The sequence below is a fragment of the Myzus persicae genome, unplaced genomic scaffold, assembly GCF_001856785.1.
Source record: "Myzus persicae strain clone G006 unplaced genomic scaffold, MPER_G0061.0, whole genome shotgun sequence".
Lineage (NCBI taxonomy): Eukaryota > Metazoa > Arthropoda > Insecta > Hemiptera > Aphididae > Myzus > Myzus persicae.
Genome location: NW_019101794.1, coordinates 281549 through 344303, shown reverse-complemented (window position 1 = coordinate 344303; position 62755 = coordinate 281549). Strand labels below are relative to the sequence as shown.

At 31.9% G+C, this 62755-nt stretch overlaps 5 protein-coding genes across 9 annotated transcripts; 3 read left to right on the top strand and 2 right to left on the bottom strand.

Annotated features, from left to right (window-relative positions):
* Positions 1-6810: 6810 nt before the first annotated feature.
* LOC111030435 lies at positions 6811-22936 on the top strand. The gene is given in 19 exon segments (XM_022309918.1): positions 6811-7522; positions 8028-8184; positions 8257-8408; positions 8548-8731; positions 11602-11744; positions 11880-12030; positions 12115-12254; positions 12933-13101; positions 13728-14182; positions 15526-15806; positions 16287-16433; positions 16527-16937; positions 17007-17207; positions 18490-18605; positions 19318-19519; positions 20291-20353; positions 20458-20662; positions 21550-21596; positions 22465-22936. Coding segments are annotated over 19 exon segments (3507 nt in total). The 5' UTR covers positions 6811-7443; the 3' UTR covers positions 22669-22936.
* Positions 22937-23857: 921 nt separating this feature from the next.
* LOC111030436 (cytochrome b5 reductase 4) lies at positions 23858-26581 on the bottom strand. Its single transcript, XM_022309919.1, has 8 exons — positions 26324-26581; positions 25660-25931; positions 25384-25578; positions 24786-25128; positions 24422-24710; positions 24261-24353; positions 24027-24197; positions 23858-23972 (listed from the first exon to the last, which is right to left on the bottom strand). The coding sequence occupies exons 1-8, from the start codon at positions 26331-26333 to the stop codon at positions 23921-23923; spliced, it is 1425 nt and encodes a 474-aa protein (XP_022165611.1). The 5' UTR covers positions 26334-26581; the 3' UTR covers positions 23858-23920.
* A 736-nt stretch (positions 26582-27317) lies between these two features.
* LOC111030444 (histone acetyltransferase KAT6A) lies at positions 27318-43918 on the top strand. Of its 4 annotated transcripts, none has more exons than XM_022309935.1 (14): positions 27318-27502; positions 34623-35323; positions 35383-35613; positions 35672-35865; positions 36944-38196; positions 38832-38932; positions 38994-39260; positions 39328-39459; positions 39526-39649; positions 39711-39878; positions 39959-40170; positions 40243-40670; positions 40759-40978; positions 41075-43918. In XM_022309935.1, exons 2-14 carry the CDS (start codon positions 34628-34630, stop codon positions 43544-43546), a joined length of 6498 nt encoding a protein of 2165 aa, XP_022165627.1. In that variant the 5' UTR covers positions 27318-27502; positions 34623-34627; the 3' UTR covers positions 43547-43918. The 4 variants fall into 4 exon arrangements, with proteins under 4 accessions (XP_022165627.1, XP_022165624.1, XP_022165628.1 ...); XM_022309932.1 differs by lacking the exon at positions 27318-27502 and adding an exon at positions 32063-32776; XM_022309936.1 differs by lacking the exon at positions 27318-27502 and adding an exon at positions 32074-32776 and having other exon boundaries at positions 36944-37044.
* A 3035-nt stretch (positions 43919-46953) lies between these two features.
* Positions 46954-50820, bottom strand: LOC111030445 (kynurenine formamidase-like). Of its 2 annotated transcripts, XM_022309937.1 has the most exons (5): positions 50689-50820; positions 49491-49560; positions 48981-49319; positions 48262-48451; positions 46954-47514 (listed from the first exon to the last, which is right to left on the bottom strand). In XM_022309937.1, exons 3-5 carry the CDS (start codon positions 49300-49302, stop codon positions 47226-47228), a joined length of 801 nt encoding a protein of 266 aa, XP_022165629.1. In that variant the 5' UTR covers positions 49303-49319; positions 49491-49560; positions 50689-50820; the 3' UTR covers positions 46954-47225. The 2 variants fall into 2 exon arrangements, with proteins under 2 accessions (XP_022165629.1, XP_022165630.1); XM_022309938.1 differs by lacking the exon at positions 49491-49560 and having other exon boundaries at positions 50689-50805.
* A 4363-nt stretch (positions 50821-55183) lies between these two features.
* Positions 55184-57590, top strand: LOC111030446 (fork head domain-containing protein FD4-like). The gene is made up of 2 exons (XM_022309939.1): positions 55184-55886; positions 56486-57590. Exons 1-2 carry the CDS (start codon positions 55534-55536, stop codon positions 57219-57221), a joined length of 1089 nt encoding a protein of 362 aa, XP_022165631.1. The 5' UTR covers positions 55184-55533; the 3' UTR covers positions 57222-57590.
* The last annotated feature ends 5165 nt before the right edge of the window (positions 57591-62755 follow it).

The following is a 62755-nucleotide window of genomic DNA, read 5'->3' as shown; positions in this document are numbered from 1 at the left end:
TAACCCGGTGTAGTATTGTATCAATAAATATTTTTTTTTTTGAAAGAATTTGTAGACCCTTGTGAACTTAGCAGTGCAACGATAACGGATAGGTAAGTAGCATAGAATATAATTAATATTATTTTAACATAACCACGGTTGTAGATAGACAACTATGACTTAACCATAATGAATTATAACTAAAAATGTGTTGAGAAGAATAAAAAAAGTGGATCTATTTTTTGGTGGAGGGGGGGGGGCGTAAAATTATGGTTGACCCAGGGCGCAAAAATTGTAAATACAGCGCTGTGTATTTTAAAAGATTAAATACTATTTATAATAGTGAACTTAACAAAAAGATTTTATATTATTTTAAAATACAAATCGGTTACCTCATTTCACACATCAGACGCTAACCACGGTTTCAGTAAAGAAACTGGTACAAGGATTAAAATTATTTATTTTAGATGAAATTGTTATTTAGATGAAATCTTAGAAATTGCTTTCTATTTTATGGTAAATATTTCTATTGTATATCTGATTAGGTTTTGGGGAGGATAGCTGCACTCTTTTTTATTTTAGTTATCATGTTAAACGCTTTATTGTTTTTTTTTTTAATTGTTGGTGTCAATACTGGTGCTATAATATTAAACCGATGCCACCCTGAAAAGTGTCCATGCATATATTTAGGTATATTTATTATATTTACACTTATCCTTGTCTTCCAAAATCTTTAAATATATTATCTAATAGGATAATATGAAATCCGACGTTTGGATAATGGATATGCAGTGAACATCGCAGCTTATTATAATCATGTTTAATGTAATAGTATTATTAACAATTGTACATTATTGTTATCGAAAATTCTATGTTCTGACCGGATGCATGTACTAATTTATGTAAATTACCTCAGTTATTGTGAACAGTAGAGATATACACAGCATCAGTTCAAGGGCTATTTTAATATTTTATAACTGGTCCGTTTTTAGAGTCTATGCAAAATAAACTGCAGAAAGTGAGCTCGAGCCCTGAAACAGACGTTGGAAAACCTCAAAGTCTTGTCGAGTTGAGAGATGAGAAAGGTCTATAGGACTTGTACGAAAAGGAGTTCAATCTATATCATACAATTGTAGAGGACATTATGAATACAAAAGTCTTATAAATTATTAAAACCTGTTAACCGCAATGAAACATTATTGGATGACTAATTTTTAAGTATTAATGTAAAAATAATCATTAATAATGCATTTACATTTTTATGTTTTTATGGGAGAAAGTAACTTAAACTTATTTCAAATTCTACTAATAAAACCAAGCATTTTAAAGGTCTTGCAGCATTTAGTGTCCAAATGGGAATGAAAATCTAACTCGCGGTCAAACGTGATACCTAGGTCCAAAACTTTACTTTCAGCTCGCAATAAAGGATTAGTATTGATAGAGTAGGAAAAATCAAATTTATCACGGGTTCTGTAAAACGACATTGAGTGACATTTCAAGAAATTGAGTTCAAGATGATGTGCATTTGCCAAAGTAACTAAAGAGTTGATATCATTTTGTAATAAATAACAGTCATTAAGAAAATCAATTTTTAAAAATAATTTTAGGATACAAACTGAATTTAGTCTTCTCAGTTTAGTTATTGAAAATATCTTTTTAAAAAATGCTATAAAGGTAATAAAAACTTACAACACACGGATTGACGGATTATAATAAGATAATAGTTATAGTATAAAATATATGCGAATTGCGAGCATACATTTAAAACATGGAGTTCTGACCATTTTTGGACAACTCAAGCTTTACTTAAATATCTATAAAACATTCGTCCCTGCAGTAGGGTTGACTCATCTTGCTGTTTCAATTTTTTATTATTAGTTAGTTGTAAATAATATTTGATATAATATACGGACGGTCATAAAAACTAACATTAATTTATTGTTCTTGGAGCATACCTGGGTAGTATAACTATATATAATAAGATGTAAGTACCCATTATAGTTATTACCTTCAATGCTATTATATATACGTTTTCTTGTTTACCATACTTTAAACTTACTTTAATTATAAAACATATTTCTATTTTTAATATCCCATCAATTATTATTTTTATATTACCAATGATATGGATACAGATATCAAGAAATAGTAACTACTACTACCTACATACTGCTTGGGAAACGACGATGATGGGTGTGTGGTTGTTTTTTTGTATTGGAAGCCACGATAAAAACTATTAATAGTTTAGAATTTATAAGTAATAATGAGCACAATGTCCCTCCGCCAGGCCCGGATTGAGGGAAATATTGGATATTCAGGCACAAACAATAGTGGCCGCCTAGTCTATCGTCTAACCCATTTAGTCTTTTTAGTAAGCATTTGATTTTTAATTACTCATAGTCGTGCCATAGAAACATCTTGTAAAGCTCATTAATTAGTAACTAAGTACCTACCTATACTGAAATTATGGAAGTATTTGTAAATCTTATGTATTATAGGTACCTATAGGTATGTCGTAAAAGTCAAGAAATCTGAAAAAATACTTAAAGAAACACAAAACCATTTTAAAAAATGTTTTATAAAAGAAACTAGATACATGGCACTTTTATATAAATATAAAATTACGTTATTTTAGAAAGATCCAACAAGACCTCAATACAATTTCAAAGAACAAATTATGATCGATAAGCTCTTAGTTTACTTATATGATTGAAGCATTGTGTATCAAGTTTAAGGAAGTGTAGTAGTGTAGTACGTCGATTAAATAATAATAAAAACGTTGTCACAAAATAAGAGAGAATTCTGAACGACACTACACGGAAAAAAATAATTTGGTTATAGTAAATGGTTGTATTTACTTCGGTTGGCCCAACTATATAACGGGTTACCTTTACCAAAATGTTTAGTTGACAGTACCAAAAGTGTTTTGTTGGTCTAAATAATATGCATTTTTCAGTGAATAGTATATACAACCACAGTGTATGGTTGGATATTTTTTTTAACTATTTCAATAGGTTCCGACTACCTTTTACATGGTTGTAACAACAATAATACAAATAAAATATGATATATAAATTTAAAAATAGTTTTATATAAAATAAACCCATATCAGCCGCCCGACGAGCACGGCGTACTCTCTATAGAGAATAGAAAAAAGAAGTTTCCAAATAACTGGTTTTTGAAATCTGAAAGTAATATTTTGATGTACATAGCATAGACATAATAATATATTATAAATATTAAATATATTTTTATGTCTATGGTACATAGGCGGTTGATATGTCAATGGAATAATGCCAAAGAGCTTGTGTCCAAAGAGCAAAAAAAATATTGAAATCTTATATTTATTTACTTGAGCAGGTAATGAGTAATGAGTAAAGACCAATAAATTACCAATATTTAAATTTTGTTATGGGCCTCTAATAAGGGGCCCGGGTCTCTAAATTATCTTAATTCGTTTCCACCCCCTCCCTACCTTTCACGCCGATGGATGTAACAACAAAATGTAATTTTAAAATAATTATGCAAGTTTATATTGATCACTTTGTAAAATAGTACCTATAAAGATCACAAGTAAACTTTGCAATTTTGTGTCACTATTTAAACCATGTACAAATTACCTATTTAAGTATACTTAGTACTTACCTGTTATTATATGCAGGTATAATACGTGGTTTGTCGAAAATAGCTTTTAGTTTAATTGAAACGTTGATAGCTTTGTAATAATTATGCTTTTTGATATTATTATTTTTTTTTTTTACTTAGATGATTTGAACCTGTAATTTTTCAAATTCAAAAATAACACGCAATTTGTTAATGGGTGTATATTACCACAGTCTACCTATTTTGAGTAGAGGAGATTATGAGGGCCAGTGAAATGTAATGAAAACAGTAACAATTTAAAAAAATTCATATTCATATTATTATTGATTTATGTTGATCGATTTATATTAAATGGTTATAGAACGCAGTAAAGTTTGTCTACAGCATATAATGTTTTCGAATCAGTGGATATTGTCAATAAATTATGTTCAATTTCTGAATTCCCCAAAGAATATTATTCAAACTGGAATTATATAAATAAGAAGTTTGATGTAGGTAATTCAAATTGGAATTATGTCAATAATCAATAGTTAAACTAATATTTTATATCGTAACAAAGAATTCGAGAATGGGAAATAAGTAATAACCTAACGAATAACCAACGTCTATAGACTATAATACTTATAAACTATAATATTAGGTATGTATCGAACTGTATCCTACATTATTTGAAAAAAATAATGATGAGATATTATACTGGAATAGTAGAATTACTTATAGGTATTATATTATTATTTATTATATAATATTAAATAATATGAATTTTAGAATTTTAGTTACCTATTGTATACAAACCTTAGATATACCTTTTCTATGATATAAACATTATAATCTCATCTCAATACAATTGGTTAAGTATATATTGAGAATATTTTATTTCGTGTAAGTGGGATAATAATAATTAATATTTAATAATAGTTTTGAGCAATACATTAACAGATCGTACAAGTTTATAACCAATTTATATCGAATAACACATTATGTTGCTCAATATTTTCAACGAGTCGAGATTGGCAATTTGCAGTTTGCAAATTATAGGAATTATTCAGAAAACCAGAACTATATAATAATATATATTCCTAGTGTCCTAGTTTAATACGTAGTAGTTTTATATCGCAAAGGGATATTATATATTTATCTGTGCGAGTCAGTTTTATTGTCAGTATAATCAGTGTAATGTCAGTATTCCGTGAAATACTGCGAACTGTCAAATACTACGAACTGTCATATTATATAATATAGTAACGATAAAATAATTAATAATGTTTGATATAAATATCCAAAGGTGGGCTTATTGGTTAAAAAGTTTGTTTATTTTTAACATTTTAACTTAATTTTAGTTCTTTAATTTTCTAATTAGCTTAAGAACTTAATTATTTTAATTTACTGTACTCCAATATATTGGACATATACGTAGGTACTTAAGAGGACGTAACACTGGCATTTATTGCCTCCATCTTACAAGTGCGTACCATAGCAAATTTTACATTCAGAATATCACATACAGCTTCGTTAGTTAAAAAATCAGAGTGAATCGACATATAATGAAACTTGATGGTAAGAACATAATCTGAGTTTGTTTGTGGTTTTTGCATGTATAAAATAGCATACATTTTTAAATGCCCATAACTTACTTAAAAACTGAATTATCGTAAAAATAAACCCACACGCAGACAAAGATAATATGCTTACCACTTACCATCAAGTTTCATTTATAGGTCGATTTACTCTAATTTTTAAACTAACAAAGCTAAACGTGATATACCTAGTGTAAATTTGGTATGTTACCCACTTGTAAGATGGAGACATCAAATGCAAGTCGTAAGTCCTCTTAAATTTTGTAAATATCAAATATATTAATACAATATGTACAATCAGAAACACATATATTTATTATTGCTGCACAATTTAAATTTGTAGTTACTTTATTATTTTACTAGCTGTTTATAGTTTATAAGTATATATAGATTAGTAGATTACGGGCTTTATTCTTTCAATTTTCGAAATTATAACACAACTAAATTATTATGATAAAATCAACAATGCACAGTTTATTGCCTTTTCACCCCGACGAGTCCATATTACACGATTTTGTTGGGGATTTCATTTATTTTCTATGATATATCTTCTATACGCATGTGTATTCATAAATTAATTGTACTTTTACATATAGGTGCCTATTACTTTTATAACGTATACTCGTGTGTACATAGTCTAACCAATACATCGACGCTTCTCATTATTGCAATAATTTAGGCAAAATAAAAAAATTTAGTTGAATATTGATGTATAAAACACATTCATTTTATAGAACATTATTACTTCAAAATGAACACTATTTTGTTGTTTCAGAGTGGAAAAATAAGTAAAAAAATGGAGTGAGGACATTATAGGTATCATACAATTATCTCGGTAATTAGACAATATAGTATCTATTTGTCTATATCTATACTATACTAATGTCAAATGTACTATAATAGTATAGGTACAAAAATTATACAAATAAATTATATCGACTGTACGTTTGTACCATCGCAGTTTGTAAGACGACACGCCATGTACATATTTTATCATCCTTAGATATATAGATAGCACAAGCTATAAATGTCTTATTACAGTGAAAAAAAATGTTTTGTTTTATGGAGTATAATATATTATTAATATATTGTTTTATATCAAATTTATACTTAAATCTAGTATTCACCTATTAAAATATGTAAATATGTAACATAAACAGTATTTTAATGATAACATTTTTTATATGAACTCAACATATTTTCATCAATTTTTTTTGAAAAAAACCCACGCCACCTCTGTGGCCCTTTGAATACGACCCTGCAAGTCTGGCCAATAACCAAAGTTACAAGTTATTTTTTTAAAAATTATTATTGAATTGAGTTACCTACCTTTTACTTTTAAGATCTCGTATTACATATAACTGATTGCAAGTTATTTTGCAACACATAATACGACAAAATACATTTCAGTTACCTATACTAAAGTAACAAAATGTGCATTATAGGGGCGCTCGTGCCTCGCGGAAATAAGTCGTGTAGTCAAACAACACCAGCGTGTGTGTTTACTGTTTAGTGGCAACTGCCAGCCGTCGTGGCAGACCACCGTCGCGTCGTCGATATAATTACACTTTTTGTACAGGAGATAATACTATTATAATTCAATTTTTTATTATTATCGTTGGGATACATAACACAGCGATCGCGAGCGTTTAACACACCGCCTGTGTGACCTTTGTCGTCACTCGTCATCGTTGTTATTATTATTATTATTATTATTATTATTATTATTCGCAATACCCATGTAAATATGTTATACCTATGTCGATAATATTATGACGTTATTAATATTTAGTAATACGACAGTAATATCGCGGATAGAGAAGACATTAAAGTTTGTAAACAACCCATTACCCATCGGTACCTACGACTATAACCGCGCTCTCCGCCGTCGGCTGACCGGCCACAGTCAACTTGCGCATTACATTATAGTATTTATATAAGATATTATAATATATATTATATACTGAAGTACAATTATTTATTTATAAATTTATTTTTTTGATTAAGTTTTTGTACCGCCGAAAAAAATTAATTTACCGAAATCGCGACCGCTCCTCGAGATCTGCTGTGAAATAAACAATTATTGAACATGTTACATTAAATACTTTATCATGTTATGAAAATAAATTATAATTTAGTTTGAGTGTAATCGTCGTCCGAACAGATTCAATCAATCCGATCCGATCCACAGCAACAGCTTTCGACGAAATTTCGGCGCAATTTATATCTCTCCTCCTATTATAATTATTTATTATTGTTATTATATATTCCTTCTCCGTGAGAAATGTCTTTTAAACATGTAACCAAACTACCTTTGTGGATTCACATTACCGTATATCTCTTATATACTTGCAATTTTTCCGGTGAGTATTATATTTTATATTCAATTATTGTGCAACAGAAACTGAAACTAATATAATATTGTGCTCAGCATCGAATTGATTATCAAAATAAAATGAAAAAGTGAGCCCCCCCCCCTTTAACCAATATTACAGTTAGAGCTATACTGAAGTACCTATATATATATTTAATAACAAAACGGGTTTTGAGTAAACACTTTTTTTTCAGAATATTTTTAAAATTTTAATATTCATTAAGTCTTGGACAATTTTTTACTTTTGACCCCTTGTACCAACTAGTTCCAATTTGCTTCCAAAAACCACTCTATAAGTTAAAAGTAGATGCATTTTCATTGCTCCAATAATGATCGGTACTGTAAATTATAATATATTATAATTTATAGTATAGTTGTTTAATTTTACACGAAAGTGTTGACTTATTAACTTTTATATAATAAACATAAACTACTTTGATAAAATTATCATGTCATTTATTTATATAATACCTGTAAATAATTTCTCTCTTTAGTTTTAGCGTCAAGTCCAGAATATTTGGGATGTTTTTCTAACAATGATTTAAATATTTCAAACGGTTTAATTATACCACTTGCTTCTTTGACACCTCAAGAATGTTCAGACGAATGTCACGCAAACAATTATTCTTATGCTGCAATTAATAACGAACCGTAAGATAAATCAAACGGTATTCTTTTCTTTCCCGTTTCATATAATATTGTTATCCTTGTGTTTATGCATAGATTGTGCCGCTGCACAAATAATTACATGTCTAAATTGACGAAGGAAATGGATGATTATTGCAATGTATCGTGCAGCGCTGCAGGAAACGCTTCGAATGAGAGGTGTCAAACGCGTTTTAAAATGTTCAAAACTGATAATACAAGTATAATAGGTATATTTAAGATAGGGGAGTGCAGACTGCAGATTATTTAATATACACATAAATACACAATGCTTCAAAAGATTAGTTATGTTTTAAATGAGTAATATAGCCATTAAAATACAATATATATACATATTATAATTTAAAGGCGAGGAGAAATATCCTCAAGCGATCTATCTCGGATGCTACGGAGAAAGAATGGGCGACGACAAGAACCGATTGCTGAAATTTCCCCACGAAAGGTATGATGATAACACTCCACAAAAATGTTCCGAAGAATGTTTCAAAATCGGATTTCTGTACTCTGGAACAACAAATGGAGAAAAGCAGGGGTAATATTAATATTTATGTACATGCAATTTATTTATTATACATTTATAATATGTAGGTAACCTATGTATATCATGATAAAATTAATTATCTAGTTATGTGAGTGCCAAATATGGTGTGTTGTGGTTCTACGGACTGAACTATTAATTTTCCAAACTTATTTCATAAAGGTTTTCACTTTTCCCTGTGGTGCCTTGAGGTCTAACGTTAACACCGATCTGCAGGACATTTAGGGAAAACGTTCCTTAGGTAAATTTTTATATTTTAAAAAAAATAATGTATATGGTTTGAAGTATTTATACAGGTTCTACTTATTTACAAAAATAATAATTTTTAAAGGTTTTTAAGAGTTTTCTTGAAAACGTAGTTAGAACACATTTTAATGTCGTGTCTGTTATACTTAAAGTCTTTAAATATGTTATTTTACATAGTTTTTTTTTAAAATGGAGACCTTAAATGATGTCGAAGCGTAGTGTATGTTGTGTAGTGTATAGTGTTTTAAAGACAAAAATTAAAACAAAAAAATGACCACTAAGAAAAAATATTGGATATTGGGCACGGAGATGATCGTTTGTTATACGAAAAATATGGTTTCTTAATAACATTTTATTTAGTCATAATAGGTGAAGCAATGCATTATAAATATAAAAACAACTTTGTGTTTAAATTCTGAGATTATTATAATTATAGGATTATAGTTGTTTATGGATTCGATGACTCCAATAGTGATCAGACGATCAGCCATATAATCAATCGGAAAATAATAATTAACTCGATAATATATAGACAAAAATTTGAAATTTTTATTATAATATGCATATTATGGTTGATATGATTTAAAATATAATATAATACATAAGACAGATGCCTGTCAAGTAAACATCATGTTTTGATACACAGAATATGACGAGTTATGGTTATCATAAAAAGTCCTCATGGCCTCATGTTTTATCTACATTTTTATTCGACATCTATAAATGTCTAGTATCTAATATCCACCCAAGTAAATCTATGTGACTGGGTGCAAAAAAAGTAATTAAAATTGTTTTTGTATATAACTACGCCCATAGACTTGTACATCGAGTGCTTCAATCATAGTTATAAATGATAATATATGTCGAGAATTGAGATGAAGTGTTATGTTTGTATTCAATGGAGTATACCAAGATCTATGTTTTTGTTAACCATGAATAGAATATTATTATTGTATACGATTTTCACACAGTGCCAATTGTATTATTTAAAATACTCAGTGGAATTATTTCGATATTGCGTTTCAAAATATATATTTTAGTGCATGTTTGGTAGATCCGCAGATGACTGTATAATATTTAATGGATAATATGCTAATGTAATTATTTCACTGGAATATTACTATCCAAATGTTTTGAACAATAATATAATTGAAAAACCTGAGTAAGACTTTAAAATTCTTATTAGAATAAATTCTAATCGCAACAGTCCTGCATACAAAACATGTATGTATAAGTAGGTAGTAATAATATTAATAATAATATGATATGTAAAAAAAAATATCCAATATTTAATTAGTTAATATACTACAGGATATTAGATTTTATAAAATGTAAACTATTGACATCTGGGTGTAAAAGTTGTTTCTATTTTTCTTTCGTTCCGGATGTTTTAAATTTATAGTCACACATGCGTGCAACCAAAAGTGTATTTATTTTTCATTAAAATATAATATAGGTACCTATTTGTATAATTTAATACTTTTCGAATATTTTATAATTTATGTAGGGACGTATATAGTTCAACGTCGTTCACGAGTAGTCAGAATTTAGAATAAAAAAAAAAATCGTCAAATTCTGTTGAAACCAATTTCTCAACCAAAACATTATAATACAAGCATAATAATAAATAAATGACATATTATTACCATGAAAGTATCAATTATCAAATAAATAAAAATAAATAATTATTAAATATCAAATTAAATTTCATAGTATCTAGTATAGAATATAATAAAAATTACATTTATTTTTTACAACGACCATATATAAACTTAAAATTATAAACTGCAAATCAAAACCAAACTTAAACATTAAACGTGCGCTTTGGAGTATTTATCACTTTTATAGCAGGTGGATAACAAATATTATGGTTCACAGACCCGAAAAAAACGCCCACATTTCTAATAATATTAATCAGTGATTTATGTATGATACTTTTGAGAATTTTATTTTTATGTACTAATTTATAATTAAATAGTCTATATAAATAATTATATCACTACCTAGGTATAGTATTATCGGACAATTTTGTAAGTTTTCTTAAATAAATTAGCTCCATGTGCGTTTTTAAAGCTGTCAAATAGAAAGACAACGAGTTTGCTTTATGCCTGGTCTCTAACTCTACATGATTTTTCAGAAAATAATGTAGGACGTTATTATAAAAAGTGACATCGATTTTCTTGAGTTAACTGGTCAAGAATAAATTATTTTATATTCTAACCAATTTGACTGAAATTTAAGCTACTCTACTTAATATATTTTTAGTGAGGGATATTCAAAAGGTTTTGAAGTAGGTCCAATAATGTTCATACATTGAAACTAATAATGATGGTAAAAATACAATTATTATTTGACCATTCTTAAAATTTAATTTTTAATAATTTGAATAGATACCCATTTTGAAATAGGATCATTAAACCTGTTAATCTAATAATCATATAGTCTGTATAGAATAGGTACCTTATACCATAAAAGGTATTAGTACTACTTTAAACTTAAAACCCAAAACAATAAAGCTATATGAGGGTAGATCTATGCTCAAAATTCACTCTTATAAATATGCCGCTGAACGTGTGTATACTGCAAATTATTATACTGCTTTTCTTTTTTCATTTCAGAGCTGCTTGTTGGTGTGGCAATCAATATCCATCGGAAAAATTCAAAATAAGTGACGCCAAATGTAATGCTATCTGTTCGGGCGACTCGTCGAAAAATTGTGGCGGTCTGTGGAGATTGAGCGTCTATTCCACTGGAATCGTTGGTTAGAACATAATACTATTTTATATTAATTTATATACCTACATGATACTACTAGGTATTTTTATCCTTGGTACGCTCTGCATATACATAAATATTAAATACATTCAAGTGGTTATTATTTTTTATACTGCAACAGATTATCCACTCAGAAATTTTGTCGGATGTTACAATTTGGAAGGATTCGCTCGGTACGACAAGAAAATATATATTTTAAAGGAAACCATTGATTCGCACAGGTGTTTTTATATTTGTAACGAGAGAGGATATAAATATGCGTCAGTCAACGAGTACATACCAAATTTTTCATTTAATATCATAAACACCGTCATAGTATTTGACTATCTACAATACTTATAATATAACCGATATAGGGATCATTGCTAGTGCAGTGACGAAGTATCGGGTGCAGACGAACGGAAAAATCCAGAAGAGTGTATAAAATGTGCTGGGGACGAATCGGAATATTGCGGTGGTCCCGATCGTCTTAGTATCTATGAAAACGATTGGTTTGGTTTGTTAAATTTTTTTAATTACATATTCAATTTTATAGTTTGTTATTATTGATCCACGGCCGCATTTTGGGTTGATATGTTGCAGAGATTTTAAAATACTTGGTTTTGTAATGAGTGCAGCTTCTAATTTAAAATGTAAAATAAAACTATTAAATTATTATTGTGCACTGGCTTGTCCAATTCTCAAATATGGTTCTACTATTTGAAGTCTGCGATAGGTTTCTTGCAGCGCTTGCTGAGAGAGAAAGAGCCCAACGTATAGGTTTCTTCATTTCGCTGGTTTTTTATTAGGTTCCCCATGATTTTATCGTCTAGATATTTTACGTATATTTGGTCTTCGATTCGTTTATCTGTAGTCCGATGTCTTATTATTATTTATTAGTTCCTCTGTGTCATTTTTTACTTCTTGAATACCTGACCCTTGTGTACGGTTTACCTACGAAAGTATTCAGTATTATCTTTCATTATATTCCAAATTTAAACCTCCATACTTGTCCTGCGTCTTTTTAATCACCGTTTCTCAGGGTATACTATTAAAGAGCACTTCCTGGGCCCTGGCACATGAAAATTAATTTCATTAAGTAAACTCGGTGTATCAAATTTCTCTAATATTAGTTTATGAAAAAAATCCGGTATGAAACGTAATTGGTGATTGTATTTTGTTTGCATACATATAGGCATGGATACCGGAAATTTATCGAATACTCATTTTGGATGTTTTGAAAACTCTTGGATGTATCCAGTGATGGATGGATGGAATATATCATTTCCTAACGAATTGACCTCACAAAAGTGTGTTTCTAGTTGTTTCACCCGAGGGTTTCCATTCGTAGCTCTAGTGTCTTCGTGAGTCCTTCAAATTATCTTTATGGGGATTTTTTTTCAATAATAATTTTATTGTTATTATTATTATATAATATGTCATATTATACTCGTACCTATAGACTTTTCAAATTCGTCAACAATGTATATTATTATTTATTATTAATCATTAAAGTTAATTATAAACCTATACAGAAATAATTGTATTGAGGTAAATTTTGCGCAATAGTGATCTGTTAGTGCCTGGTTTGATAGTAAAAATAAAAAAATACCGAGCGGGTTGCCTCCCCAATATATATATTGATATATGAAAAATTATGATAATTATATAATCCTCAAAAAAGTACATAACATTATATACTCCTTCCTCCCATTTGAACTATACAAAAATGTACGGCCTACCCTTCCCTCATACGCGATCCCTGAGCACGCCTATGATCTGGCTATATTGTTCAAAAGAAATAGAATTTCCATAAGCCCATGACTGTAGCTAATAATAATATACAATGACGTACTATATAATATTAATAATATTTTTTTTTCGTACTGGTACCTACCTACTACCAAAATTATACTACTATACACTTGTCATGCACTCATACGTGATATGGTAATAATTATTCGATGTGACCCTCTACGTCTGCGATCAGGACGAAGTGTATGTGCAGTTTCGACAGCCCACCGATCGACGCCAAAGTCAAAGCCGGAGGACCGCATTGCAACGTCCCGTGTTCGGGTGGCACAGAAAGCGTGTGCGGCGATCGGAGCCACTACATCGTGTTCGCCACAGGTCTGAAAACGTCCAGGGTGGCCGGTGACCATTACCTGGGCTGTTACGAGGAGACGGATGTGTACAGCGCGTTCAAGAAAAACCAGTCCGTCGAATTCCCGTACGTCAACACACCGAGAATCTGCTCCAAGCACTGTGACAGAGCAGGCTACGAATATTTCCAACTATCCAACAGGGAATCGTGTTTTTGCGGAAACAACCATCCGGTGGACGACGGTGCTGTGCGGGTTGACGACAACAAGTGTTCCGCTCAGTGCTCGGGTGACGCGAACAAGTATTGCGGCGGAGTGTTTAAGATCGCGGCGTTCCGTATAGGTAAAGTTTTCATTATATAACTACAGAGATCACTGCATAACAAAAATATTTTACATCATAGCATCGTACTAGCTTCAGTTTGGACCGGTGGACTTGAATCGGTATTCTAATTCATTTCTGCCTTCCATCGATTCAAATATTGACATTTTTTTTTATATAAACACAAAAACTGAAGACAACTTCAACGAATGTTTAAATGCTGACGTAAATCCAATAATATTGAAATTAGAACTCGTATGTATACCCAGAATTAAGATATCAAATCATACAAGCAATCATTATAATTGTGATCATAACCCAGACAATGTAATGATAATATTATAATATTTATTTTTAAATAAATGTACCAATTTATTATTATTATTAAGTAAACGTCTGTAGGCTTAAGTAGGTATAGTACAAAATATAAAATCACAATAATAGAATAAACAACAAAATGATTTGAATGAATTGTGGTGGTAATACCCATACCTGCGAATAAATAAAGGGCAATAGGGAGATATATAAATCCTAACAAACTCCTCTTGGCACATCACTGAATTTATGAGTGACTCATAGGTAATGTTTTCGTCTATAAATTATTATTGTCAGACTGATTTTAAATTATTTCGGGAATGTTATAAAAATATATAATATTTTAAATAAATGTTTTAAATTTTAAATAGAATAATTCAATAATGTAATAGAAATATCACAGTAATTAAAAAAATAGTTTTATTATTAAGTGGATGCCACATATCTGCCTTTGTTTTCTTAAACAAACTTGTCTTACAAGTGCATGTAACATGTCCATTTATTTTCATCAGTCCATGTTTAGTTTCGTTAGTTTTAATATTAGATTGAACTGACTTGTTACTAAACTCAAACGTATTAACATTTTTTGCATTTTCTAGGAGTTGTTTTTATTTTGAAGTCATTGAGGCAGTTATGAGCTTTTTAATATTTAAAACTATGTTTACTCGTATGAATTATTAATATTTAATGATTTCTAACATTTAAATACGACGTATAAGATATAATTATTATAGTCATCACTCGGTGTACGACGTACGTCCGTGTACTCTGTGGAATTAGACTTAAACATCAGTATATGAATATATTTTTGTAAAAACTGGAGTATAAAAGTTATCAATTATCAACACTGATAACGATTAACAGGAATGGTTTTATTATTATTATTTATCAGTTCAATACAATTTGAAAAAATGTTGATTTAAACAAAAAGATTCAACTATAACTACCTATAATTAATTTAAAATTAACTGTTTTAATTATTTTATTGTATTTATACAGAGTATTAAAGCTATCAGTGTTAAATTAATAATGTTGTTTATTTATTATAGGAATGGTCGCTGACATAAAATATAGTTGTTCTACAGATTGCGAATGCTATTTTTTCCCGAAACACAATGAGTCCAAAATTGACTGTTCAAAAAGTAACCTAATTGACCCTTCGACAATTATTCCTGATTTAAAAACAACTTCGTCGTCAATTAATTTAATTTTGAAAGACAATTTGATCGAAATCTTACCTAATTTAACAAGTTTTCGTATCGCTTTATTGGATATCAGTAATAACAGTATAACGACATTGGATGCCAATCTTTTACCTACAAGTTTAAAAGTGAGGAAAATAGTAATAGTTTAGTATATACTGTATATTTATGACATTATGATTTACCCATAATATGGATATCACATTTCCATCGTCGGGGTCAACTTGTGTTCAGTTCCATCTTAGAAAAATATTAACCAACATAATATCAATGAGTATACAAATATACATAATTATCAGTTACTGAACATATCATTTTACATGGCTGTAATTGTCGAATCAGAATAAGATAAAATGTTCAATAAAAATTTGATTAAACTCATAAACTAGAGTCAGTATTGTTTGATAATGTGTACATATCTAAGTCTGCTATAGAAGCTATAATATTAGGTACACCAGCTACATTAACTTTTTTATTTCAATTATACTCGAATACTCTTACGATTTTGAATTACACATTATGACATAATATATACTATATTGAGTACTCGTAGTTCGTACGTACTATCATGTATTTAATGAATTTCTAATATAACATTCTTTCCGCAGGTTTTGTTTGCCGATAATAATAAGTTGACAACGCTGAACGGTAACGCATTGAGATTAATGCAAAATCTTGACGTCATAATGTTATCGAAAAACCCGTGGCTATGTGAATGCGATTTATTGAACACCCTACTGAAGTATAAATCAAAGGTCCGAGCTTATACTTATAATATATAGAGTCGCTGCATACTGCAGTGAGCAGATTATCGCGTTAATTATTCGAAGGGTTCGTTGATTTTGCAGATCGGAGATATGAAGAAAATCACTTGCACGTCTTCCACAGTTCCGGTTATCCTCATGAACGAATACGAACTTTGTAAAAAACGGAAAATCGATTATTTTTACCTCTTCATTGCCCTGGGTTTCGTTTCATTCGTTTGCCTGCTGTCCGTCTATTTTAACTTGCACAGGACTGTTTGGTTGTACATACGCAACATCCAGTGCGATTTCTGCGATCTGATGTCCATGCAACATACCAACAATGACGGCAAGGATTCCGAAGAAACTTTCATGCAACGGATCCAATACGACGAACTCGTGTTGGCCACTGACAACTGGAACCAGAACCGCGTGCTGGGCGAGGGCGGCTTCGGGGTGGTGTACAAAGGCAATTGGAGACACACGGACGTAGCGATCAAGAGACTGAAAGCCGAGGTCGGCGTGACCATACGATACGGGTCTCATGCCTTATGTGTTGATATCGAATCTTTTTTCACGTTTTAGGGAGTAGCCGAAAAAGTGGTAAACATGCACACTTTGGGTGACGGACTCTTGCAGAACCCGTCCAAAGAGATTATGTATCTAAACGCTGTTAAACACGATAACGTACTGTCGATGTACGGGTTTTGCTTCCATTCGACGGGATCTTGTTTGATATATCAGTTTATGGCCAATGGGTCCCTCGAAGATCGATTACAGTGCAAAGTATATACGATTTTATCTCTTTATATTTATTTTACACGTAGCCATATAATAGGTAAATAGGTAGATGATAGGTTCATATTAAGATAAGGATAATCAATCAACAACGAAATAATATTATAGTATTATACTATATTTTATATACGTTTCTATTGTTTACACTTCAGCAAATGGTAACTTACCAAATATCTACAGTATATAATATTTTTAATTTCACGAAAATCAATGAGGTTAAATCAATTACTGCAGGTACATTCTCCTGCTGCAGACTATCTATAAGTTATTATTTGCTATACGAGCGTCCATATTCCATAACACGATCTATGAGCCCAATGATGAATAATTATATATTTTCAAAAATTGTTTAGGATTCTAGGAATTTTTAAACGAAAATAGTCTACTTAGGCTTATATTTTGTCACGTATAGGATTATCCTATATACCTACCATCATATTTCTTTATACCTAGATCGCAATAATCAATTCATTTATTTTTTACACCACCTACCTCTATGCTTCGTTTTATACAGTCTGCTACGTGTTAAATATTTTATATAGGGCCACGGGTATATCAATCAATAGTATCATTTGAGAGTGGTTTACGCAAACTAGGATGAATTTCCAGAACAAATTTATGAAAAGATTGTTGTTCCTTATTCAATAATTGATAAATGATAAGTAATACAAAAATAATAAATACTACATTACGCGTTTGCATCTATCACTATCAGATATGGAAATTATCTTTAAAGAAAATGTAATATACATGTTTATTTTATAGATAGTGATATTATTATTATTCTTTTCTTACATCACCAAAATTATATAAAGCTCTGGTTGACGTTTTTTTTTAAGTTATTACTAGCTTTTATCGTGGGCTAGGCGTGGTGACTGAAAACATATTTTTCGTAATGAAAAGTGTGACCGTAAATCATAAGATCTTATTTTTTTCTTTTCAGTCGCCGCGCTTAAAAAGTGTAACTAAGATAATACGAAAATACAATATGATACATAACTAAAAAATTGCTATGCAATAGCTTTACCGCGGCAGTCCCCAAGTGCCTCAGACTTTTTATTGTTAAGTAAACCGTTAAAGAAAACCAGTTAATCATTCTAGCCCATTTTGTACTGCAGACAATTATTCCTAATGCTCGTAAGCTCGTAATGCTCTAATAGTCTAATGCAATAGTGTTTTTTATTAGAACCTTTGCAATTCAAATTCATCACATTAAACAATACTATTTTGAAATGCTGTCTATTTATACAAATCGCATATTATTATATAGAATGGAACAAATCCATTATCTTGGAAGACTCGCGGAAATATTGCAACAGGAATAGCAAGAGGTTTACAGTTTTTGCATAATGTTGAAACGCCTTTGATACATGGCGATATAAAAAGGTATATATTATAGGTGAACGCAATTCTATTGGGAGAACAGATTAACAAAACGCGTTCTGGTGTAGACAATTTCTACCTTCTGATTCAGGATAATACATACAATTTTATATTGGTTATTTTACTTTTTATCAATAAATTAATTTTGTTATTGAAACTTTATAAGCTGGTACAACTAACTGTATGCCCTAGTTAGTACAATTTTTACTATGTTATCAAATACTTCAATACTAATAGCAAAACTTATGAGTAATGTTGGGAAAATGCATACAGTCTGATAATAGTATTCTGAATCCACATAGGGGGTAATCATAGACTTTATACTATAGGTACTAGACAAGCAATGATAGTGTATTGGAAAGCGTAACAATATAGAGGGCGATTTTTGACTACTCGATTACTTGTACGCACGGTGGTGCGGGCTAGCAGAGTAAGGCGTACAGACATTTAAATTATTGTATTTTTTTGTAAAGACAGTCAACATCACTGAGAGACTTTGTTACGCAGCCCGCATGCTGTTGTTATACACAGTTCTTGTTTAGTAGTTTATTATAAACTTAGGTCCATGGCCCATGGGGGTATAACTGCCTAACCATAAGATCTAAGATCAGTACGACATTGCTATCAGTGTTAATCTGTCTTTCCAATTGACATTGTATATGAATCACACACCTATTTGTATAACATATACATTTATTGATATCCATCTTTTTAGTGCCAATATACTTTTGGATTCTAACCTTGAGCCCAGAATAGGAGATTTCGGGCTCGCTCGAACCGGACCGCTGCAGGAACAAACTGACAAAAGCGTTGGATTTGATGTCAGCCACGTGTGTGGTACAAAGCCTTATTTACCTGAAGATTTTTATAGGAACAAAAAACTATCGACTAAGGTGGACACTTACAGTTTCGGCGTGGTATGCCCAACATTCTACGTTTTTGTTACACTTGAATGATTTTATATAATAATATTCATTATCGATGATTCGGGATCGAATTAATGTATTTTATTTATTTTTGTTATATACTTATGTATAAGACTATCACTATTTAAAAATATATTAATGTATTTGAAAGTGTTATTTTTACACAATTTTAAGTTGTCAACATTTTTTAATAACAAACATTTTTAATTTCTCCTTTCAAAGCATAATATTGTTTGGACGACTTCGATACTTGAAAATTGAATTTTAGTCTAGTAGTTTATAAGCTATAACTAATAAGTATTCAAAGTTTTTATGAGCGGAGTGGAGTGGTACCCTGCAGCTTTGTTGGTTAGGTTGCGCTTGGGGGACTGCCGCGGTGGACGGCTAGAAGGACAGCTTTCTTTTTGAATGTTCCTTTTAAAGTTATAAGTTATAAGTGTTATAGCTTACAAACTATTTGTCTGCAATTTGACTTTTACTGTTTTACAAATAAAAAAAAACTAAATATTATTCTGCTTAGAAGTATGAAATTAAAAATGCATTTTGTAATAGAAAAAAGTAAAAAATGGATAACAATGAAAAATGGAAAAAAAATTACCTTACATTAAATGAATCAGCTTTTTAAATTTCTCAAAAGCATATAATATTAAATAATATGTGCAATCAACACAAAACGGGAATAATATAAAAATATCATGCACCAACATTATCTTCCAACGTTCCAAATGTCTGTAAAATACTGCTGTATGTTTTGGTTCACAGGTGATGTTCGAAATCGCGACTGGTCTAAGAGCGTTCAACAGATACAAAAATTATAAATACTTGGTGAGTGTAATAAAATGTCTTGATGAAAAATTAAACATCTTAGTTATTTCATAACCATAATATGCAGTAATGCAGTGTTGATTTATTCCAAATGTTTTATTCAGAAAGAATTGGTGAATAAGCATGACAAACGTTCAATTGTGAATATCGCTGACAAAATGGCAGGACATGATTCATTTCATGTCTTCGAAATACTTATAACTTTGGGAAAGGCATGCGTGGAAGACATAGCTGAAAAACGTCCAGAAATGGTCGTTGTTTACATGAATCTACAAAACGTTTTGTCATCGAAAACCAACGTAAATAATGGTATGTGTATGGAACATAATATATTAACGTATTTTAGATCAGATATTCTACACAAGTATACAATTCATTAAAAGGGCTTAAATGATTTTTACAATTTTAATTGTTTTAAATGTAATACAAGTTCATCATATTTAAGTTTAAGTAAAATATGAGTTGTTAAGTTTTTTAATAACTAAAATAGCTTTTAAACGATGAATAAATATATTCTTCATATTTAAAAACAACACGTTCAAGCTGAATAGAAAGAATACAAAAGCACTCCTAAACGGCAGGATGTGTACATATTATACTTACTGTCCTCCGTAAGCTATGTAGATTGTAGGAACTATAAAAATAAATATTATGATCGCATAGGAGTTGAGCCCCGAGATAATAATATTGCGAAAAATATTAATTGATCTGGTGATTATTAATGAATCGTTAAATTTGAGAGAGCAGCGTTCGTTATCGGTTTACGACAGATAGCTGTGGAGTTTACGTTGAGAATGCCCACAAAATTTGACTGATTGTATATTAATGAGTAATGACACTACTGAAATAAACATACCTATACATTTAGACATTTAGTGAGTGTTTGATGTAAAAAGAAGTATAATCAACAAAACAGAAAAAATTAAAGAAAACATATCGTAGGTAGCCTATCGGATGCGGTGCCTATAATTTTTGTATTTTTTTTGTTGGTGGAGTCATTTCCATAATTTAAGACCAATTATAAAATCTATTATTCACATTTTCCTCACCAGTTTTAGCATTGTATTAAAATGACTGTTCTATAAGGGAAATAAATATTTATTATTTACTTAGCCCAAATATATCGGGTACTCTGATACAATTTTTCCACTTGAGCCATAACGCATAATCTTATTGACTGTTTTTACAATTTTCAGTTGAAGCAAGCGGAGAGAATTATAATATGACAAAAGTGCACTTGAAGGTACCAACATTCTACGATTATTAATTAATAATATTTTTTATTTTTTACCAAATTTATTATATATAAGTCCGTCTAGCAGCGGTGTGGGGCGCATCCCAGAATGCTTATTGCTGTGAAAATAATTATGTTTTTTTTTGCATAATAAACGATAGGGACCGGGGGCGAAGCAATGCAAACACTAGTTCCTTCCCCGGTTTTCGATAACACGATAAAAAAAGAAAAAGAATAAAAAGTATACATATTATTATTAAATGCAATAGTTTATATACATATTATACATATAATTAAAACTCGTGTTCAACAAAAGTTGCAGAAGTAATTTTCTGTTATTTGGAAATTTGATTTAATATAATATTTATTTATTATTATTTGTTCCACGGCGTAACGTACACGCAATTTAATACCTGTATTATTTCTTACAGAACATATTTATAAGTAAATGTATAAACTCGAAAGGTTTAATTTAAATACGCTTCAAGTCATGGTTTTGATAGTCGATAAAATATTATCAAATTATCATGACCAATAATTGTTGAGAGACTTACTAATCTAACCTATGAGAAACTTCTAACCGCAAATTTTTATGAGTGGTAATTTTTTATTTTATATAAAATATACCGATACCTGCCGATTATACATGGTAAATTTCAATCATATAATATAGGTAATACTTCAATGTTATGCACTTATGCTTACCTCATTGACTATACAATTACCTATATGAGTATAAAACACTATTAAAATTTATAAGATTTATAAGCCTGTCGCGTTTAGCTGTATAACTGTATAAGCTATAAATTATTCCTAATACTTATACTTCAGAATACTTCCTACTAATTAATAGTTATTCTTGATTTTAACTTTTAAGGAAACCAAAAATCCAGATATCATAAAATTAGACGGAATAAAAGCAGCTCTATTAGCACCGCTCCACGAGATTCCGTCAATATCGAAATTGTATTCTAGTCCTGTGCACGAAGCCGATCCTCGGAAAATTATTACCACCGAAGTAAAATCTGTCAGCAATGAGATTTCGGTATGCCTCAACGGGTTTAAGTACCGCAAAATATGATAACTATAGTCTTATGAATGTATGTTTTTGATAGGATGAAGGGTTTTTTACGACAGACTTTTAAGTGATCGAGCCAAGTAACAATACATGTGACATTATGAAAATAATTAGTTACAGCTAACCTGCATGTTTACCAATTTTGTAATACCTTATCATTTTATTACTTCTTGAAAACTATTTTAAGTTCGCTATTAACTTATTTATACTTGAACATATTATGTAATGCACCATCTATAAGTACAAATATTGGAATGTGTTTAGCACTTTATATCTTGAATTTTGTTTTTTACTTAAGCACAATATTATAAAAATTATCATGATTAATAAATAGTTCTTTTCATCATTATTTTCAGAGAAGTTGCTTTTCAATAAGTATTGCAGGTTCAATATCATGTGTTTTTTATTTAAGAAATTTACTGATAATAATATAAAAATATTATATTTAATTAGCATGATAATATATTTTTATACACTGTAAATGAAAAAAGTGTATTAAATGTGTATCATTAAAAACTATATCCATTAGAGAATAGAGGTATTCAAAGTTTTTTCATTGCGAGGCTCCATTATCTTTTTGTAACATTTTGGTGGTTCTCAAATAAGTAAAGACAAAGAAAAAAAATATTTAGGCGCATGGAAAACTAAAATTAAACATTTTATGTTAAGAATAAAATAATATATTTATTTTATAGTACCCCCCTTGGAGCCACAACACAGTTTGAGTAACTCTGATATACATAAATAATAAATCATACATACTATTTAATTTATAGTCTTGTCAAAGTCATTTTTTATAAAATATGAATGTTAGACCTAATATGAACACAATATTCACTATTTATTTTTTGTGGTTTTTATAGAAATTTATAATAAAATAGTTTTTCTTCATAGAAGAATATCAGAAAATAGTTTTTGTTCATCACATTACATTATGAATGTAACTACTAACTATCCAGGAATAGAATAGATAGGAAAACGCATGCTTTACAATTTTAGGGTAAAACTACTTTTTTAATTTAAATACTAAATTATAGTGAGAAACTGGAATTACCTAACCCATTAGCAAGTATTTTTTTTAATTAATTGTTATAACTTATATTGGCATTATTATGTCGTACAATTTAGGGTGTAGGACATACCATTTCAAAGAAAAAAAAATTATAAAGTTAGTTTCAACAATTTCCAAAAATACTATATAATATATTATTTTGTATTTAAAAAAAAAAACTTTACAATACATACATAAAAAATATCAACCAAATACAAAGTAGTCATCTTTTTTGTAACCTTGCTGGATAACTAACCTATTGAGAAAAAAAATTTATATTAATTATTTAAAATGTGTGATTTATTCTTACTTTTCACATAGTTTATTGAATCCTGGTGGGCCACAAATGCACACCGCATATTCATTCTTCAAATCTTTATTTAACGATGGAAAATATTTAATGATTACATTTTCATCAATATGTCCTTTTGTGTCACCCATGGAGTTTTCCTCTTCTGACAAAATGTAATGAACAGTCAGTCTGTACAAATATTAACAACTTAATAATGGCTATCAAATCATACAGTGCATATAACAATCTAACCTTGATAAGTAAGCAGCACTTTTTTGATCTAAATACTTTTTCCAAATTATACATGTTTCTTTTTTGTTGAAAAACAATAATTTGATATTATAACTATTGGGGTAAAAATAAAACAATATAAAACTCATTTTTTGATAACCATTAGTAAGTTATTAAATTACTTTTTAATGGAAGAATGTAAAGCATTCCATATGATTGGTAACATTGGTGTAATTCCAGTACCAGCTGCCAATAAAATAAGGTTTGTTTTTGAAGTCCAACACTCAAAACTACCTTGTGGACGGCTGACTTCGATTGAATCTCCTTGGCTTAAAGAACACAAATGTCTACTTAATTTTCCATTTGGATAACATTTAACCAGTAAACATAAAGTGTCTTCAGAGATTTTCCCATACTCCTTTGTCTCAACTAAAGGACACACTGGAGTATATGGTCGTGACACAACATGCCCTAGAACAACAATTTTTAATAGTTAGAAAATATGTTTCAATATATTTTCTTAGAGAATAATTTTTAGATTTATACCATTGACGTTAGCTTTAATATAAATATGTCGACCAGGATAGACATGATTGTACAAGTTCTGTTCATACTTAAATAATAAAAATTTGGCATTATGAGTAACATCGAACGAATCAAGTAGCTCGCATTTCCAATAATCAATTTGAATAGTTTTAGTTGTTGATATGGTTCCAAATGTCGGCCAAAGTCCAAGTGATTTTTTTATCAGTTTAACTTGAACTTTTCCAATGTCTGCTACTATTTTCACAATGCAAGGCCAATTGACATTTTTATGCAAAGTGATACATCTTGTTTTTCCGTTCAATACAAAACGAAATTCATTGGGTTGTCTTAAAGTAATAGACACCTGAAATCAGAAAAATATTGAAGTCTATTAAAATTAACTATAACCAAATATTAGAAGTCTTGATAAATCAAATACTATATAAACTAAGTTTTAAGTTAATAAAAATTATCAAAAATAGATATAGAGAAATAAAAATGAAACTTTTATAAAATTAAGAAAAAAAATCAAAACATTTTTAACTTGAAAGTCACTATGGTTGGATATCATAGCTTTTAAATAAAAATACGTCCAACTGTGTATGAACAATTTAAATACCTCAGGATATGGTGTTTTAGTATAAAATACAAAACATAAGAAGCCAAGTTGTTGAAACCAGTCCATGTTTAAATCATTTTCAGAGACATCTGTAGCAGCTTTCAAAATATCAGGCAATTTAAACAACTCCTCATTTACTAATCGGCCAACCACACACTTCTGAAGTATTGATTCATAATTCACCCAAGCATGTATCTGTTGTTCACAATCTTTCGTAAACAATTTGTTAACAGTTAACAACAATTACATTGTTTGTTAGTATTGGTTTTTAGTTACCTCTGAAAATAATTTGGTAGCGTCTGTGCCGATTCCCCTAACTAATTCATCAACGCCACCAGGATGGAAGTCCATGTACTGTGTAACATTGTAAACGGTTCCGCGGATAGCCAACCAAGCATCGGTTCGTTTATTGTGTTTTGCTAATTCTGATTTAGAAATAGATAACATTTTTCCACCAACTCCAGTTAAGTCACTTCCAGAGTTCCCTAAACGAATCCAATCCATCAGAGAATGACCAGGTGCGAGTGCCACCTTATTTCTAGTTGTTCCTAGTATTTCAACAAAAAACAATGATTTTAAATTAATATAACACATCTTCATAGACATATCTGTGTTTAGAACCTGCTACATGTTTTAAGGGATTATAGCACTGATCAAAAACAATCAGTCACACACACACACACACACACACAAAGACAATGATAAGTAATGTCTGATATAAATTAAATAATAACACAAATTTGGCAAAATTTCCCAGGGAATGTCAACAGTCCAGGGACCTTTTGGAGGATTCACCTGTACATAAGTAAACAATCTAAATGAAATTAAAAAAATTAATAAAAAATTCTTAAATTTTAAATGTTAACACTGACAAAGAAAATAGCAATTATCGATATTCAGAATCATTTACATTTGTCACTAAAATTAATATTTTACTGACCGGTAGCCATGATTGAATCCTGTGTCCTGTGAGGCTGTGACCGTCAACACTAAACTATTGATACGAATTTATATGCACTCATAGTTTTAATTGAAAAACAGACGTTCAAACAAATATACTGGTGAAATTAACGATCTGTCAAAAATCACAGTAATACTCAGTCCCTAGTGTGAACTACTGTGAACTGTGAAGGCAATGAAGGCATAATTAATTAGATAATGGCAAAAGCGAAAAATTTCAGTCGATAATATTATCACGTCTGGGATTTCGTTATCAGTTCACACGAACATGTTATCATTTTGTTGGACAAAACCATGAATACAGCAGCTGCAGGTTGAAGTTAGATCTACAGTAACAGGTTAGGGAAACGACAAAAATAAAATTGTATAGTTGAAAAAAATTATTAAAATACAGCGAATATTGAAATCATTAACTACAGGCGCGTCCCCAAGGGGGGGGGGGCGAAGGGGCGTTCGCCCCTGCCATAAAAATTTTTAATATATATAATTACTATTATGTCCACAAAATTAAAATGATCAAAATTATAATACGTATAATATATAGATTTTAAAAATAGGTTCACCCCCCTTGAAAACTGTCTAGCCGTCTAGGGACGCCCCTGATTAACTACACACACACGATGTGTATTATGCATGATTATTTTATTTGCATAGACGTAGATTAAAGGTAGGAACTAGGAACTAACTTAAAAATATGTAATGACACTTCGTAATTACTGGTATTAACATATTTCATATTAATTTTGAAATATAAATTCATAGAGCGCGCTAGATATCATAGTGCGAAACGGCAGTACTATACATAGTATACATCATTATTCATTATCGCTTCATAGTTCATAGTTGAACAGATCGTTCTGCATCTCTGTACTTCTGCGTTCTTCAGACGCGCCGGACAGTGACTCAGTGTGGAATTGCAGAGCGTATGCCTATTGCCTGTTTTCCAGTCTTCCAGACCTGTTTGCGTGACCATGGCTTCGAGCATCATATAGACATATAAAAGTATATAAATATATTGTACCATATATTTTAGTATTTAATATGTCTATGGCGAGCATGAACGATGGTCGAACCTGAAGTATAAATCTTAAGTTGAGGCTGAAGTTGCGACTACTGCTCTTACAGAATACAGATTCCGACATTATAACTTAGTAACTAGGTATGTAACTCATTGGAAAATATTACACTAATAAAATAAAATCGTACCTATATATATATTTAATATTTATTATCGCACCTCGTGGTAACCGTTATGATTTATTTGAAAAGCGTGCCAATTTTACACCGTTCGCGGGCTATTTAAAAAATATTCACATTTCATGTCACCCATACTTATGTCAGGCAGGCATTTTGTTTCGGAAAACGGAAATTGAGTATAAAGTAAGGCGTGAGTCCTTAGGCCGGGGAGAAATTGGAAAAAATTGGAGTTACACCCCCTGGACTTCCGCCTTATTGTATTTGATTTATATACTGTTCAAAAATAAGAAACAAAATTAAATATATTAGAAACGTTTCAATTTTTCAAACTTATTATACTAACTAAAAAAATGTTTAACACTAAATAAGGGGACACTGTCTTTTTTCATGTGATTAATTTACAATTTCTTAGTACAAAATCTCGTTCATCAATTCGTAAGGTATAACGAAAAATTACAATTTTGATAAATGATAATATTTAGATAATATTACGCCATAAATAATTAATCGTAAAATAAAAACCAACCGGTAGTCAATATAACAAATTTGCTGCGGACTATGACACGACGGCTGCTATTGTTTGAAAAATAACATATAACAAAAATGATAAATATGAACCGTGAGACGTGCCTCGTAGCGAAACATTAATACCCAGAAATTCTGGGCCAAAATAGCACTCAATAATTTTGCAATTCCCCAGCACACAGTGCTCAGAAAAACGAGACGTCGCTAGTCTCATGTCTCGACGCGTCGTCTACTTGTCTCATATTTATTTTTATACCGTATGGACGGTTATTGGAATGGCCCACCACGCCGGGCACCGCCAATTCACGTGCGCTCCCCGCAATTAGTCTATTCTAAGATATTAGTAAGAACAGTGAAAGCGAATACTATTAAAATGGTATGGTAGGACGAAAATAAAATATTTTGACGATTGATATTGAAATATGTATGATTTAATATATTAAGAGTTGACATTCAAATTCGTAAAATAAATATTTTATTGAATGTATTATTTAAATTACTTGTCCCTATTCTAAGCGGGTGAACATTGCCTCATTATATCCTTATTATGACGCTTTACCACTTTCACTTATTTCTTATGAATTATTTTTGATCGTTTTATTCGAAAATCAATAAAAATTAAAGATTACTTCTTCATTTAAAAAGTTGGCCGTTATAGATAACGATATTGTATTTAAAAATGAATTATATAATCAATTCCACGACTTATAACTAGTAATAAGTAATTAATAAGTGATTGTTATACGTTATTCCTATAAATATATATAAATAAATTGTATAGGTCTAATATTTATGTACATTGTTGTTTGTTAAGACTTTAAGAAGACGTCGTACCCTCATGTTTTGTTTCCGTCTTACACACATATGTATAACAAATTTTCGTTCATCTGTTTCATTAGTGTGCTGTTAGTTTTGATATTAGAGTGAATACAATTTAAAGGAATATTGTTTTGTTTAAGGTTTATTGTTACAAAATATTATAGGTAGGTGATTCGAACGAAAAATCTACTTTGGTCAAAATTACGTCATAACTATGGAGGTACACGATTTATACTTAGAAACTCCTATATTTATAATTATTCAAAACATAATTAATATTCAACATACTGTTACAAAAGAGTATAAAATTGAAATACAAGTTATTTTAAAAAACATCTAGTAAGTAACATTGATAAGTTTAAATAGCGGCGTTTTGTATGTAACTCCAGACACCATTGATTTGTTGCGTAATAATAGATACAAATTTTGTTCAGTTATTTTGTAATATAATATTCATTAGTATCTTTTTAATTTTTTAATTCTTAATTTTTTTTTTAAATATTGTTATCAATAAACCTATTTTTATTTGATTATTATTTAATAGTAATTAAAATGTGTTAATTTATCTTACAAAAAATGTATTAAAACAATTTAAGAAAAAATACTATTGTTTAACATCAATCAAAATAACTTTTCAAAACATGAATTGCATTACACAATGAGAAGTCAACCCCTAAAATGATAACGTCGTTTATCTATGAATTAATATGTCTGTCCGGCGTTACTCCATTTAATAGAAATTAATTTTTCTTAATTTTGAAGAGCTTATCACTATCTTTTTGCATATAACTATTGGCTGTATTTAAGAATAAAAATAAAAATTTAGATTTATTATTCTCAGAATTATTTGAAATAAAAATAGTAAATTCTGTCTGTGTTACGCCATTTTACGATACCTATTATACGCTATATAGTATATATGGTCCTGGTGATAGGTAACCGTATAACATTGAGCTAAGTATATCAGTTATAAAATAAATAACAAAATAGATATAAGGACTCAGGTTGACTCATATTATGTCATAAATCATAATTAATTTTAATTAATATTTATTTTTGAATCCGAATTTTCTGCTTTTATAACATTAATTCTTGGGATCTTCAATAATTTTGTTGATATTACTTCAGAATGTAAAATTAATATAATTTATTTTTAACTGTTCTCGAATATCATATCTCCTATATTAATATAGGTTTTGTCATACATTCTCTACATACTTATATTTATAGCGTGTTACTCCATAGAAATTATAATAATAATTATACTTTTAAAAATAATTTGGTTACAGTAATTTGTGTTGTGTTACTACCCAACACTATAAACAAATATTACAAGACACAAAACGCACATGGTGTATTGGTGTCTAAGATCAGTCAGACACAGTCACAGTTAAAGTCACACTATCACAGTACACCGATGAGTGACGAATAATTGACCAGTGACCGCTGACGGACGTGAACCGTTTTTCGGAAACACATTGGCCATTGAGACATGCAGGTTATGATACCGTTGGTTTGCTAGGCATTTAAATAAAAAAATATATTAATCTTATGTTGTATCCATCACATGCTGATTAGGTGTACTACTTTTACTGGTCAGATTTAGTATTTCAATAAATTCTCCGTAATGCCCTTTCCGAACAATGTGGTCTTTTTTGCAAAAAACTGCGTAATCGGTCGAGTCTGTATCATCACTAGTGGAATAAGTCCATATAGCGGAGAGCTGACACAGAAAGAAACATTTATTTTTAGTTTACATTTTGTTTTCATTCGACGCCATGAAATCGGGTTGTTGGAAAGACACCCTCAGTAGCATTATACTGGGGATTGACGGGCACGTTGAATTTAATTAAATTTAAATAATTTATTAAATATATATTTTTTTGAAATACAGTAAATATATTTTTTATAATGTTAAAATTGACTTATATCCTAAAAATATAATATTACTTTTATGCTATACCTATATTGGCTATATTCTACTTATACGTATAAAAAAAATGGTCGCAATATCGAGTTATAATAATAATATTAATTGTGTAATATAAATTGAAATAAAATGTGAATATTATAAGACCTTTAGTAATTACAGCGATTTCTTATGGTTTGAGCAAATGCTATTAGGAAGTCTCAACATTTACATTTATTTCATTATTTTGGATTCCCGAAGATAGTTTATTATTCGAGTATACTGTTGAAAATGACGAAAGTTTAATCATCAGTGATTTTTTCCCTCAATTTATGAAATTTTTCAAATATTCTTACTATCCTTTTTTTTTTTATAGATGGCTTATTTCAGTATATACATCTAAAAAAAACAGTATGTTATATTATGTTAAGGTATAATAAATTAATAAATAAATATTATCCCATTTAATGTAACAAATCACAATAGAAGTTCAAGAACATATTATTTGCAATGTGTAAATACGGGGTTTTTTCGTTTCTCAAATGCCCAATAAATTATTCATTTCCTCGTAAATAAAATAATACTAAAATAGCCGTCATCCGTCAAAGCCAGGTATTGTGCGGAATGCCGGAGTTATCGTCTCTTGTTGATCGTCGGCCGCCTCCGTTAGGACACGGGACACTATAATAGAAGTTGATAATGACTTACCTCCGTACATGTCGTTATTGTACAAATTGTAGAAATAAGGGGGAGGGTAGTTGATAACAACGGTCAATAACAACAATAAAAATAACAACAACCATAGTTATAGATTATTTATTATCTATACTCTGACAACAACTTATAATGATGTTTTAGTTGCAGATCGACGGCACGACCGCGACAATTAATCTAAACGATCTAATATTTTACGCGGGAACGGCAGATTGCGATGTTATCACGCGTTACAACAAAGAACTCGATAAACTGTCATTTGTTCCGCGTAGCTCGTCAAATAATTGCGACATCTCACTTACTAAATAATAATACGTTTGATGGTTTGAAAATATTTACACGATTTATTTTGAATGTAAGTTGCTTGTCTATTACTACCGCACCGGGGCCGGCCGGTCGGTCGCGATAACGTTGGTCAACCTGACGCGGTCGGCGAGTAACCACTATAACCGGGTCCGGAATCGTCGACGACCACAACGGCCATCTTCGGGGAAACGCAGCTGCGCGCCACCAGCGTCATACACTACATTCGTACCCACTACCCGGCACCCACCGCCGCCGTAGCGTACAAACGGAAACGGCGAAAAACCCCGTACGGTCGCACTGCGCGTACCCCGTTGAGCAGCCGCGTCAGTAACAGCGAACGAGCGTGCGCATATCCTCTCGCGCGTGTCCAGGTGTCCTACAAACATCTAACGAGTGTTTGCACTCCATACGATTAAATATTATTATAATTTTATTTTTCAAACTACGACGTGCGGTAAACACGGAAACGCCGCTAAACCAACGATAGGATTTCGTTTCGGTACACCGTTGTCGTCCCGTCCTACGCCGATCGCGCGCGAAAAATCGTCGAGGCTGCATCGCGTAACGGTTTTTGGGCGCTCGCTTGGTGAAGCATACCTTTGGGTCAACCTTTGCGTCTTTCCCGTCGGCTGATAGTGCGTCGGACGCCGCCGCCGTCGCCGTTTGTCCGCGGCGGACGCCGACGACGACGACGAAGGAGACTGCGACGACTGTGAACGGACCTTCCGGTTCGTCGCCGCCGCCGCCGCCGCCGAGCGTGTGTGTTAAAGTGTTTCGAACGTTCAACGAGTGCCGGCGCGTGCGTGCGTGCGTGCTACCGAGCGACAATAATAATAATAATAGTAATATCATTTAATATTATGTGCAATAAAGCCGCTGCAACTACAACTACGCGGACGGTCGGCGGTATTTTTGCGGACCAGACCGATTATCGTTATTGCGCAGTTGTCGGATTATAAAGAGGTGAGTGGTTGTGCTGTTGTCGTCGTTCGTATTTAATTTTTCGTCATCGTCGGTGTTTTTTCCACGAAACACCGTTCCCCCGCCGTGTAACGTCGTACACAGTAGCTTACCTTCGTACATCCATAATGACCATTGACCGTGCGGGCGCGTATTCGCATATTTGTTAATAACAAATATTAATACTCATGTACAGTGTGAACTATGTGGGTCAAATATTTGGAGGGAGCGGTCCTCGTCTGTTTCGTGGCGGCGGGGGGAAAGGGTGTTTTGTTTTGTTCCCTCCCGCCCCCTCCACACCCGTGATAGTCGCCAAAATGGCCGCAGCCTTATCCCCCCGACTTGACGGACTGCCACCTCGCTTCACTCGGCCGTCATTGTCGTCATTCGTCGCGTTGGTTTTGCGATTCCGTTTCGGTCTGTACGGCGATAAATAGAACATAATCGTTATCTTGGTTTTTAAATTATCTTAGTGCGATCGACGACTGAAAATATATATTATGATTTATGATATTATAAGATTCTCCCGCGTCTATATCCCCCGGTTTTCCACCACCCATGCCATCAAAACAAATGCGATTATCATTTCACGACTGTGATAGCAGAGTACGATTGTACGTTCAGTAATAATAATAATAATACGATTTCTTTGTGATACGCCGTCGTGGTGTCGATCTCTCTCTCTGCATCTCTCTCTTTCTGTCTGTCTCATACCACTGTACACACGACAATACACGATATTATATAAAAATATACCTCTACTCGGTCTTATTGTACGCAACTTTTCCGATTAATTTTAGATCATTTCGACGGACGCTTTCGTAATGGACATTTGCTCGTCGTCGAAACGTTTTGCTTGTGAGTTGTATTTTTTATTTTCTACGTTATCCTCGCGCTAAAATCGTAACCGTCGTTTAAGTTAACAGTTATAGGTAGGTATTATAGAGGGTAACACCACAGAAAATGACAATTTACATAGGTTTTCGGTTATTGCCTTATACATAAGTACCTACCTGTGGTTGTTACTAGGCGACGATAAAGTTTTTTACCTACCATCCCACAATAAGCTGTGGTGGTCAAAGATAACGATAGATGGTAATTTTATTTCATTCCATTTTCAATTGTTATTAATTTGTTTGACGTGATATTATTATGTTCATTATTATCTTTAGGTATTCCAACCATTCTACTGTTGTCTTAAACAAGTCTTTTTCAACTGTTACTTAATTGTTACCTAATGACTCAATTTATTAAATGATTACATAAAGCTCTTGTCACATACTATATTATTGCCTGGCTATGTTTCCTTTTGTTTGCGGATTGGGTATAATAGTAATTTATAAGTACCCATCAACATTCTTAATATTTGTTGTACATTTCTAATAATTGTAATTTTTACCTATTTCAATTTAATTTTAAATGAAGCCTAGAATCTGACACTTATTAACCTCAAAGGTTATACTTATACATAACCTCAAAAGATAAAAGAAACAAAATCCAAATGAAAATTTAAAAAAGTCCCTTGCAAAAAATTAGATTAATCAATTAGCTTAGGAATAAATTGCATATTTTTTTTGTTATTGCTAACTAAGTATTTCATTTTTTATTTAGGTATTAATCGCTTCAAGTAATTTTTACTAATATTATTATATAATAGTTAATTCAATTTGATGTTATATAAGAATTTTATTTTATTTGTTAACCTGATATTCATATTAAATCTTGATAATGTTTTAATAGCCAATATTTATGTACCATTAGTAATCTAGTAATAAATTGTTGTTTATTTATTTGCTTTTAAAGTATCTTGTTTTCAGTATAATAATTATCTATTTCTTCCATTTTTTAGGAAAAATGAAGGAAAAGGAGAATGCCAGTGTAAGTTTCTCCCAATGGCAGACATGGGTCTTGGACGCAGTAAATAAAATTCGTGGCCAAAAGCAGCGGCCATCCTTGGAACGTATTGTGAATGCAATTCGCCAGCATCATCGTTACCCTGTAGGGGATATTGAAACACAAGTTGAACGATGTGTAGAAAGTGGAGCTGTGTTGAAAGTCTTCAACAAAGGCCAAAATACTTATATGAACCCTTGTGGCACTGCAAATCGTAAACTGGTTATTAATGCAGATACTGATTTAACAAAAATTTTGGTGAAAGTAGTTAGCCAATTAGATGAAGAGGGCTCATCGTATAAGAACATTGATCGGTACATTCAGCATGCTTATTCTATAGAACTAAAAAATGAAGGATGTGACTTGACTTCATTACTCAAGTCAACATTGACCAAGGCAGTTGATAAAGGTTTATTGGTGTTGGATGGAAAATTATATAGGTTACCTGTCAGTCCAGATTCCACTACATCATTGATTGGAACACCAGTCTTAAAATATAGTTCTGGAAGAAAAGCACGGTTGCTTAAAGTTGATTCAAATGAAATTGAAACAACCCCCCTTTCACTCCGTAGAGCTGGAAGAAAACGGAAAAAGGTATCTGTTTGTGATACTAGTTCACTGACAGATCATGAAGCCAGTGACAAAGAATTAAATAAAGTAACTAAGGTCAAATATTATTTCTTTCAGTATTTATTAATATATTGAAATTTTAACAGGCTTCCAGGAATATCTGTGCAGATTGTTTAGGTACATCGGCAAGAAACCAATGTGGTGAAGCGGAATCATTAAAACAATGTAGAGGTGGTTGTGGTGTTTCATTGCATCCTTCTTGTTTAGCTAATAAATGTAGTGGCCCTTTGACTACTTTATTAGCTCGTGGTTCTCGATGGTTTTGTCAGGACTGTAGAACGTGTTCGGCAATACCATCATGTTCGGTGACTGAGCATGTAAGTACAATTAAAATAAAAATAAAAATCATAGATATTAACTTTGTTTTATACTTAGATGTTTTTGTTAAACTGTGATACATGCGATCGAGGTTATCATATGCAATGTCTACAACCTCCGGTTGTAGATAAACCAAAATTGGCATGGAGATGTTCATTTTGCTTAGATCACCACGACACCACCATTTCTATGGAGGTAGAACCATTTGAAGAGCGAAGGGGTAGGAAAAAGTCAAGTCTTAAAAACCAAAGGTATGTTGATAAATTAAATATTAATTTTGATGGTGTCCCTGTTAGTTATTTCAGATTTGATAGTTTTTGAGACTAACATGGTTTTAATTTTTGTGCTGCTTTTTCTCAAATTGATTACACCTCATATTATACTTACTGTATTATTGTTTTGTATTTTACTTATTGTATTATTCTCTACACTCTTAAAATTAAGTCATTTTATTTAAAAATGAGATGACTTGCATCTATTATATAAAAAAAAATTTGTTTATTGTACTTGTATGAGAATCATTCTAATTTTCACTTAAACCCCAAGTTATTTTTATCAATTTTTCAATTAAAAAAAAAAGTTATTCTGCTGTATTGTATGCTGATTGTATATAATGAAAAACAATTTTGATCTTTCATTCACAACTTTGTTGAATTTTTACAACATTTTAAAATTAAAAGATTATAAAAAATAAAGAGTGACTACATTTTTAATGTTTTCTAATTGCTCCAAGAAAAAATGTTGAGGAACCGTGTATTAAATTGTCTCTTAATTTTCTACTTAAAAATACAATTTGTATCATATTCATAAATAATTTTAATCAAAACTAAAAGTGATGACAATTTCATATTTCTGTAAATATCTGAAAAAAGCTAAATAGATCATGTTTAGAAAATGCCAACATAAATATTTGAAAAAATGTCAATACAGATTTTCAGTTTTAATAAACTAGTTTTGGGTAATTATTATTTTTTTTCTCTCTAAAATTAATAAATTTCCCTCTGAAGTACATACTTACCAAATTCAACTAATCAGGAACTTACTATAAAAGTTGTCCTAAGATAAAATTAAACACGTTGTGCAGTCTGCTCAGAGTGTAGAATAGTTTTTTTTCATAAGCTTTTTGTAAATATAATTATAGCTTAACAATTATGAAGAATCTAAAATAGTTAAATGTTATTATAGGAAATATGATAATAAATCACAATTCTCAAAATCTTGAATAATTTTATGAAAACATTCAAACCAAAAATAATATCAACTAATTATTTTTAGTTTATAAGATCCAATGATTTTCCTATTTTCAAATTGTTGTTGTTAAACTTTTAGGTCTAGCCGTGGTCGAAGTCAACACTTAAAGGTTCAAGATCTTAAGCTTGGAACACCATCCACTTTGAGTTCAATGAATCAACGTGATGTCACGGAAGACGGTAATGTCTCCTCTCCTGACTCCTCGGCTCCCCCCTCTCCCGTTCCGATTAGCGGCAGTGTGCGGCGGGACACTGCTATCTCCAAGGAGAAAGCAAAATTCTTTAGGCAAAGTGCTGCGTTTAATGCGCGAGGTGTGAACGGGAGAGGATCTGGTGTGCCGAAAGTCAATGCCCCCTTAAATATGCGCCTTAGCTCTAGCAGCAGTGATAGCTCCAGCAGCTCGAGTTCAAGCTCGAGCAGCCGGAGTCGCAGCAGCAGTTCAAGTAGCACAACCAGTAGCTCTAGTGATAGTAGTAACAGCTCTAGCAGCAGTAGTAGCAGCAGTGCGCATGCTTGTTCTCTTTCTGTGCGTCCAAGCCGGCCCATATTTCCTCTCCCGAAATGTCTCGCCGCAAGGAATGCCGATTTTAACAAATGTCCTTCAAATGTGTCCTCTAAAAGTTGTAACTCAACATCTGAGTCGGTTCAATCCCTTAAAAAAAATGAACATCGTTTAAAAATAAGTAATAAGCTGAATGATCCTAGTGACCTAAAAAAAACTGATAAAATTAATGATGATCAATCTAAAGTAACCCCTAAAGTATTATTAAGAGCACCAAAACTAATTGCTAAAGTTAATTGTTCACAGCCTAAAATTTTTCCACTTTCACATTCCAAATCAGATAATTCAGATTCACCTGTTTCTCTGTTCAAACAATTATTGACAGAGAATTCAGATAAACCTTGGGGGTTTGCTGCTTTGGCTGCCAAAGCTACCACTGAACCTATAAAACCTGAAGTATATAATAGTAAAAAAGATAAACCTATTGCTGGGTTTATTCAACTGAAGGGGTTATTTGATGGTTTAAGTCATTTCTATTCAACACCATTACAATCTCGGACTCGACCTCGAAATGAAAAAGATCAAAAATTATCCATCAAATCTGACCCAAAAGTCACTTGTGCTGATAAAAAGCTTAAAATACCAGACAAACAACAATCTCCTAGTTTTTTGGTTAAGTCAGCAGTAACATCAAAACTGATGGAAACTAGAGAAGTAGGAGGAATAGAGGGTGATAAAATGCTTAATAATGATAAATCCTTAGACATTTCTCCTTCCGCCTTCCGTGACCATCTGTCCGTGCCGACGATACGTCCAGTCACCCGTTCCGGTAAGCAAGTTCCTTACAAAATCCTGCTAGTATTCGCCAGCTGCATAAAATACTACCATATTTCATAAGGGCTTATATAAATTTTAATCCATTGCATGCTGTAGGTTTTTATTTCTGTTCCTTTGAGTCAATCAAGCGAACGTAGTATGTAGATACCAAGTAATATATTATACCACAATATTGCGTTTATTTGTTGAGAGCATATCAGACAGCCTTAAAGAAATTAACCCTGTGAGTTTATTAAAATTTAATTTTAATTTACGCAATAATTCATACAATGGTTTCTATGTATAAAAGACTGCTCAATTTAATATTAGAAACAATCTTGATAATCACATAAATAAACTATTATATGAGTTAAAAAAATTTTATTCTATTTTATTACTTAATACAGTATAACCCTTTTAAGATAATTTCCATGAGAATCGTTGAAAAATGTACTATGCTGAACATTTTTCATCAAAGAACTGAAAAATAAGCATATTATGCAAGATTACAACGGGTTATAGTGTATTTTTGAACAGTTAATATGTGTTCTGCCATGCTCTTTAACATTTTATATTAGTGTAATGCTGCATTTGACCTTTTTGGCTTACTAACCAGTCTTAGTAATAAATATTAAATACAATTTTCAGTATTGGAAAATATGAGCCGCCTTGTTGCATCAGACTTACCATCTGGCGTTTTACATGAGGATGTCGAAATCTATAAGGAGACAAGAACACGAGCAATGAATGTAATATTTAAATATTTAAATTTTAGTATGTCTTAATTTTAATTGATGATTTACCTTTTAGAGTACAATTCAAGCACCTGAGTTCATTACGTCTAATCATCCAGTCAGATGTCCTGCTGCAATTCAATTTGGTAAATATGAAGTGGAGACATGGTTTTCATCTCCTTTTCCACAAGAGTATGCTAGACTTCCAAAATTGTTCCTTTGTGAGTTTTGTTTGAAATACACTAAGAGTAAATCGGTTTTGGAAAGACATATGCACAACTGTAACTGGAGACACCCACCAGCTACTGAAATTTATCGGCGTGGAAATCTGAGTGTTTTTGAAGTAAATTAATTTTATTTAAAGATTCCTAAGAGGTAAACTAAACAAATAACAATTTTTTTTTGCGCAGGTTGATGGAAACGCCAACAAAATTTATTGCCAAACACTATGCCTATTAGCAAAATTATTTTTGGATCATAAAACTTTGTACTATGATGTTGAGCCTTTCCTATTTTATGTTCTGACAAAAAATGATGGTTATGTAAGTGTAACCTACTTAAATACATTTTATAGTTTTCTTCTATTATGTTTTACTAAAAATGTTTAGGGCTGTCATTTGGTTGGTTACTTTTCAAAAGAAAAACACTGTCAGCAAAAATATAATGTATCTTGTATCTTAACTATGCCTCAGTATCAAAGACAAGGGTTTGGACGATTTCTCATTGAATTCAGTATGTTAAAACTATATGCATAGTTTTATCAGCAAATATCATGTCAAATTTATTTTTTCAGGTTATCTTCTATCAAAAATTGAAGGTCAACCAGGAACGCCAGAAAAACCTCTTTCCGACTTAGGTCAAGTATCATATCATGCATATTGGAAAGCTGTTATATTAGAATATTTAGACAAACACCGAGACAATGCCTCTATTTGTATTAATGATATTAGCAGTAAAACTGGTAACTAAAAATGAATTCAATTGAAATTTAAATCTGAATTTTATGAGATAACTAAAATAGTATAAACAACTTTAATTCAGGTTTAATGAGACATGATATTACATATACTCTACAATCTCTCAACATGGTTGTTGAAGTCTGTGAGAAATTGGCAATTTGTATTGACTGGAACATTGTAGATGCTCATTTAAAAAGAAAAAATTCATCTAAGCAAATTCCAATTGAACCAGAATGTTTAAGATGGACTCCTTTAATGCCAGCATCCAATTTGTTAGTTTCGCCTGATGACAAAGTTAGTTTTTCTGAACAAAAAAAAAATTATTTTTTAATAATTGTTTTTAATTATTACAATATTTTTTCTCAGGACAACCAAGATTTTGAAGAACCTCTTCCTATAAAAATTGAAATAATTAAAAGTCCAATTAAAAAGAAGCGTATTGTAAGAAGAATGCCAATGATAAAGAAACGTAGGAAAATGGATAAGAAGAAGCGTAGGTGTTTATATGGCGCCGAGAAAAAACCTAATTCCATTCAATCTATTGAAACCACAATAAGTCAAGTTGAAGGAGAACAAATTGTGAAGAAACATAAAAATGGACGAATAATCAATATTAAAGTAGAAGATAAATCCATTGAAGACCTTTCAACTAATGAAAAGTCGGAGGCAAAATGGAAATCTACTGAAAAATCAACTAAAAAAGACAAAACGATTGAAAAGTCTAAGGAGGAAAAGATTGAAGATATTAAAGTTGAAATATCAAATCCTAAAATTCCAGCCAAAACCAAACAAAGGTATTAAAAATATTAATTTGATGTATGTATGTATGTTATGTATGAATGATTTTTTATGTATATCATAATAATGAATAATTTTTTTCAGTTCAATCACAAATTTCCTTAAGCGTGAAAATCCAGATTCCAAAGTGACTGTTATTCCTAAAAAGAAGAAAAGGAAGTTGCCTCGGGGTGGTAGATCACGTAAAAGACAAAGATCTAAAACCCAAAATGACAGCATCGAACCTAAAGTCAAGAAAGTTCGAAAAATTGAACAAGAGTCTTTTGAAATTGAACCTATTGATGATAATGTAGAACTACAGCCTGTGAGTACATTGTAGTTCTATAGTATTTTATAATTATATATTCATGTTATACAAATGTATACCAAATTTTTAACGGTTTATTTTTTTTATTATCAGGTGAAAAATGAGAACATTGACAATATAGGCAATGGTGATGAGGACAGTACAAATATAGAGAGTAAAGAGGAAAATAAAGAAATAACTGAAAAATATGACGATGATGGAGAAAAAGAAAACTTACAAGAAAACAACGATAAGAGTCCAGAACACATAATCGAAGAAAAAGATGATAAATATACAAAGATTGAAGAAGAAAATCCATTAGAGGATAAAATAGACCAAATGGATACTGATGATGTATTGATTGAAAAATCAAAGAATGTTATTGCTGAATGTTCAAAAACAAATACAGATTTCAAGGCTGACGAGATAACTGTTGATAATATAATTTGTTCTAAAACTAATAGTGACAGCATTATAAATTCCAATGAGGAAGAACCCGAAGAACCCCAAAATAAAGTAGATAGTAATGTTAATGCTGTAGAAGTAATGACCAACAATGACATTCTAAAATGTCCAAATAGCGAAGAGTCTTTTAATGTAGTCGATATGTGTAATGATGTTCCTAAAATAAAACTATCAGAATCTGAAAAAGAATCTTCCAATAATGCTGTGGAATTCACATGTGACTTAGAGAAGTCTCAGAAATCTATTGTGGATAATGTAATATTAGAAAAACCTAAAGTACAACCTTGTAATAATATTGTGCCTTTGGATGTGAAGCAAAATGAAAATGTGCCAAATAATTTTGACAAGACAAATCTTATCCAAACTGAAACAAAGCAATACAATGACCAAGTTGTTGTATCGAGTAAATTCAAAGGAGATTCTGTTGAGACTGATTTAAGAATGTTTGATAATTCAGCAACATGCAATAGTTTTTCTAAAGCAGATATTACTGTACAGCCTCCAATATCTTCTATCACTGATAAACAGTATAGTACTTGTTCAATGGTTACAAATGATTTTTGTAAATCATCGTCAGATTCATCACTGTTAAATGTTAAACAGTATGGTGGTGAACCTTTGCCAAATGAATACAGTAAATCAGGGACTGTAGTACCTCCAAATACAAAACAATATGGCGAAGCATTATTGAATGAATATAGAAAATTGGACATGCATCAGCCAGATATTAACAAGCAAATGTACAATAAAGAAGATTCTGTTGAGTATTTAAAAAATTTGCAAGTTATTCCACCCATCAATAGTTCACAGGAAGTGTTTAAGCCTGTGGAACAATTAAAACCTAAAGTTTCTGAAAAAAATTATTCTCCTTCAATTGTTTCTGAACACTCAATAGTTGTGCCTAAATACGACAATGTCAAACATGAGAAGCAATCTAAAAGAACAACACCTTCACCAAAAACTGTGCCATATCGTTTGCCCACTGAAGTGCCACAAGTAGATAAATCACGGTTACATGAATATTTGCCTACGATGGGGTTTCTCAACTATCAAAAGATAAATAATTCTATAGCTATGGGCCATCCAGACATCTCTAAAACAACAAAGGACATGTATACAGACAAAAAAACTGACACTGTTAACATGAACTTACCCAAAGACAAAGAAGTAATGAACTTGCCCAAGACTATGGATAACAGTCTTTTATATTCATCTGTTATGCAACAATCACCATATACTGACCAATCTATGATGCACTTATCGCTCCATCACCATTTGGCCCATTCATCTCAGTACCACCATACTCCACCTGTACCTAGTCAGGTGCCGCCTCCTGTTCATCAGACGAAATCTCGGAATAAAAAAAGTGAACAAAGGAGATTGGCTCAACAGAACCAGACACCCGTTGCACCATCTTCTCAACAACCCACCCCACCACCAATACCTAGCCACACACAATCATATCACCATCACCATCAAACAGCTACATACATGATGCCACAGCCATCGCCCTCTAGTCCCTATCATCATTCAGTGATCCAACACCGAATGGGTCAACAAGGAGGCACATGTTCGTCTGCTGATTTTTACTTATCCCATTCTAACCAACACGCAGTTGCTGCAGCTGCACAGATGGCATCATGCAACCTTTCCAAACTTCAACAAATGACAAACGGATTGGATCACCACCGCAGGCACATCTCTTCGCCTGCATCCTCACCAGCCTCTTCCCCTGCTAACATGACTCCACCACCTCAAGCTGCGTCTGCAGCCGCCGCACACTTGCTGCAACAGTCAGCGGTTGCTTATCATAAATTGTACCAACAGGCGGGTCAGACCAATCAGTCACGCCAGTATGGTCATCAAACACGCGGTTCTCCGGCGTCACCAAACGTTGGTCTTATGACAATGCAGTATGGTGCGCCACCTCCTTTTAACGGTTACAGGGTAGCGTCTCAATCCACTCCACCGCCATCTGCTGCTAGTTATATGAACCAGACGGCTGGACAATTACAGTACACGACGCATACACAAGATCCACACCATCAGAATAGTGTGTATCCCACTTCAGCATACAACGGCTCGTATTTACAACCTTTGAACGGGTCCATGCATAGATAATCTCTTGTTATATTATTACTTTTATTATTAACTTTTTTTTATATTAATTATGATTAAAAGATTGTTATTTACCATCATAACATATACTTTTATATAAACATACGAAAAAGAAGAAGAGAAAATGTTACCAGTTTGTTATATTAAGATGATAACTAAAACACAAAATTCATTTTATACCTTAAGGAAAGTGCATTTGCAACAGACCGATTCTTATCTTTAAGTTACGTTAGTTCACAAACAGTATTTTTTTTTAGTTGTGTATGCTATGCATTATTTTTATTTTTTTATTTATCACAACAATTTGTATTTAATTATTACTCTTTCTTTCTGTTGATTGTTGAGATCAATTTGTAAACGTTACGATTCAAAAAATATGTTAAAGGAACGGGTACGTCAAGTTTTTATTGTACAAAGTTCAAAGAATTTCCTTAGTCTGTAAGTACATTTTAAAACACTTGAAAGTCTAGTTTCAGCTTGTTATTTATTTTTTTCTACTGTAATTGTATAAAAATATACATAACTAATTTATTAAAAATTAATTTCAAACTTTTTTTATATTATTGTAATCTCAAAATGCTTATATGTTTTTGAATGGTCTAAAACTATCTAGGCATTAAAGGACATTCAATTCATTATGGGTTAATATGCCATGGTGATAGTATGGCTTTTCTATCATCAGAGCAGATTTATGTTGTGAGTCCCATGATTTATATTATAACATTGCAGAAAAAATAATTAATTCACGAATACTTAATACAACAAAAAAAATGTTGCAATTTATTGAAATAACTAATACAACAAATATATGTAGTACTTGGTTTTGTTGATGTGGATGATGTGTCAGGCTTAGTTTGTCTAGCTATTGTAAGATTAAAATATATATGAAATGTTTTTTTTAGTATTTACATATATTTATTAATACAAATGCAGTGCTTAACTTGGGAAAAGATGGTTAGGTACTCAAGTGCTTCTACAAAAGTATATAATATACCTATCTAATTAGTATACCGAGTATAATCACGGGGCATCACATCGTCAAACATTTTTTACAAACAATGATTTCATAAATTATTGTATTAAATTTAAGAGTTTCAACTTGCGTGTAGCTGGTATACTGGAAGTCATTAATTGTGGTGATATTAATTTTATTTATTTATTCAAAAAGACTGGATTTTAATATCCAAAACAGCTAAAATACCAGAAAATATTGTATAAAAAAAAAGCAAGAATTTCTTTTGTGCCCCCTATTATTTAATCATTAATTTGTTAATTTATTAATAAATAAAATAAGTTTTTTTATTAATTTATTTTTTCAACATAAGTTACTCTTACCGCATTAAGAAAAATATTAAAAATACTGTCAAACTTTTTTCACAATCTTTAAAGTTAAAAATCTCAACAAAATTCGTGAAAATCTTAAAATCTTGTGAATTATTTCGTAGTTAAAATAAAATACAAATTTAAACATCGAAAATTTGATACAAGATTCATCATACGATTTAATTACTGAAAAAAAAAATGGTGCAATCACACGTTTTGATGAGCTATTGAAGTTTTTAAACAAACCCATGATAATAATACATGTCATACATGGGCGCCCATAGGTAACATTTTAGGGGGGGTCAAAATAAAAAAATTCGGTAATAAGGTAATATTGTGGTAATATTTATTGAGCTACAAGTTAATAATATTTTTTTCCCGGGGGGTGGCAAGTGCCCTGTATTGTCCCCCCCCCTCCCCCAATGGGTGCCCATGATGTCATATATGATTATCTGAACATTGACATATTTCTCATTGTTTACGAGAGCCAAAATCACAATAAATCTAATACACATTCACTTGAAATTAAAATTTAACCATCCCATTGTTACTATATATACGATATACCTATAGTTAATTTCCTATACTCAATGCAATATTCAAAATAATTAGACTTCCTAATAGGTATGTATTTATGAATATTTTATTGGCATTTGATAGAAGATCCTAGTATCCTGCATAGAAGGGTAAGTAATTGTATCAATCATTTTGTATTTCGAACTTTGGAGTTATTATTTTGAATAAATTAATAAAAACTTATACTTAATGGTAAAATAAATTTATATAATTTAAAAAAGCAATTTAAATTAAAAATATCTATAGGTATAGGTAAGCGTAGAGTAAAATATTTAATATAGTTAGGTCACTTAGGTAGGTCTAAGTAATTTAGGCTGCAGACAACGTCCCCGCTCAGAATCGTTTTCCACTGAGAAATGAGTACTAAGAAATTATAAAGGGAAATAGGGATTTATTTTTATATACATAGATAGATAGATTGTAGAATTTTACTTCTCAGAACAATTCATATCTACACTCCGATCAAACACATAGACGAACAAAAAGTTATGGTTGCATGTCCGTCACTACGGAAACCCACAGGTCGCCGTGCTGTAGAATATGTATATAGATATACAATTTGTACGTAAACAATTTATTTTTGCCCATTTCAACCCTTTAAAATCTAAATTTTGAAAAATCCTTTCTTATTGGAAATTGACATAATATTAATCCATGCTCAAAATTTCAATTCGATAACTCAAATAGGTTCGGCTCTGCGTTGATTATTCCTAAAGTAACTTTCCTTTATATATAGCGAAGATGTCGACAGTCAGTTATATGAGCACAAACGGATGAGTTCTATTATTTTAATATTATTTCATTGTCAACTGTTTTCATTTTTACTTCACTCTCTGTTTTCCTAGTTTTATTAAAATTAATTAAAATGTTATAGGTTTTATTTAAATTTCCGAAGCTTATTTTCAGTAAATAATTGTTCAAGAATACATGGTGATACAACTGATTATTCTTGGGTTTGGCTATTTAGGTAACTACATCATTCTAGGTATTACACTATTTAAGAAAGACAAATAAGATTTTAGTTGGATGAACCTCCGAAGGATTAATAATGATGACTGAAAACTAAGTTTCTTTTTTGTTAAATGAATGTGAAATTCTAAGTGGCATTAGTATACTAAATAGGTAAGTTAATTTAGTAATGTAATTTTAGAAATTGTATTGAAAACTGTACTTCAATCGCAATAATTATCATCTTTGATGTATCTATTATAATCAGGGATTTAACGACGTCATGTGGCAAGGAACTATTACCTGCATTTAACTCTAGCAGCTAAGTACTGTAGTATAGCAGAGCGGTTATCTATAATATTTATCAGGTACTTACTACTTTTCCCACTTTTCTCTCTCTTTATTTAAACTTGCAGCTTACTTAACCACTCATTTTATTTGACGGTTATGCCCGTCGTCTCTAAATATAAATGGTTCATACGTGTAGCGGGGCATCCCACAGTTCGATATTGTTATATAGGTAGCCATGATTTACGCCATGATAAATAAAAACAAAGTAGGTGTCCCATAGTATTTTAAATATTTATTATTTTGAATATAATCTAATAGGTATTTTCTTTTTACTAGCATTATGAAGAGCTCACATCAGAGTACAGGTTATAAAATTGTTATATAATATATAGCCATATAGGTACGAGAATGGTTATTTATTTAAAACGTGTAACATAAGAGAAAATCCGTCTGCAAAGTAGAGGCCTCATGCGTTTTAGTGCAATTGTCGCTGACGAGACGGCGAAGAAATAAATCAAAAATCTCATCGGCCCTCTTGTCGAGATCATAATAATTTGAATGGGTCGTTCGTGAAAGCCAATATCCGGACCGGGCCGCCGGTGCCGCCGACGATCTTGACAGGCTGGACGACCAGCTTGAATCCTCTCGGTGGCAGCGTCGTGCCGTTTAATGCCACGTTTTCCAAGTTGTAAAGATTGGCTTTGGACAGCACCCCGTGCACGTCGTACGTCGTCGACCGTCCAGGGTCCACGCTTGGCCCGTCCACCCCGACGCCGTACACTTTTCCGGAGTCGACAATCCACTGGGCCGCATCTCTGGACAGTCCGGGAAACCTGCGGATGACAAACTTCCTGTTATAGTGTTATACATATTGTTTTTCCTGGATTCAACGTGCCTACTACATTGGATAAAAATGTCACAATGCAAATAGTGTTAAAATGTATTTTTTTTCATTAGGGGGAACATGGGCGATTGGATGTGGGGTGGTACAGATAACTGCTGCAATGGTAATTGGGTGGGGGTTATTTTTGTATATTTTTCTGTGTGTCTTTGAGCTGGTAAGGTTGTAACACGTGGTAACCATTTTTTACTTGTGCCATGTTTAGTCTCTAAAACCTCGGGTGGTCACTCATCCGGGAGCTACCGAGCTTTAGCAATCTTAATTGATTTGCGGTTACCCACTGGGCCAACATCGTGGCACGAAAATATATTTTATTAGGGTTATAAGTTTATAACACTTATAACCGCATATACATTATACATTGAATATAGGCATATAAAGTTATATAGCGTGCTGCAGAGTGCAGGTTTCGTCCATGAGTGTTAGACGAATTGTTAAGAAAAAAAATAAGAGCAGTGATATAGATTTTTTGAAATCATACGCGTGGGTATTTATAATAGGTTATACATTTAAAACAAAAGATATAGCCATATAGGACACTACCTATATTGCTCTTGACAATGGCATTTGCAGGTATATAGGTACACTTTCAATAAGTATAGTTAAGTCATTTTAAAATGGTTTTTACACTCGTGGTCAATTTAAACCGGAAGGTAATTATGATGTATAATATACATACCTATATGGTTCACGTAATCCGTTGAAGTACGATTGACGATCTCCGAATCTGTGAGCCCAACCGAAGTTCACCAATATCACTGATCGATTGGGCAGCGGACCGTTGGCCTGTTCCCAAGCTTTCAAATGATCGACAGTCAGTAATAAGTCGCCGTTTCCATTGACTTCGTTACTTACGTTCACGTGTACGCCTATACTTTAACATGTATAATGTTATTAATGTAGGTAAATAGTTTATATAATAAATTAGAATATATTGTTATAATGCAGAAAGCGTTATTGCCATTGTTCACCGACTACAAACAGATGACTCACTGAACATGTTCATAAATTGATAAAATTAAATCAAACCATTTTTCCGGAGAGTATTCTAAATATGATGAGAATCAATAATCACCGTCGCCTCTTCACCTGGATGTTGTTAAACGATTATACCTAAAACCTATATTATATGTTAAAAATAAAAACATATAGTTTGTAATTTGTATCCAGTTTACCATGATGTTGAACCTAAATAACTAAAAAATGGTGCTAAATTGACTTTCTCTTCGCAAGTTATAACATTTTCTGCATTATAACTTAACTTCATTTTTTTTCTCAAACGTTTACTCGCCAAAAGAGAGTTTTGTAGTCCTGTATATTAGCATTATCACAAAGATAATGCGTCAATAGTCCCACCCAAGTGGACGACATAATTTGTCGCATGCAAACCGCAGTTACCTTCGACCACCGTCCGGTCCAGCGGGATGTCTTGCAGTTTCCATCCGGTCGGATTAAAGTGAAACGGCGCGTCCAGATGAGTGCCGCAGTGTTCGGGAGTCGAGAAGCTCTCCGTGGTGAACGCTCCGTTCGGCCCCGATCCCGTGTGCACGTTGTATACGTCGAATTGTTGGTTCGGGTCCCAGCACGTGGTCACCCCGTACCGGTAACCGTGACACAGGTCTATCAAGGTGGCTGTGGTACCGCACGGGACTAGAGCCGTCATCGCGATCATCGCCCACCCCATCGAGAACGACAGTAATCGTAGTCTCGAGCACTCCATTTCACTGGCCGGTATACCTATATAATATTATATCATAGAATTTGTATGTTATAGAATTTCCGCGTACCCTGCACAATAGGTATTATAATACCTATGTGAAGATAAGTATCTATTTGTAGAACTATATGCGGTTGTCGATTCTATTATATTATTTAGGCACTGGTATTATAGGTTAGTTATACACTTACTACTTATGCAACGGACTTGAAAATGAATTGCGTATAGATATTTCACCAAATATGTACTTCGGGACGAATTCTGAAATTTTATAATTTTCATTTACATATGTATATTATAACAGCTATAGGTATACATATTATGTTCGAACACATCGCAATGTACGTTTTATTTAGGTACCGTTAATTATTTGAATATTGTCCTATGTGCACGTAATAACCTGACACCTATTTCAATATTTTTGATGTATTTAAATATAAATTTAAACCATGTATAATTTTATATTTTTACCTTATGCATAAATACAATTATTTTTGTAATAATATTGAAGTATAAAACTAATTAGTAGGCAATTATATTATGGAATTATGCTCTTTATGCATGGTTGCCAGTTTCTACAGTTATTAATATATTATTAGGAATCAATATTTTAGAAAAAAAAAAATTGGAAAAACCAGTTTAAAAAAATTGGGAAATGTACTGAAAAAAAGCATGGCTGCTATTTTCATAGCAAGGGGTTACCAAAATATTAAAACTAAAATTCCTAGTGGCGGTAAATGGGAATATATTTATTTGTATACTAACAGTAAACGGAAAAGTAGATCACCCGCACTTACACTAGTCCATCATAATGAATGATAGAACAAGATAAATCGAGTGCCCTTATCTCCTTCTTCAAAGAGTCCGGGCTGGACAAACAAATTTAGCAATAACATTATTCCAATATGCATAATAATATTATATATATAAATATATTTAAAAAAAAAAACGTAGTCTAATGTTACACAAAACTTTGTAAAAAAAATGTTTAATCCTCAAAATGTTGATATTGTTTTGTTTTTATACATTGTAATAAAATAAATTTAAATAATCCGTTGTTCAGGGTGTTCGGAAAATTATTTGGACTCATTTGTCTTTACTTCTTTAGCACATAAAAGAAAATAACTGAGAAATCACTTGTTCGAATTCCGATTTAAAAAAAAAATATATTATTTTTAGTCCTATCTAATAAAAAGCTAACAAGAAGTCACAATCCACGTAATTTAAATAAAATTAAAAAATGCGTTTATAGGTGTCAATTTAAATCTGTATGTGGTCTCTGAGTACTCAAAATTTCAACAAATTGGGATTAAAATTGATTTTATACTATACAAGCGATGGAATCGATGAATCTTCTTGTATACATAATATATTATATTAGGTACGTACCTTTTGATTATTATATTGTTAAAGTATATGTCCATCACTCATCTGTGAGACTGTGACCTGCCGTTCATTGTGTTTCGTGCACTTATTATAGATTTAGTAATGTGTACTAATGTGATATAATTGTACCGAATAGTTGCAGTCGTACATGTAAAAAGTGTAATTTTTTTCACCCGAACTCTGTATTATCGGCGTGAACTGCAGGAATCGAAGGAAAGGTTATCGAAATCATGCTTTTTTGAGCACCTCCATGCATTACCTAATGTTGCATGTTATAAAATATTGTCATCAGCATTGCATAATAATATAATATTTAATATTTAGTACGACGTGTATAATATGATATTATACATACCTATTATGTATATATATATAATACTCTATACATCGATTTCTCGTAATGTTTATTTTAAATGTACTTCGTAAATTATTTTGTACTATTACATAACAGATATGGCCATAGTTTTTTGAACTTTATAATTAGTGTCGTACCCACGTTTTATAAGATAATATGATATATTAAATAATCGGGTCTGACTGCCAGTTAGAAAAAGTCATGTCATAGGTACTCAGGAGCATCGAAATGAAGAAAATAACTTAAGAAAAATACAAACAAATAGTTCTAAGCCATACATTATAATTGTAATCGAGTTGCTACATAAAACCCCTTACCAACATTGCATAAGCAATAAGTATATTAACTATATGTATAGGTACAATATTTATGCTTGTGAAATGAAATAGTTAATTTTAGGCACATTGATATTTATTTAATAGGTATAAAATGTATTAAAAATATAAATATAAATACAACAAAAATATTTATATTAATAAAAATGTTTATTTCATCAACTCGTAGATCGCATTTAACATGAGAGGTAATGCACAGTTTGGAATTTAAAAATATATTGTTTCTACATTATTATATTATATGATTAACTTGAACGTCACTTTAAAAATGATTTTCCAAACCTATATTAGTTAAAACAAACATTATTGAAACTTTTCGGTTGCAAAAGCGTAGTTTTGGTACAACGATCTAAATTACTTTTGAAATCAGCCCGGAAATCATATTGCTTTAAATATCAATATCAAGTTTAATTTATAATGCAATGATCATCAAAAATAGTCGTATTCACAAGGTTGTATAATTATAGACGATAGAGTGAACAACATCAAGAAAACAAAAGAACTCCTGATAATTTAAATAAATAAACTCCATCCCATTGTTATATAAAATATCATTATCTATACTTAATGCATTTTCCAAATATTTAAACTAATCTATAAATACTATATTATAATATAATGTAGCGATATATATAAATCATAAAATTCAAATACCCACCAATATAAAATGACAGCCTTCGCTCAGAATAGTTTTTTGTATTCTATATATAACATGCAATATAATAGATCATTTAATAGTTCGAATTGAACAAATCAATTACAGTGACTTAGTCAATGACGAGGTACACTCGATACTTATACTTGCAACACCTATATAGTATAGCTACTGCATAGAAGAGCGTTTACCCACTTTTTCGCAAACCAAAACGAATATAAAAATATGGCAGAATTTTTTCTGATCAATTTCTAATTTGAATGATAACGTGGTGCTTTTTATAAGCTTAGTTTCTCATGTGAAATTATGAAATGTATTGAACAAAAAGTAGTATCTGCAAGATGAATCTTCGTAATTAATCATCATCCTATAAGTTACAATAGGTAATAAACACATAGCTGGCATATGTCGCAACACGCCTCAAATTATCTATGTATATCAATTTGCCTCGAACCAGTTTCTTTTGTGTAAACTCTAAACATCCATATAATAAGTACACTCTATACTAGATCATTTATTGTTGTAACCGAAATTCGTGTACACAAACCACGATGCAGAGAAGATAGGTCTCGTGAAACAAACGAAAACGCATTATAATCACTCAAGTTGCTATATGTATATGTATATTATGAGTGTTTTTAGTTGTTTTTTTCAACCCCTATATATGCTGCTATAGGGCATGTTTAACACTAAATTCGCTTTGGTTTACGAAAATGGAATGTTTTTTGTTTATATAAGTCGGTACTGGAGGTTGTCATTGGTTATACAGATTCAACTATAGGTATCATAATTAGAAATATGGCATATATATTTTTTTTTTGAATATATAATATAGCTTACAGGTCTCGTTTCACTTCAAAAGTGTTTAGATTTTTATGCATTAAACAAATTCAACCTGAGTATAGGTTAACTATAATAATAATACATTGATTGACTCATTACTTTTTAGTAATTTACATTATTATTGTAAAAAATATGTGTATTTATTAATTCACACAATTAAATATCAATGTAGGTACGTGTGATAATAGGTAAGCCTTAAGGATTATTTATAATTATATAAATTATGTACAGACGGAATTTCGTTGCAGGTATGGCAAACATTAATTTTATAGCATTTAATTGATGTGACTTGATGTGTTGTTATTCGTGATGGATTTCACACGACTCCACTCAAATATCTCAACATGAAAATAATTTAATAAAGAATAATAGGTAGGTATAGATACTTTAAAATTACTAATAGCTAACAGACGTTTAATGACAATGTATCAATTTGAATGTACCTAATGGTTACAAAGGCCTAGTGGTATACAACTGATATTTTCAATGGGAGGGGTGAAGGTGTTATATTATCATTAGTTTTAGAATATTATATTATACAGATAAGCGGTGGTATAGGAAGATTTGGCTGCTGCAATTCTGTTTATGTTGGTTGTCGACAGAGGTCGTTGTAGTATTCACCATGAACATTTAATTATTTTTCCCACCGAACATTTTTTATTTTTATTATTATATCGTTGCTGCCGTGGTGGCGTAGCATCTTATCAACAACCGGTTATTACTTTATATTTCCCTTTGAAAACAGTCACACATGATATTATAGCATTATACTATAGATTTTAGATACCTAATTACAATTATTATACCTACACATATTATATAATATAATGCTATATTGTTTTTAAAAGGAAGGTTAATAAAATAAATATACAACCACGCTCTTTATTGCTTATTCATAAAAATTTATAATTTTATAACTGTGGGGAACCATAGTAAATAATTGTTTTATAGACTGTAGTAATATTAGGGTAATGTAAACTGTAAAGTATACGTACGTCATTAGTCATTACTGCAACAAGGTGTTATTGTAACTTCATTTTAATACAAGTGAATCAAGTATTCAAATATAGTAGGTACAGATAATTATTAAAAACAAGGAGATACAATGAAAGTGCAGTAAAACAATTACAAGTCAAATTAAGATTAATTTTCATAGATATACATGTGTATACGCTTATATTGTACACATTCATACAGGTGTAATCATCTAATTTATTCAACTATGAATTAAATATGACTAAGAATTGTTCTAAGTATATTCTAAAATCAATGCATTGACCATGGTTTTAATTTATATTAAAAAAATGATATGTGGGTACTACCATCCTAAGGTCCAGTACTACCAACCTAAGGCCAGTTTTATAGCTGTTGTCCGTCTCAATATTCCTAATGTTCATTAAAATAAATATGCCCTATCCGGGATGGCGGGATACCCTCATTACTCCCTAACAAATGTTAATCGGTTGATTATTTCGATGATGATGGATTCACGGGCTAGCAGGAATTCATCGCCCTGGATATCACGTTCAGATCATCACCCCCTGTTCGGACCCGCAGCCCTGGACCTGAATTTCTGAGTTGCCCCATCGCGAACTGGCCTCTGCCACCGCTCTAGTGTCCATATATTAGTATATAGAGACGTTAGAGCAGCCTGCCTTCCCTCTCCTCTTCTTCGAGAGTCAAGATCTCCTCCACCATCATGTTACAGATCCTGAACGTTTCCTCTGCATCATTAAGCACCTCGACTATATAGGTGGTCCGGCGGTAGGTTTTCAAAAATTAATCTTTGTTATTTTGAAGACTTTTTGAGCATTTTAGGATGTTGTTATACTTGCTGTAAAAATCTGACTCTCGTGATTATTTATATACCTATAATATAAAAAATAATAAAAAATACAACAAAACATTAATATTATTACTGTTCTGTGCGGCAGAGGGTTATTGTTTCTGTGAGAGGCGCTCGCAAGCTCTCCATCAAGCGCGATCATCGGCCCAAACGTTTATTATTATATTTTTAACGGGCGGTGGAGTGCAAGAAAAACGGTACCTATTCAGCGCTTCGTCGTGGTAGCCGACAAGGAGAGGAGAAGACGATTTTGATGAGATATTTCTGTTGGAGGAGTATAAAAAACCGTCCCCACCGCTGCAGGTCACGTTTATCTTTGACCGGTTGTCGGGCGGGAGGAACCGAATGCGGCGCCAAGATAGCGGCCGCCTCCCGAGCCATTAATCCCGCACCGGTGTGTCATTGGGCGGGCCACCTGACCTAACCGTGACGTCCGTCGGCCACGCCGCCGCAACTGCACCGCATCCGTTCAGTCCGCACTCGAACGCCGCCGCAGTCGTTTTGAAGCGCCGCACGCGTAATCATCGTAAGAATAATAATAATAGTCATATTGTTCGTGTGGTTTTCGGTAATAATAATCTACAATATTGCGTTCGTAGACGGTTTGTGTTATTATAATTTCGTATAATACAATATTGTACGCTGCAGTCGATAGCTTTTACCGCTCGCGTTTTGCACCTGTCGCGAATATTTTATGTAAAAACCAATCGACTTTTGAAGTTTTATTGTGTTTCATCAAAGCGTATATACCCATAGTCGGGTATATAATATAATATCAACAATTATTCTGTTAACTTAAAAAAAGTTTCGTAAAATGCCGCGGCCCAGTCGCGACTCATACGGCGACCAAAAACCACCGTACAGTTACATATCGCTGACGGCCATGGCCATATGGAGTTCACCCGAGAAAATGCTTCCGCTGTCCGACATCTACAAGTTCATTAGCGATCAGTTCCCGTACTACAGACGGAACACTCAACGCTGGCAGAACTCACTCCGGCACAACCTGTCGTTCAACGACTGTTTCGTGAAAATCCCGAGGATGCCGGACAGGCCGGGCAAAGGCGCGTACTGGGCTCTGCACCCGGCCGCCCTCGACATGTTCGAGAACGGTTCGCTGTTACGGCGCCGCAAACGGTTTAAGCTGGTCAAGTCCGACAAAGACAGGTGCGCAAAGTACCTATATAATATTATCATTATAATATAATTAGGGATAATCTTGTTTAATGTTTATCATTATGACAATATTACCAATATCTATACCCGCGGGTGATGTAAGTAGGAAATACCCACACCAATGTATTATAATTTATGACTATATACAGGGACTACATATAATATTACAGTAGTAATGTAGTAAATAGTAATGTAGTAAACAACCTATGAATTATGTAATTTAAGTACCGTCTATACAATAGGTGTAATAATATGAAATACAGTATAAATATATATTACACCTAATGTTAGGTATTAATGTACATAATAAGTACACTTCCACATTTACTTATTAAATAAATAATAATACACATCTCAGTCTATACCCCCTCCCCCCTATCAAGCATACTCATATCATATTAAATATTTAAATTTTAAGGTATACCTAATAATAGTAAATATTTATAATTTTAGATACTTAATAATTAATATACCTATATTATTAAATTATAATAGAATATTGCCAGTCATATATAATGATAATAATGTTTATTCTGTCCGTATTGCTTCCATTCTAATGGTTATCATTTGTTTGATTAAATTATATTTAGATTGGACAACGAACTGATCGCTCTGGCTAACAATTTGGCGCACATGCAGCGCAACCATCCATCCATGTCGGCGGCCTCATCACTGTCGTTGGCGGCTGCTTCGTCGTCAGGCGCGTCGTCCGCTTCGTCGTCGTCGCCGTGTTCATCGTCGGCCGGCAGCCCGCCACCGCCGACCCAAACACAGCCGCCGCCGTCGTCTCAACACGGCGCAGCGGCCGCTCCTCATCACCACCAGCCGCACTGTTACGACGACAACAGCGGCGGCAGTCGTCGCCGCCACCGCAGCCGCAGCCGTAACATTTCGGCACATCGCGACCACCGGCACGCCATCACCGTCGTGGACGCGGTCACCGCTTGCACCACCAAGCCGGCGGTCAAAAGACCGTTCGACATCGAGAGCCTGATCGGACCCGATCCGTTGTCGGCGACGTCTGCCGCCGCACCGTCGCAGCCGCTGGCCGCCGCGGACTACACGGACGACGACGACGACGACGACGACGACGTAGACGACGACATCCTACGACGATTCCCGTCCATCGTGCCGGCCGCTTACCGGGCACCGTTGATGGTGCCGTACGAGTTCCATCACGCGGCCGCCGCCGCAGCGATCGCGTTCCAAGACCATCACCAACACCACTTGCACCACAGTCAGCTGCAACAGTTGCACCACCATCACCACCAACAACAACAGCACTATTTACGGTACGCCGCGGCGTCTTATTTTCCGCACAACTAATATTCAGATATAATAATAATAAATAGGTACGCGTTTCCCGTCTCTATTAATATAATTTTAACCCGTATATACATATTATTTAATGTATAGGTATATAACAACAACGATAATAATAATAATATTATATTATGTAGTCACGTGTTCGGTAATAAGTCGAACTTTGACTGACCGCACTTTGGATTCGCGTATATGACCTGTGTAGGTCGTAGGTGTTATATAGGTACTTATATTATTATGTTGGATAAGCGTGGCGTGCCGTTTGTGCTCGATGACCACAATATCTACTCGGCTTGCACACTTTCGCGGAGACGATTATTCTACATATATGTATTGTACGATATATACCTACCTAATGTTTACCTATATGTATATAGAACAGATTTTCCTATGTACATACTCCCGGGTAGGTACTATATCGTTGAGTGTGTTATATTGTTTATACTCAATGGTGCCTGCATATATAATATATATATACTTATGTTATATGTACGCGATTCAATACATATAATATATACTTCATGTGTATATGCGTCCTTATATATATAATTATTATATATATATATTATTTTAACCGTTGTTCTTAAATTATATATACATAATTTATTTGTTTTTTTTTTTGTTTTATATATATATATATATATTATTTTAACCGTTGTTCTTAAATTATATATACATAATTTATTTGTTTTTTTTTTTGTTTTTTTTCCTATTTGTAAGGTCCGTACAAATTAGCCATCATTATTATATACATATTATATAGTGTAACATAACCACGATACTATGTTGTATATTTCATGACAATATCCTTATAGTATTGTGATCGTGTCAACTACGTATATACATTATAATATATGCCCACTATAATATTATAAAACAATGACGTACTGAACCTATGTATACATTAAAATATATATATTGTGTAAGGAAATAAAATTGTAGTTTTTAGTATTCGTTATTCTGTGATTTAGTTTTTAATGTGTGCAGTAATAATTATAGGTATATTAAATTTCCGATGAAAATTAATATTAAGTCATTTATACATTATACATTATGTAATATCTCACCTTTATTATATCGATGCGATTTCGTTTGCTGCCCACGCTGTGGACCCTAACCTTATTCTGTTGCATGTGTATAATTTATATGATGTGTGTACTGCGAAAATACTCATTATTATTATGATTCGTTTTTAGTTATTTTTATACAAAACATATATTCATATATAATTATATAAATGACTTAAAAAGTTATAACTCTGTTACCCCGATATTCCTCGTGTACAAATTTGAAGAAAAAAAGGTGAATATAATTATTTATTTATTATTATTATTATTATTATTATTAGGTATTATCATTTGCGATTGTAATAATTGTGTTCGTAGAATTTGTATTATATATAACCTATATGTATAATATTCAAGTGCAGTGTAATGTTCGTCGAATAAATGTGCAATTTTCGTAGAAAAAGACATTGTTTTACTATATATTTTTTTGTTGTTGTTTACTATACCTTTCTCCATATATTAATCATGCTATTATCTGTTTACATATTACATGAAACTATAATAAAATTAATTGTGTAAACAATTTAAACTCTTTGTTGTCAATGGCCATAGTTGCCGAGGCTTATTTCAAATAAAAAAAATAATAAAAATAAATAAATTACCCTATTCGTGCATAGTTCACGTAGGTAGCCGTAGTAAAAGTAGTCACTGTCTTATACACCGGCAATACTGCAGTTGTACCTATGTGTTAGCAGCAGGTAATATTTGTTTGCTGCTCATATCAAGAACTATTGTAGCTGCAGAAGTGATTTCAGAATTCAAACTTATAGGTACAATGGAAATAAATTACAAAAAATTAAATTATTTTCCACCACCTAAATCCAACCCTGACACAGGGAGTAATCGTATAATCCCTTGGGGTTCGAGTATTTAGATAGGTGCTCGTATTAAATGATATCGCATATTATATTATGTAAACAATAATCATTATTTTTACCGGCTCGGCGCCGTCTTTTTTCACGCATATTTTCCGTTTATGATATAATAATCAGTGATGACTAAATATTTATTATCTGTAAGCTATTTGCACCGCAGCCACTGCATGCTATATTATCTGTAATCGAATGGAAGAAGTCGCGTCTACTATACAATCATGCTAATCATCACTAATTAATGTATTGTATAATAATTTTATACTTCAAGCATACATTATATTGGTATGCTTCTCGACTTTTGGCATTGTTAATAGACGATAATAGAGAAAAAAAATTGTTGTTATTTTCGTTTCGCATATACCTATATATTATACCTATAGTAGAAATAGTGAACACTGTGCAGTGTGCATGTATGTTTATATTTCAATAATACTTAGCTGAAATCTTCTATAGTCATATTTTATAATTTTTAATGCGATGTGTGTGCCTATACTTCAAGATATGAAAAAAAAAATCTTTTTCGAACAAAAATATTATGGATTGTTGGTATAAGGTAGTAGGTATTATAGTTGCATACCATGAAGGTCAAAATGTAATTATTTGTTTTTACAATTTTTTTCATAGGAAAAAAAAGAAAAATCTCGTGTCACAGCTGTACAATATTGGGTTGAAGTGCGTATCTATTATTTACACGCTGAAACGACCTTACAAATATTTATTTTTTTACTTTACGTCAGATAGTTTAGCGAGACGTATTAATTTGAATAACCGTGCAGTAAGGAAGGCGTGCTATAGGCCGCATTATATTATATAATTCGATTTATGACTACAAAAGAATGAGCGAATCTCTTGTAAAAATAAAGTGTCTAATGAAGCATAAAGACGTTGCAGTGTTATACAGGTATACCCATACATACATTTGTGAACAATTATTTAATCGACATATGTCCTTATTCCTTGTAAATTATTTGTGTGAAGTTGGCCTTTATTGCAGTCCATCTCGAACAAATTGTTTAAAATGAATTGTAAATCAAAGTGCTGCGTTTGTAAGTAGTTGCGTAAGTTATTTCCCAAAATGTTGACATTAAGAGTTTCAAGGTTATGTGGCCACATGTGAATAAGGTTTTGGGCCGTAACCCCTTATTACAAACAAATCGACATAATATGTCCTTATTCCTTGTAAATTATTTGTGTGAAGTTGGCCTTTATTGCAGTCCATCTCGAACAAATTGTTTAAAATGAATTGTAAATCAAAGTGCTGCGTTTGTAAGTAGTTGCGTAAGTTATTTCCCAAAATGTTGACATTAAGAGTTTCAAGGTTATGTGGCCACATGTGAATAAGGTTTTGGGCCGTAACCCCTTATTACAAACAAATCGCCTCCCCTATTGCAAATCCTAACTGTATATTCCCAAATTATTGTTATTATTATTCCAAGGCGTATAATTAATTATAGCCCCATCACACAGTCGTTATAAATTCAGGGAGTAAAAACGGGGAACTCGCCAGAATTTGTACCAGTTTTTAAACCCGTAACTCACTACGTACCCTGTTTCAGACGCCACGAAATCCCCAAAAATTTACAATTTACATCTAAATTCAACACAATGAATTGAAAGTGAACGAATGCCGTTCTGCAACAAAACTTTAAATTTAAAATTTAAATTCAGTCTAAAGTCGAATATTTATGTATTATATTTTTATTATTAGTTTTTTTATTTATTATATTATATATTATTTATATTTATGCTGTAAAAGACACATTATGTTATACGTTAGAAATAAAGTTTTCACCATAAAAACCGATATAGTTAATTATTATTGTTGTAGTCGAACAGCGTTAGAAAACTCGGTTACGATGTGGACTAGGCCTACCGGGGACTTCACAATAAAAAAAAAAACGCGCCATGTGTAATATTCTCATAGAATGTAGACGATGTAATATTATGTCATTTAAGTATTAAACAATCGAAGGCGGTGAGGAAACTTGTACATCATTGTCATCCTTTTACGCCGAGTACTTTCTCGTACTTAGATAGTTGCAAAAAATATTTATACAGGGTGATTATATTTTTAACAGTATTAATACCTATTACCTACTATACAAATACCTATTAAATGCCAATTGTGGGTTGGTGTGTCGCGGTGTCTACACTCTGTTACTTAATACTTATGAGTTCTGAGTTTATATGCACCGGCCGGTGTCGCTAGTTCCCGGATGGGTGACCACTCGGGAATTTTAGTAATAAATCCTTGCCACGCGTAGGTACAAGTGTTCCGAACCAATCGTAACATCCCCTACAGTAAAAGGAAACCGGCTAGCCACCATGCAGTTGATGCTATAAAAATTTAAAAATAAAAAAAAATTAATATCAAATTCAATAAATTCAATAATTATTTTTATCGGCTAACGAGAAATATTTACATTTATTAAGGCACTGTAAAAACATTACTATTACGATCACTCTATATACCTACGAATCATTCTGATTGCATTGATTCATTTACTAAGAATAATTTATTTTCGTTTGTCTAACGTGAACATAATACATTTCTATTCGCAACCACTGAAGATTAATATAGTTGATAGGTACACGGATTTAACTCTCGTCCCACAAACAGCTGTTGAGCATAAGACGAGTAAATATTTTAAGCTAAAATTCAATACTAATCTGATTTCTAAAATTGTGTGATTGTAGCTTGAATGATTCTATAACATACTTTTGGATTCCTAGTTATTGTAATATCTTAACTTACTTATGATTACAGATTTGTTTCCATATGGCAAAACTTCTCGAGCGCTTGGTTCTAATTAAAATCCAGCCCTGCAGTATTAATATTATGATCGACATCGGAAATGCCTATTTGCAGATTATTGGTGTTTAATAAAATATCGTACGGCTTAAGTTAAGATATTAGACGTATTTGTAAATTAACATAGCACTTTGCCATATCAACTCGACTTTGTCATTAGTCATTAAATATCAATACTTTAAAATTAACGAAACGACTATCTAAAGGGCGACGGGGTTTTTGTTTTGTGTGTAGTTTGTCAGGGGATGGTTTTAGCTGATAAAAAAAACATAACAATATTAACAAATCTTTGTATATACTTCTGCAGTGCTATATAAATGTAATATTATTTATTAATAATTATTATACTGTGACGGAGCGAGCGAATTAATTGTCGAGACGCTCGTCGTATAGCAGCGTGTCACAGATGCGTCGATTTAGTGATGTCGAGACTCGAGTAGACGAGAGGTAAATTATAAATATGATAGCTAGTGAAAATAGAATAAAAATAATACAAAATTAATGTGCATTGCCAAACGAGCGAACGCGTCTAATGTACCTATCTATTATAATGCATATTATACCTACCTACATATAATGACTTTTTTACACGTCGTGTCATTATACGCTCGATGTTGTGTGTACACTCGTGTAAGTGTAAATTTGTACACACACATGCACCGTACTTGATATTTAGGTATAATGTTATACAATAATACATCATATACATTTTAGGTATATCATACGTGTGCCTCGATACAACTGTCCATTTACCTCGGATCTCAGCCCTTAGGCGGATACAAA

Excerpts from the sequence above, each read along its gene's own strand:
- LOC111030436 (XM_022309919.1), bottom strand. Across the intron at positions 24,354-24,421 it reads TTACATTCTTCCATTAAAAA|TTATAATATCAAATTATTGT; the intron begins GTAATTTAATAA and ends TTACCCCAATAG. Across the intron at positions 23,973-24,026 it reads TTCAATAAACTATGTGAAAA|GTTAGTTATCCAGCAAGGTT; the intron begins GTAAGAATAAAT and ends TTTTCTCAATAG.
- LOC111030444 (XM_022309935.1), top strand. The coding sequence starts at position 34,628 with ATGAAGGAAAAGGAGAATGCCAGTGTAAGTTTCTCCCAATGGCAGACA. Across the intron at positions 38,933-38,993 it reads CAAGAACACGAGCAATGAAT|AGTACAATTCAAGCACCTGA; the intron begins GTAATATTTAAA and ends TTTACCTTTTAG. Across the intron at positions 39,261-39,327 it reads GAAATCTGAGTGTTTTTGAA|GTTGATGGAAACGCCAACAA; the intron begins GTAAATTAATTT and ends TTTTTTGCGCAG.
- LOC111030445 (XM_022309937.1), bottom strand. The coding sequence starts at position 49,302 with ATGGAGTGCTCGAGACTACGATTACTGTCGTTCTCGATGGGGTGGGCG. Across the intron at positions 48,452-48,980 it reads GGACCGGACGGTGGTCGAAG|GCGTACACGTGAACGTAAGT; the intron begins GTAACTGCGGTT and ends GTTAAAGTATAG. Across the intron at positions 47,515-48,261 it reads GGATTACGTGAACCATATAG|GTTTCCCGGACTGTCCAGAG; the intron begins GTATGTATATTA and ends TGTCATCCGCAG.
- LOC111030446 (XM_022309939.1), top strand. The coding sequence starts at position 55,534 with ATGCCGCGGCCCAGTCGCGACTCATACGGCGACCAAAAACCACCGTAC. Across the intron at positions 55,887-56,485 it reads GTCAAGTCCGACAAAGACAG|ATTGGACAACGAACTGATCG; the intron begins GTGCGCAAAGTA and ends AATTATATTTAG.